The following is a 72,089-nucleotide window of genomic DNA, read 5'->3' on the forward strand; positions in this document are numbered from 1 at the left end:
TTGTTCAACTATGTTCATAGCAGCTCTATTTGTAATAGCCAGAACCTGGAAACAACCTAGATGCCCCTCAATAGAAGAATGGCTAAAGAAGGTGTGGAACATATATACATTAGGGTTTCACTCAGCGGTAAAAAACAATGACATCTTGAATTTTGCATGCAAATGGATGGAAACAGAAAATGCTTTACTGAGTGAGGTAACCCAGACCCAAAAAGAGGAATATGGTATGTACTCACTCATAAGTGGATTCTAGCCATAGTTAAAGGTCTTTGAGCCTATAATTCGTGATCCTAGAGAAGCTAAATAAGAAAGTGAACCTGAAGAAAATCACATAGTTATCATCCTGGATATTGGAAGTAGACAAGATTGTCAGGCAAACTTGGGTGCACAGGGGGTTGGGTGGAAGTAAGGGGAGATGGGTAGAGAGAATGGAAAAGGGGAGGATTCGGGATAGCTTGGGGGAATGGGATGGATGGGATGGAGGAAGGGTGGATATGGGAGCAGGGAAGTAAATATCTTAGTTAAGGGAGTCATTTTATGGTTTGATAGGGACTTCTCTCTAGAGGGGCTCCCAGGTCCAAGGAGAGGTCCCCAGATTGTTCCCTGGACAGCAGAGGAGAGGGTGCCTGAACTGGCCTTGGCCCATAGCCACACTGATGAACATTTTGCATATACCATAGAACCTTCATCTGGCGATGGATCGAGATAGAGACAGAGACCCACAGTGGAACACTGGACTTAGCTCCCAAGGTCCAAATGAGGAGCAGAAGGAGGGAGAACATGAGCAAGGAAGTCAGGATCACAAGGGGTGCGTCCACCCACTGAGACAGTGGGACTGATCTAATGGGAGCTTACCAAGGCCAGCTGGACTGGGAGTGTTGGAGCATGCGATCAAACTGGACACTCTGAATGTGGCTGGCAATGAACGCTGACTGAGAAGCCAAGGATAATGGCTTTGGATTTTTATTCTACCACATGGACTGACTTTGTGGGAGCCTGGTTTGTTTGGGTGCTCACCTTTATAGACCTTGTATGGAGCGGGGAGAACCTTGGACTTCCCACGGAGCAGGGAACCCTGACTGCTCTTAGGCTAGAGAGGGAGGGGAAGGTGAGGAGGGGGAAGTGGGGAGGGGAGGGAAAAGGAAGGCGGGGAAGAGGTGGATATTTTTAATAAATAAAAAATTAAAAAAAGATTGAGTTTAAAAAAAGAATACACATTTATTTCACAACCGAAGGCAACTGACAATGGAAGAAAAGAATCAGACCTCAGTGACCGAGTTTCTCTTCCTGGGCCTCACCGATCGTCTTCATCAGAAGATTGTCCTCTTCATCATCTTCCTCTTTGTTTATCTTGTCACCCTGGGGGGTAACCTGGGCTTGATCACTCTCATCTGGGTGGACCCCAGGCTGCACACACCTATGTATTTTTTTCTCAGCCACCTGTCCTTCGTAGATGTGTGATCTTCTTCTTCCATAGCCCCAAAGATGCTGTGCGACATCTTTGCAGAGAAAAGAGCCATCTCCTTTGTGGGTTGTGCTGCACAGCTATGGTTTATTGGTCTTTTTGTGGGAACTGAGTGTTTCCTCCTTGCTTCCATGGCATATGATCGGCACACAGCCATCTGTAAGCCCTTGCTGTATACACTCATCATGTCCAAGAGGGTGTTTGGAGCATGTCACAGGACCTTATGTCCTAGCTGCTATAAACATCACAACTCATACAACCTTGACTTTTTGTTTACCATTCTGTGGTCCAAATGCCATTAACCACTTCTGTGATAGATCCTCAATGCTTTCCCTAGCGTGTGCTGACTCCTGGATCAACAAGGTAGTACTTTTTGTCTTCGATGGGACAACAGATGTGCTCAGTGGTCTGATTATCACCATCTCCTAAAACTGCATCTTGACAGCCATCTTGAAGATCCAGACCACTGACGGAAGAATGAAAGCCTTCTCCACTTGTTCCTTTCACTGGGCAGCTGTCTCCATCCTGTATGAAATGCTCTTCTTCATCTATGTTAGACCTAGTACCAATTCTTTACTGGATACCAATAAAGTGATTTCTCTGTTTTGTACTGTGGTGATCTAATGGTGAATCAATCACACACCAGTTATGTTTTAAAGGGGTATTTATTTTGGGGGGTAAAACTTACATACACCATCAACCGTCAGGAAGGGAGCCTAGTCGCTGGAGCAGGAGCCAGGAGCAGGAGCCGGAATCAAGCGCCGGAACCAAGAGACCGAGCCGAGGCTTGCCACTCTTTTTTTAAAGAGAAATATACCACGCCCCAGTGGGCTGGTATTTCAGCAGCTATTGGCTGAAGGAGTGGAAGGCGCTCTCGCAGCAGTGATCCCCATGCTGAACCCCCTCATCTACAGCTTGAGGAACAAGGAAGTGAAAGATGCATTCAGAAGAATAGTGCAAAGGAAACAGTTTCCCGCAGATGGGTTAGGCCAAACTTTATACTATGCCATAGATGTCAGTGCTGGATTTATAGTTAAAGAAACATAGAAGAAACAGGTTCTTCCAATTAATAGGTTATTTTCAATAAATTTTACTCCTTGTCTTAGTCTCTCTGGCATGATCTATGTTGCAAAATTATATGAAGGTGACCTGAGAACATAGATATAAGATTTATATTTATATAACATAAAATTATATAATAACATACTTATATAATAATATAAATAACACACACTAGGAGATAAAAGGTAAATATCTATATAATGTTTACTGTGTCAATACTTTTTGCTTTTTTATTATTAATTAAATTTATTAATTTATTTTATATCCATACCCCAGTTCACCCTCCCTTCTCTCTTTCATTCCCTCTCAGCACCTTCCTCCTACTCCAACCCCCAATCCACTCCTCCTTCACCTCCATTCAGAACGAAGCAGGCTTCTCATGGCATTAACAAAGCATGGTTTATCAATTTGAGGTAGGTGCAAACTCCTCTCCCTGTGCTAAGGCTGGGCAAAGCAATCCAGTATGAGGAATATGTTCCTGGGAGCCAGCCAAGCATTAGGAATAGACCCTGCTTCCACCACTAGGAGTCCTTCAAGTAGATCAAGCTATACAACTGTCACACATCTGTAGAGGGCCTAGGTCAGTCCCATGCAGGCTCCCTGACTGTCTGGTCCAGAGTCTCTAAGCGCCTATAAGCCCAGGTTAATTATTTCTATGAGTTTTCTTGTGATATCCTTGATGCTTCTCACACACACACACACACACACACACACACACACACACACACACATATATATTGGTTTCATGGGGATGTATACAGAACCACCATTTTCTTATTGATGATTTCAGTGTGTTTATGCTATGTTCTCCTGGATGTGTTTATCTTTCTTTTCAGCTATTAGGACTATTGATTAATTTTCTCCCTTGGCAGCACCTTATGATGTTATGTTATCTTTATTAAAAATTTTATTATTACCATGTGAGTATGGTGTGTGTGTGTGTGTGTGTGTGTGTGTGTGTGTGTGTGTGTGTGTTTTGTGGAGCTGGTTCTTTTCATCCACACTTTTTTGGTTCTGGGAGCTGAACTCAGATCCCCAGTCTTGTGCAAGCCTATAGTGAACATCACATCTCATGGTGAAAACTTGAAAACTCTCTCTGCAACATGAGCAAATAAACAAAGATGACTTTTTCTTCTTAAAGCAAAGGGAGCCATAGCCAATAAAATTAGGAATTAACTGATATTAAAAGACAGGAAGGGAAATTACTCCATCTTCTCATGACACAGTCTTATATATAGAAGTCAAACAAGTTCTCCTATTTCTTTTATGTTTATTCTACCCATTAATTTAATTATGATTATTCATATAATCATGAGTGAGAGGTTGTTTACTAGAGTAGGGAGGAACAGCTATATTCCTGAAGAAAGTAGCACACTTTTCCCAGCAGCTGGAACAGGTTTTGGTGGGAGAAGCAGGGGGAATAGAGAGGCAATGGTGTGATGTGTGTGTGTGTGTGTGTGTGTATGTATGTATGTGAGAAGTGACAAAATTTATTACATATACGAACCTGTCAAAGAATAAAACAAAACAAAATCCAAAGGCAGACAAAGACAGATCAGAGATGATGTCCATGGCTCCTGTTAGCACTGAGGGCTCTTCTGTTGCCCAGAACCAGGGTATGAGTCGACCCACCCCAACATCCACCTTTTCTATGAACTGTAGGACTATGTGAAGGGGATGAATCTACAGGCCCAAAGCAGCAGGATCTCCAGGACAGAATAACCACAGCATGTCCAAGAGGGGTTGCAGTTAGAGCCCGTTATTGGTGGCATGGAAGAACCTGTTGCAAAGAACACAAGCAAGTAGGTGGTCTTCTTTGCTTTATGTCCAAAAGCCACTTACGAGTGAGTACATATGATATTTGTCTTTCTGGGTCTGAGTTACCTCACTCAGTATGATGTTTTTTAGATCCATCCAACTAAAGGTGAATGGATTAAAGGGTAAACTGTGTGAATCAATGCACCATACTTCAGCTTACATGTTGAGATTCTTCTCTTTTTTATATTTTGATTTGTTTATTTGTTTTGTATTGTTTTTTGGTATTTATTTTAAATTTGATTTTGTTTTAGCGGGGGATATTGCAAGGGCAGAGGGCTGATGCCAGGGGAAAAGAGAATTGGAACATGCGATATAAAATTCACTAAGAATCAATAAAAGTTACAAAATGTGCAGAATTGAATTAGAAATCAGCACACAGAATTAAAATTTAGAATAAAAAACAAAAATAAGTCTAAAAAAATAAAATAAAGCTGGGCAGTGGTGGCGCATGCCTTTAGTCCCAGCACTCGGGAGGCAGAGGTAGGTGGATCTCTGTGTGTTCAAGGCCAGTCTGGTCTACAAGAACTAGTTCTAGGACAGCCTCTAAAGCTACAGAGAAACCCTGTCTCGAAAAACCAAATAATAATAATAAGAAGAAGAAGAAAAAAATAAAGCCCCCAGTACCCCATTAGAAAGTGCGAGAACCTGTAATACAACAAAGTTGGAAAAGAGAGAACTGGCCAACAATTGTTCTACACACTGAAACTATATAACTAAAAGAGACACTCTGGTAGTTTCCCAGGTAGTTCTCATATATAACAAATTAAAATATGTAGGAATATACTTCACCAGAAAGATGAAAGAAAAGGATGGAGAAAATTATCAGACATAAAAATGAATATTGGTGACTTTTTGAAATTCATTTTCTGTATCCACAGACATAGTTTTGTTGAAAACCTCAGAGAATATGAATAATTACACTTCCCAATGTCTTTGTAAAGATACTCTTTTGTAATATGTGTCATCTGGTTTATTTGCATTCAATTTGCTGTGGCTTTGTAAGGATTTTTTTGCATTTATTGTTGTGAAGAATGCTATTTTTCACCTGCCTTTTTCTGGGATTTTTTTGCATGCTTTTAGTGTCAAAGTAATTTTGCATAGAGGGATTTGAGAAATATTTCTTGCTCATCAACAGTCTTTTCCTGTTTTTCTGTGTGGTGAGGGTTTAGAGTTGTATACGTGAAGTAGGTGTCAGAGGACAATCTTTGGTGTTATTTCTTAAGTGCTGTCCAATATTTTTTTAAAAAATTCTTCTTTCATATATTACATCATGGCTGCAGTTTTTTCCTCCCTCCCCTCCCTCAAGTCTTTCCTCCACCTCCCTTCTCCTCCAGATCCACCCCCTCTGCCTCCCCTCAGAAAAGAGGTCTCTCCAGGGACATCCATCATTAGAAGCTGAACTACGACGAGGCACATATCATCACATCAAGGCTGCATGAGACAACCCAGTAGGATAAGGGTCATACAAGTGGGCAAAAGAGTCAGAGACAGCCCCCCTCTCACTTTAGGAATCCCACAAGAACACCAGGTCACTCAGCCATAACACATGGTGAGGACCAGACTCAGTGACTTCTGCAAGTCTGTTATTCCCAGTCAGTTGATTCTGTGGGCTGCATCTTTATTGTATCCCCTGATCCCTCTGATTCCTCACATCTGTCCTTGCCATCCGCTGAAGGACTCCCAGAGCTTTGCCATCTGCTCCCATCAGTTTCTGGGCAAAGTCTCTCTGGTCTCTTTGATGAAGAGTCTTCTAGGTAGACTCAGTCCCTGAACATCTTGCAGGCAGGACAAACCGTAGATTGACACTTTTGTTGGGTTGGTGTCCAAATCCCTTACTTCAGGTCTTGCCTGGTAACAGAAGATGATCAGTTTAGGCTCCGTACGCCCATTTAGATTTTTCTAGATGACCTTATGAAAATGAATACATCAGAGAGTGTTGTGTTAGTCTGTGTTGGAATCTGTGAATTTATGCCCTCAGTAAATATCCCAGCACCTAAGTAAACAACAAACCACTGGAGAAAGAATAGAATCCTATTGAAAGTGACAGTGTATAAACTGTGGCTTCAGTATTTTTGCCTAAATCGTCTGGCTTCAGAATGAAGACAGAAAATTACTTCAGGCTAAGCAAATGACTGTTTTTTGCATTAGTCTCTGCTGATAGAAGATAGGGTTCTTCTATGAGTTCATTGAATCTTTGGGGAAAGAAAGGGTATGATAGAAGAGAGGAGACTATTAAGGATGAGTAAAGGGAAAGAGGGGAAGACATAAAAAGATCATAGAGAAAAGAGAAGGAAAGAAAGAATTAAAAAAAGGAAGAAAGAAAGAAAAAGAAAGAAAAGTGTGTGTGTTTCATTAATAATGAAATACTGTTAGAAATTAACACTTGACCATGATGCTGCTGAGACAGTATTAATTTTGTCCCTTGTCCTGAGGCCAAGTTCTTCAGGGACCTGACTCTCAGTTATTGGTAGCTCCAGAGGTGGTTCTTTATTCTGTGCAGTGAGTGGGTGAACACTCACCCAGGAATTCTCTCTTCATGGCCAGGGCCATCAGCACAGGCAGTTCGTCCTCTTCACTGAGAACTTATGAAGCTATGGTTTGCAGGAAGGTTATCACCATGTAGGCTGAAGAATCTTCCTTCCTTACTCAAATATGGTCATTGACTTTGAGGTCGCAAAAGGATATCCAGAAAGGAGATCCTTAAAGAAGTGAGTGTATTACAGGCTGAATTATAAAAAGGTGATGAAATGTGGGGAGAAAGACCAGTAACAGCTTAAACTTTGGAAACAAAAAGTCCCATGAGCCTGAACAACTGGTTCATTAATTTTCATATGAAGATCCGTCCCCTTGTATCAGTGGGTGAACGCATCTCTCACGGTCCTGACTTTCTTGTTCATGTTCTCCCTCCTTCTGTTCCTCATTTGGACCTTGGGGGCTCAGTCCAGTGCTCCAATGTGGGTCTCTGTCTCTATCTCCATCCATCGCCAGATGAAGGTTCTAAGGTGATATACAAAATATTCATCAGTATGGTTATGGGCCAAGGCCAGTTCAGGCACCCTCTCCTCTGCTGTCCAGGGAACAATCTGGGGATCTCTCCTTGGACCTGGGAACTCCCCCAAGCTTTCCTCAATCCTCCTCTACTCTCTTCTCTCTAACCATCTCCCCTTCCTTCCACCACCCCCCTGCACCCAAGGTTGCCTGACAATCTTGTCTACTTTCAATATCCAGGAGGATAACTATATGATTTTCTTCAGGTTCACCTTCTTATTTAGCTTCTCTAGGATCATGCATTATAGTCTCAAAGACCTTTAATTATGGCTAGAATCCACTTATGAGTGAGTACATACCATATTCCTCTTTTTGTGTCTGGGTTACCTCACTCAGTAAAGCGTTTTCTATTTCCATCCATTTGCATGCAAAATTCAAGATGTCATTGTTTTTTACTGCTGAGTAAAACTCTAATGTGTATATGTTCCACACCTTCTTTAACCATTCTTCTATTGAGGGGCACCTCAAAAACACCAATGATAGCCTATGCTGGAGAGGATGTGGAGTGAGGGGAACACTCATCCATTGTTGGTGGAAATGCAAACTTGTGCAGCCACTGTGGAAATCAGTGTGGTGCTTTCTCAGGAAACTGGGAGTCAACCTCCCTCAGGACCCAACAATTCCACTCTTGGGATTATACCCAAGAGATGCCCTATCATACTACAAAAGTATTTGTTCAACTATGTTCATAGCAGCACTATTTGTAATAGCCAGAACCTGGAAACAACCTAGGTACCCCTCAATAGAAGAATATTTTTTTTTTGTTTTTATTGTGTGGAACAATTTGAGGAGTATTGGAATTAGCTTTTCTTTGAAATTCTGGTAGAATTCTTCTCTGAAGCTATCTGGTCCTGGGTTTTCTTTAGGTTGAGAGACTTTTAATTACTGTTTCTATTTCCTTAGGGTTTATAGGTCTATTTAAATTGTTTATCTGTTCTTGATGGATAGGTATATGGTACCTATCTAGAAAACTGTCCTTTTTACAGTATTGTGGAGTAAAGGTTTTTGAAGTATGACCTGATGATTCTACAGATTTCCTCCGTGTCTGTTGCTATATCCCCCCTTTTCTTTCCAATTTTGTTAATTTGGATATATATGCCCTTCACAAATAACTATAGGCAACTGAGAAAAGCAGAAAGAAGGAGAGGTGGCCTTCCCCAGGAAATAACAAACTATTTGTATGTCTCATACCACAGGGTTAGCCCCTAAAACATACACACAAGTCACATTATATGGTCTCAACAGGTTGCATTTGGGAATATATATGTATGTACAAATACATATGTGCATTTAATAACAATTGATGATCAGAGTCCATGAATTTGAAGGAGAGTTTGGAAGGATATACTGGAGGATTAGAGGGAAAAGAAAAGAAATGGAAAATGTTATTAAAATACAATCTCAAAAACAAGCAAACAACTTGGAGCTAAGGAAGAGAACTAGAGAACACCTGGGGCAGTTTATTTTTGTTTTTATCCATTTGTGTTCTTTTGATGTGGGATTCCCCTCTGTATGCTGTGAATATCATTTGTTAATAAAGGATTGTCTTGAGCCTGCATAGGCAGAATAGAGCTAGGAGGAGAAAACTAAACTGAATGCTGGGAGAAAGAAGGTAGAGTCAGAGAGAAGCCATGTAGCCCCTCCAGAGACAGATGCTTGAACTTTACTTGGTAAGCCACAGCCTCATGGCAATACATAGATTAAAGGAGATGGATTAATTTAAGATATGAGCTAGCCAGACATATGCTTAAGCTATTGGTCAAACAGTATTGTAATATGGTTTCTGTGTGATTATTTTGGGGCTGAGCATCTGGGAACAAACAAGTGGTCTCCTACAACATTCTCTGATTGCTGAAAACTGAATTATTGCTCCTATATTCTCCCAGAGACCAAAAGAAAAGACATTCTCTTTCTGATCTAACTCCCAAAGTCTTGAGAATGCTAGACCTGGGTTGTAGAACTTACTACATGATGGAAATATTTATTAGCATGTTGAAAGGATCAAGAAAGAATGCAGTTTTGAGTTTACTAAAATAATTCTCTATGCAAACCTCCAAAGCCCTTTATTCATGATAAATCAGTTTAAAGTTTAGTCAGTGTGAACAGGCGTTCTTAGTAAAAAAACATACATGATCAAATACAGCAAAAATGTGAGTTTTCCAAAGCAGTAACAGTATGGTTGTGGGAAAGCTCACAAGGCTTTTACCATAACAAAGAACTATAGGAAACTAAGGACTTCTCTGTGAAGAGTGAGAGAAATAGTCCTTCCCAGGGAATATCACGTCAACTGGATTTCTAATACCAAGTAATTAGTACTGAAAATGTATATGCATAAACAAGCCACATAATACAGATTGAGCATGCTGTATTTATGTATACAACAGCAATTAAAGATTCTGAAAGAGAGCAAGGAGTGGGGACATGGGTGTTTTGGAGGGAAAAAAGGAAAGGGAGAAATGATGTAATTATATTATAATTTCAAAATATAAAATCATTTAATATTGTTTTGGGGAATCATTATTGCTTCATAGAAGTCAAAATCATTGTTATAAACAGATTAAAATGTATCCAAAAATGAAATAATATTTACAATTGTACTGAAGAACAAAATATAGTTACAACTGTATTAAAAGTTCAAGCATTTTTTAGCTTAGGTCTACAAATGCAAATGTATATTGGCACAATCTTCAAAGCTATTAGTATAGTGTATAGAGACTATATTGTACATACAGCATCTTTGTAAATATCTACTCCGAGTATGAAGATACTTGTAAAAAGGGATGTGTTTGCTTACTATCTGATAAAACTCCTTATAGCTGTTTGAACAGATTCAACATTAAGCATTTTGTCTTAGTTCAGTGAAGAGACACTGTAACTATGGCGACTTTTACTAAGGAAAACATTTAATTGGGGTTGGTTTACAGTTTCAGAGGTTTAGTACATCATCGTTATGGCAAGAAACACGTCAGCATTCAGTCAGAAATGGTGCTGGAGTAAGAACTGAGAGTTCTATGTCTTTATCTACAGGCAGCAGAATGAGACTGCCACACTAGGCTTTGCTTGAGCAAATAAGATCTCACAGCCCACCTCCACAGTGACGTATTTCCTCCAACAAAGACACACCTACTCTAACATTTCCTAATAGTGCTATTCCCTATGGGCCAAATATTCAAACACATTAGTCTATGGGGGTCATTCTTACTCAAATCACCACACATTATGAATTATTCTATTATAGAAGATAATTTAGGGACTTGGTTACCTGCAAATCAAAGCTGAGGTATGAATTTCATTGCTTACTAAATTTTATTGTTTCAGAGCTTAACAAAGTCTGTTATTTTTCGTTGCAAATCCTCAATAGCTTTGCTAAAGTTGAAGATTCTATAATCCATACATCTCAGTTTAAAGATCTGAGCTTCTTGTGATTGAAAGGAAAATCTGAAATAGGATAACTGTTATCTAATAATGTTTATATCTATAACATTTTATCTTGCAAGTTGTAGCAAAATTGCTTCTTGAATGTCCTGATGAATGCTTCTTTGACTTCCTTATTTCTCAGGCTATAGATGAACGGGTTTAACATAGGGATAACAGTGGTGTAAAATAATGACACAACTTTATTCATATCCTGAGAAAAGCTGGTGCTCGGACACACATAGATAAAGAAGAGAGTACCGTAAAGGATAGAGACAGCTGTCAAGTGTGAAGAGCATGTGGAGAAGGCTTTACGCCTCCCATCAGCAGAGTGGATTTTCAGGATAGTCATGACAATGTAAATGTAGGACACCAAGATGATGATACCACTGAATACACCCAGGATCCCAGCCAAGACAAAAAGCAAAAGTTTATTCACCTGAGTATCTGCACATGCCAGTGAAAAAACAGGGAGAAGGTCACAGAAAAAGTGATTGATGAGATTTGGACCACAGTAGGGCAGGAGAAAGGCAAAAGTTGTATGTACCATGGTGCTTATAAGGGCTACACCATAAGGCCCTATTACTAGTAGCACACAGACCCTCTGGGACATAATGAGTGTATACAGCAAAGGTTTACAGATGGCAACATACCTATCGTATGCCATGGATGCCAGGAGGAAACATTCTGTCACTACAAACTGGCTGAATAAACAAAGCTGGACAGCACAACCTAGGAAGGAGATCACTTTTCTCTCCACAAAGATGTCAGACAACATCTTAGGACTGATGACCGAAGAGGAGCAGGCATCCACAAGGGACAAGTGACTGAGCAAAAAGTACATGGGGATGTGGAGTCGAGTGTCCAGGCGAATGAGAACGGCCATTCCCAGGTTCCCCAGAAGTGTGACAACATAAACACAGAGAAATAGCAGGAAGAGGAGAATTTGGAGCTGGAAGGAGCTGGTCAATCCCGTGAAGAAGAACTCTGTCACGACAGTTTGATTTCTGTACATTCTTCTGGATCAATCTATTATGACAAACACAGAATTTTGCTTTTGTCTGTGGTAAATTCACAATTAAAGTTTATTTTTTCTTAACTAAAGTTTTACCCTTTGTCTTCCTACTAGTTATTAGAGCTGCCTTCTCCAGGGCTTGGGCACCTCTGAGCCAGTAAAAAATATCACTGGGGTCTTTGATTTCTTAATTTTTTTAAGGAATGAAAATTTTATACCTACGATGTGAACTTTGGAGATAATGCCACAATGTCTCTTAACTTCACAAGGATAATTTAAAACATCACATGAGAAAAAGTAATTGGATGAATCACTAAATTTATATTATTTTAACCAACTTAAGGACAGGCAAGTGTTATGTGTATAATCTTCATTCCTACACACATATCCTACAGAACTAAACCTCCATGCTGTCTAAGACATAATTTATAATGTCTATGTTATAGAACGGTATATTAAGAAAAGAATACAAACCTTTTGAATAGGAGTCACATGACTATGTGGTGTACTCTCTGTCACACATTTTCCAACTAAATCCTTCATATCACAGCCTTAACTCCTCATATATTCTGTGGCCCCCAAAGAAGGGTTCAATCTTAAATACTGATTGTTGACAGGACCTTTGGAGAGAGAAGTGAATGATTTAAGAATAAAAACAGACATTTCATCTTCATCCCAGAGAAATAATTTATATCCACATAATAAACCATATATAATTGTTCACAGAAGCCTCATCTACAGTAGCCAGGAATTTGAAACAGACAAAATTCTCCTAAATTAGTGAAACATTCAAGTATGATACAGGTAACAACATGAGTTGATATTTAAAGCATTTCACTGATTTGAAAGAAGTCAGGTTTGATAAAATTAGGGAGTTGAGCTTGTACCCTGCACATTACGAAAGGTGTTTATCAGCTGTAGGAATTCTTTGGTAGAGTTTTTGGGGTCGCATATGTACACTTTCATATCATCTGCAAATAACAAAAGTTTGACTTCTTCCTTTCCAATTCGAATCCCCTTGATCTCCTTATACTGTCTTATTGCTATTGCTAGAACTTTAAGCACTATATGGAAGAGGTATTGAGAGAGTGGACAGCCTTGTCTTGTTCCTGATTTTAGTGGAATGGCTTTGAGTTTTTTTCTATTTAATTTGATGTTAGCTGTCGGCTTGCTGTATAATGCTTTTATTATATTTAGGAATGAACCTTGTATCCCTAATCTCTCCAAGACCTTTATCATAAGGGGGTGTTGAATTTTGTCAAATGTTTTTCCAGCATCCAATGAAATGATCATGTGGTTTTTTTCTTTCAGTTTATTTATATGATGGATTACATTGATAGATTTTTGTATGTTGAACCAGCCCTGCCTCTCTGAGATGAAGACTACTTGATCATAATGGATAATTTTTTGGACGTGTTCTTGGATTCTGTTTGCCAGTATTTTATTGAGAAGTTTTGCAACGATGTTCATGAGTGAGACTGGTCTGTAATTCTTTTTCTTGGTTGTGTTTTTGTGTGGTTTTGGTATCAGGGTAACTGTAGCTTCATAAAAGGAGTTCGGCAATGATTCTTGTGTTTCTATTTTGTGAAACACACTAAGGAGTATAGGTATTAGCTCTTCTTGGAAGTTCTGGTAGAATTCTGCATTGAAACCATCTGGTCCTGGGCTTTTTTTTGTTAGGTAGGTTTCTGATGACAGCTTCTAATTCCTCGCGACTTACAGGTCCATTTAAATTGTTCACCTGGTCTTGATTTAATTTTGGTATATGGTACTTATCTAAAAAAATGTCCATTTCTTTCACATTTTCCAATTTTGTGGCATACAGACTTTTGTGGTAAGATCTGATGATTCTCTAAATTTCCTCTGTGTCTGTGGTTATGTCCCCCTTTTCATTTCTGATCTTGTTAATTTGCATGTTCTCTCTCTGCTGTTTGATTAGTTTGGATAGGGGTTTGTCAATCTTGTTGATTTTCTCCAGGAACCAGCTTTTTGTTAGGGAAAGATTACCAAGGACATAACTACATCCCCTTTGCTTTCTAAACACCTGTGTGTTTTTCTAACTTAAGCACTTATTTAGCAAGAATAACATCACTTAGAGAAGCAGGAGAAGATAGAACAGGGCAATAAAACTCGGAAAGAGAGGCATGCAGTTAACTATCATCGCTATTACAAAAATTTAAAAAAACAACCTCAGGATGTTCTATGACCTCATTGTGTACTGCCTGAAAATATCAGCATGTATTTGGTGTTCTTTCTGGCAGGAAAAGTGGGATGTACTGAAAGCTGTAAATAAGACAAGCCATCAATACTTTCCAGTTTCAAAGTCAATGGCAGGTGAGAAAACACCGGGATGAGTTTGTCTAAGGTTGGTCAGAAAAACTCTTAGTATTAAAAATGCTTCAACATTTTATACTTTCTAGGTTTCAAAACTCACTTATGGTTACTTATATCTTTCATTATTAAATCAAGAGGTCAGAAATAAAGGATTTTGTGTGCCACTGTTAAAGTTACAGGAAAAGACTGAGGCAAATGAGAACGCACAGAACTATGTTCCAGATAATTGCCCCTGTTAAACAAAGATGTTAAAATGCATACAATTTTATATGATAATTATTATACTTTAAACTCTGTGTTCAACTTGAAATGCTTCATGAAATGATATTCTGGTTGTATAAAAGTTTATTAGACTTTATACTTTCCAGGCTCACTTTAGACACTCAGCTAAATGAGCATTTAAATAAGCTGATTCAGATGTGTGTTTTTATATAAGTATGATTAAAGAAACACTGAATGGTTGAATAAATTACCTAATAAACATTTTTTTGTATTGCACTATCTGTATGCCAACTCCCATACCCCTGCTTCGACAAAAATCACATTATCATGTGTATTCAAGCATTTGAAGCAAAAGACATAGGTGGGATAACCAACTAATACCTATTTATTTTTTATGGTGTGGTGGTATTTTCTTTCTGCTGTAACAAATAAAGCTTGCATGAAAGAGAAGCAGAGCAGTTAGCCACTAGTTCTTACCTCAGGTCAAAGGGGGTGATTCTGTCCCAACAAAACCTCAGACTGAAAACTGAGTTCCTGTCTCTTCCTGCTTTATATTTCTCTCTCCACCCAACTATTGCATTCCTGTCTCCCCCTCCCTCATGTTGGAATTACAGATGTGTGATCCCAAGTGCTAGGATCAAAGGTAAGAGATCTGTTTCTCTTTTAGACTGTTTCTGTCTCACATAGCCCAGGGTGGCCTTGAAGTCACAGAGAAATACCTCCCAAGTGCTGGTATTAAAGGTCTGTGCCACCACCACCTGATCTCTATGGCTAACTGTGTCTAGCTCCACACTCTGATCTTCAGGCAAACATTATTTGTTAGATCACAAACAAAATATCACCACACACGGTTACCTTACAAATGATATTTTCCCCAGGTCTCTGACTTCATTTTAGTTACCTGGCCCCTGAAGGTATTTATATATCAATTAATTCACATTTCAGAAGAAATTTTGCCACATAACCATCTCCTAATGTAATAGTGAAGTATCAGATTTATAGTTGTTTATATGAGATCAACTTACCTTGGAAATTACACCTGTTGTCTTTCCTGGTTACCCAGAAGTATAAATTCATATCATAGCATCCTGAAGCTGAACTTTAATAAGACGTTTGCTGATTTAATTTTGTACAGGATGTAGAAAAGTGTTCTCTAAAGACTGGGAATAATTGGTGTCAACTCCCTCAAGGAATCAGAATCCCAGGAGATAAGGTCTCTGAGGGAAATGTTAACAAATTTTTATTACTAGATTTATTAGGCTCTAGATCATAAATAAAAGTTACATAGATGGAGATTGAGATAGCACATCATAAGAACACATGTGCAGGCCAGATTCATTCCCCAGTGTGCTCACACAAAAATCTACATACAATAGAATATTTTGGCATAAGTGTAAATTGTGAAAATGTTCCATCAATCTAATTAACATATTTGTCCTTTGTGATGACAGCACATGAGACCTATGCTCTTAGACAATTTCTTGTATATAAAATATTATTAACCAGAGTCACCTCAATATACAAAAGATCTACAGAAGGTAGCAGAATTACTGTTTTTGGAAAATAATATTGAAGACTGAGTCAAATTGAAGTGTCTAAAAATAAAACCCTTACTTCTGTTGCTTGAAGTGTTCTCCATCCCACTGGCCCTCAGACTGGCTTTTCTCCACCTGCCTGTTCCTGAAGCTGATTATAAATAGCCATTCTAAGGCTTACTATTACTTACATACTCTTTGGCCTAGTAGCTCAGGCTTCTTATTAACTAACTCTTACATCTTAAGTTAACCCATTTCTATTATTTTATATTTTACCATGAGACTCATGGTTTGTTTCCTCATATCTTGCTTCCTTGGTCACTGCTGACATCTGCCTGACTCTGCCTTCTTTCTCCCTGTATTCAGTTTAGTTTTTCTGCCTAACTATATTTTGCTCTGCCATAGATCAAAGTAGCTTATTTATTAACTAATGGTAATAAAACATATTCACAGCACACAGAGGGAAATTCCACATCATACCTCTAATATGTAATATATGCTCTTTTTATAGATAGCATTTTAAAATAAAGACAATATTTTTTTAAAAAAACAATTTAAATGTGCATCAACAATTACTAGAGACTGAGAGGGCTGGATGAACTGTCAGATGTTGGAGAATGGGTATTAAAACACAAATAGAAAATAATGTTTCAATATTCTTTAGCTTTGTAATATTTTACCAATCAGTGTATTTAAGGTGTGTATCATTTTCTGTTATTTATCAGTGTGCAAAGGATTGATTTTACTGAGAGGAACCAAGTCTCAGAAAACAAGGACAATAGAATATGTTAGAATCACTAATGTGTCTGAATGTGGGAAAATCAATTGAGAGACTCTAGGAAGAGCAATGAGGATGATATTTTGTATGTGATTACATGACTCACACCAAGGAGGAGGAACAGTTTTATTTTGGAGAGTGAGAACACTTTTGACCTCTTTGCAACTGGAGAGAGAAGAACCAACACCTCATCATTTAGCTATCTCTACCACCTTGTTTTGGTTCTGACATGTGCTTCCTCATGATCTCCAAAGTGATTTTACATCATAAATCAGAACATAAATGTTCTTACTCAAAATTCCTAGGTCTTGGGATCAGGATCAAATTTGAACCTATTTAGTCTGGAGAGCTCCCAAAACTCCAGGCCACATTTATCCTCCAGAATTCGAAAGCTGAATCCAAGTCACACTTGCTGTGCACAACACAGCGTGGTAAGCCTCTTGGATCCTAATCCTCCATACTCCAAAGATCCCAGTGACCTGCATCTCTGAAGACAGAAGCAAATCCATTGCTGGATGTTTGTCTCAGTTCTTCTCTTCCAGAGTGGCCTATAGTGAGTACTACCTTCTAGGTGACATAGTTTATGATCTCTGTAGCCACATACAAGCACCTGCTTGATGCACAGGTCTTGTCAAGGAGGTTGTGCTTCTGTTTGGTTGTGCACTCCTATACATGAGGACTTACCAATGAACTATTAACCAACAACACATTGCTTTAGATTTTTTTGGAGACAGCGTCAATGATGACTTTTTTCCTGTGATGTCTCAATTCTGGTGAAGATGGGGTGTGATGTCAGGGAGTTACCAGTCTATGATGTGCTTCTGCTGGACTCCAATGCCGTTACTCCTACTCTGCTCATCTTGGTCTTCTGTCTCTTCATTATTGGTGCCATTCTAAGGATCCCCTTCAGTCAGGCCCACCTCAAGGCTTTCTCCACATACTTCTAGCGCCTCATCTCTGTGAACTTGTACTATGGCTCCATTCTCTACATCCACTCTCGCCCAAGTTCCAGTCATCCCCTGAGGAGGGACACAATGGTGTCTACGTTGTCTACTATTTTATTTTCCATGTTGACCTCCATGGTCTACAGTCTGAGGACTAAAGATGTGAAGGAAGCTCTGGGAAATCTCTTCAGTTAGCGCCTTCTGAAGTCTAGGTTGACATGCGCTTTGCAAGCCAGGACTAAGTGATAACAAACTACATGCGGCACATGGTTAAGGAACTTTGAATCTGGAGATAAAGTTTCCATTGTTTGAAACTCAACAGAAAATGTCTCATTAGTGTACATGTTTTCTTTAGTAGTGTAACAGTTTTGTCTTTTAATGTAACTTTGTGGATTTTATTGTCATGTCTTCATTTTATGTACATAATTGTACACTATGTACTTTTCTCTCATTTGCTTCATATTAGTTGCTGAGTAATTGAACTTCAGTCTGCTATTGGCTATCAATTTACATTATTAATGCACTTTTAAAACATAAAATTTTATAATTGGATGTGAAATAGGAAAATTTATAGTACTTTATTATTGGATTGGTGCTTATTTATTTTCCCTCCTAGTACTGATCCAGCTTTTGTCCTTGCAAATAGGTATTGTGGATATAGGAAGGAAACACTTTATGAATTATTAATATGTGTACAGCAATCTGTAATTTCTCATAGATTCTAGATACTGGTAGGGATTCCTTACTGAACAAAAAAATGTGTAATGTCAAAACTGGGTTTAGGGAAGGAAGATGACAATTATGTATGAGAGAACAATTACAGATAAAAGAAAAGATGAGAAACTTGGAGCTAGTTCACTTGATGGAATGAACTATTTTTCATTGGCTGTTTTTAAATTTTGCTAGCTATATAAATGTGCTCATTTTGTCGATTGTAAAAATAAAATAAATTTACTCTGTAATAGAAACTCCCTTTTTAATCTCTGATCTAGAAATGTAATAACTAAACCTGCTAAGCACTAAATTTCAAGTATAGTTTTTCAAATGTTGTATCTAGAGCATTGTTTCATTTATCTGAACATAAGTAGAATCAGCATGAAAAGGTAGCAGAGGATTTGCTTTAAGCTATTGGCCCACACTATCCTAAAATACCATCTGATGGGATTCTAAAAGAATAAATCACTCTATAACATGCTGATGGATCTACTGCATTTATTGATGGAACTTAGATATGAATGCGATTACAGTAGGTAGTTAAAGGATGCTTAGGCAAAGGTTTCTACCCTTTGTAATTCTCCCTTGTAATCAACCACTTCTACTGCGCAGACCCTCCTCTCATCCTGCTGGCTTGCTCTGACACCCATGTCAAAAAGATGGCCATGTTTGTGGTTGCTGACTTTATTCTTTCAAGTTCTCTCAGTATCATTCTTCTGTCTTACTTTTACATTTTTGAAGCCATCTTGAGGATCCGTTCTGCTGAAGGAAGGCAAAAAGCCTTTTCCACATGTAGTTCCCACCTGACTACAGTCACGGTATTTTATGGAACCCTTTTCTGTATGTATTTAAAGCCCCCATGAGAGAAGTCCGTGGAGGAGTCTAAAATAATAGCAGTTTTTTATACCCTTTTGAACCCACTGCTAAACCTCTTATCTATAGCCTAAGGAACAAAGACGTCATCAATGCCACGAAAGAGGTGATCAAGGGAAATTTCTGCCAGAAAATTTTGGTTTAGGAAGATGTGTATAGTATCCTTGTAGGATGATGCTAGTATCTCAGATTTACTTCTTGTGTAACAGCATATACCCCTAGTTCCTCCTTTTTTACTATTTCCTATTGTAGTTTGCACCTTCTAGTTATATTTTTAAAGTAAATCTTCCATTTTGAAATTAGAAAAAGTATTTTTACCTACTATTCAAGATTCCATATAAAGACATTGTCTTAGTTTATATGAAATTTAGTTTCTAACCAATTTGTCCTAAAGAAAAAAAAAGGTAAAATCATACCCCGTGAAGTATGACATGCTGCAACCTATAGAAAATTTTAAAAAGGATAAATGATTTTACTGATTTTTTTACAATGGTGACTTTTTTCTAATATAAAGAACACCACAAAATGATTGCTTTGATTCCTTACTCAACAATCAACTGACATAAAGTAAATAAAAATAATTTTGGTTGGGAGATTTTTGTTGATGGTTTCTGTTTTCTTTGTGGTTATTTGTAAATTTACTTTGCCTATTTAGTCTTGATTTAAATTTGGTAAGTGATATTTATCGAGAAAATTGTTCATTTCCTTTAAATTTTTCAATTTTTAAAAATTTTCCAATTTTGTGGAGTACAGATTTTTTATTTATTTATTAAAAATTTCCACCTCCTCCCTGCCTCCCTTTTCCCTCCCCCTCTCCACCTCCTCCTCCCTCTCTAGTCCTAAGAGCAGTCAGGGTTCCCTGCCCCATGGGAAGTCCAAGGTCATCCCCTCTCCATTCAGGCTATAAAGGTAAGCATCCAAACAAATCAGGCTCCCACAAAGTCAGTCCATGCAGTAGAATCAAAACTCAGTGCCATTGTCCTTGGCTTCTCAGTCAGCACTCATTGACAGCCACATTCAGAGTGTTCATTTTGATCACATGCTCCATCACTCCCACTCCAGCTGGCCTTGGTGATCTCCCATTAGATCTGTCCCACTGTTTCAGTGGGTGAACGCACCCCTCGTGGTCCAGACTTCCTTGCTCATGTTCTCCCTCCTTCTGCTCCTCATTTGGACCTTGGGAGCTAAGTCCAGTGCTCCAATGTGGGTCTCTGTCTCTATCTCCATCCATGGCTAGATGAAGGTTCTATGGTGATATGCAAGATATTCATCAGTGTGGGTATGGGACAAGGCCAGTTTAGGCACTCTCTACTCTGCTGCCCAAGGAACTTCCAGGCAAAACTTGGGTGCATGGGGGTATGGGGGGTGGATGTAAGGGGAGATGGATAGAGAGAAGGGAGAAGGGTAGGATTCGGGAGAGATTGGGGGAATGGGATGGGTGGGATGGAGGAAGGGTGAATATGGGAGCAGGGAAGTAAATATCTTCATTAAGGGAGCCATTTTAGGGTTTGCAAGAGACTTGACTCTAGAGGGGTTCCCAGGTTCAAGGAGAGGTCCCCAGATTGTTCCTTGGAGTACAGATTTTTGAAATATGGATTTCTAACATATCTGCTGTTGTGTCCCCTTTTCTTTTTTCTTTCTTTTTATTCCTTTTCTTTTTTTTTACTGGAAGACATTTTATTGATTCCAAGATTGGTGCTTATAAAGTTATTATGCACTATTGAATGGAGATGCTGTATTCACATATAATTTTGAAAACTTTCATACATGTATGTGGTGTGGGAGAATTGTCTGTATTCTGTCAATCATATTTTAATAAAACGCTGATTGGCCAGGCAGGCAGTATAGGTGGGAAAACCAGACAGGAAGTAGGGGTGGAGCAAAGAGACTGGGAGTATTCTGGGAAAACAGGAAGCTCCCTCCGCCATTCCTGCGCAGACCACCGAAGAGGCAACAACATGTGAGCTGACAGCTGAAAGAGGTACCAAGCCATATGGCTAACATAGATAGTGATAATGGATTAATATAAGTTACAAGGACTAATAAGAAGCCTGACCTAATGGGCCAATCAGCTTTATTACTTATAGAGTTCTCTGTGTGATTTTTCCTTGGGGTATGCTGGCAGTGGGGTACTGGGTGGGACAGAAATCCCAACAAGCCAGCCCGTCATGTTACATATGGCACCCACGTGGATAACTGAATCCACAGAAAGCTTGAGAAAGCTTGGGAAAAAATGGAGTAAAGCATGTTTTCTTGGTAGCAGCAATTTCTCGGGTCTGCTCTGCTTGTAAGAGGCAAGCAAATGTTCTCATCTAAGAGAGGCTTCCTGACTCAGCTTTAGCTGCAAAACCCTGCAGCTCTTTTAAGAGGTCCTGTCATGAAACACTTAAACGGTGTTGATGAAAAGCTGAATGCATGCTTTTCGGTTTTCAGCTGTAGCAGGAGAAAAGCTGTGCCATTTTAAATTGCCGGCTTTCTGGGCTGTCCTGCCAGGGAAAACTCTGACTCTTTCAGGCAGGCAGTCTGACTGAGTGTGGTCTGTGGGCAGAATGTTGCAGCTTGCTTGCTGGCAGGGACCTTGAAAGGCCATAGAGTTGTGGCAATAAAAATGGCTGCAGTCGGTGGTACCTCAGCCATGAGACTGGAAAGCTAAGGAATGGGCTAATTCCAGCCATAAAGGACACAGTTTTAGTCCTTTCCTTAAAGGCTCATGTGGTCAGAAAAAGATAGATATACAGTAAAGAGAGATTCAAAGGCGAAGAATGATTTACAGTGTGTTAAAAATATATGCAGGCTGAAGGTTAAAGTTCTTAAAAATAAAAAAGAAAGAAAGGGAGAAATAGGGTGTGGTGGTATACACCTTTAATCCCAATGCCTGGGAGACAGAGATAGACAGATCTCTGTGAGTTCAAGGTGTGGTAGCATACACCTTTGAGCCCAGCACTGGGGAGGCAGAGACAGAGGAATCTCTGTGAGTTTAAGGACAGCCTGGTCTACAGAGTTATTCCAGGACAAAGATATATACAGAGAACCTGTCTCAAAAAGCCAAAAGTTAAAAGTAAAATTAAAAGAAATAGAGGTTGAAATAAAGCCGCATAAAGATGGAAAATACACAGAGAATCTTGTTACTGTGTGTTATTATGCTCTCTTTGAATTGTTTGAATGCTGAGGAAGGAGCAACAGTTGCCAAAAGACATTTGCTTATAAATGCTGCAGAATTAATCCAAGATAGGTATTTTGAAAATACCTTGGCTTCAAAATTGAAGTCAAAAGGTATGTTACTTTGGAGAAGAGATTTTGCTTTTGTTTCCACAGAAAATGAGAGGCTGTGGATTCATTCTGAGTTAAGAAAAATCAGCTTCGAAAAAGGAAGACCACCTGAGAAATCTCCGGTAGGAACAGATGACCCAGATGACAGAGTTCTACATCTAAAATAGATTCAAGATTGCTGCCTGAGATGATCAAGACTCACAGGATACTCCAGTCAGGACTTGATTATAACTCTAAATTTTCTTTAGGTCCCCATAAGATCATCAGCGCCCCCAACCAGCAGGAAGTAGCCTGAAATACTACGCCCACATTCCCAACAAATGGACTATGGGTATTTTCCTTTGTTTAAAAAAAAAGAGGGAAATGGTGTGGGAGAATTGTCTGTATTCTGTCAATCATATTTTAATAAAATACTGATTGGCCAGGCAGGCAGTATAGGCGGGAAAGCCAGACAGGAAGTAGGGGTGGAGCAAAGAGACTGGGAGTATTCTGGGAAAACAGGAAGCTCCCTCCGCCATTCCTGCGCAGACCACCGAAGAGGCAACAACATGTGAGCTGACAGCTGAAAGAGGTACCAAGCCATATGGCTAACATAGATAATGATAATGGATTAATATAAGTTACAAGGACTAATAAGAAGCCTGACCTAATGGGCCAATCAGCTTTATAAATTATAGAGTTCTCTGTGTGATTGATTTTCCTTGGAAGTTGCCAGTTGTGGGGTACCGGGTGGGACAGATACCCCAACAAGCCAGCTGTATGTTACATGTATGTTGGTCACATCCATTCCCCACTTCATCTCTCTAGCTAATGTATCTCCCATATCTCTCCTAAACTTATGCCTATTTATTTTAAGTTTTTGTAAATCACTAGTCCAATACTGCTATATGCATATGGGTGTGGAGTGATCCACTATAACATGGGCAACATACCAATGGCTGACTCCCAGTCCAAGAGAAGTGGCTCTACAAGCAGTCATCAGTTGCCTTTATCTCCTCAGCTGAGGAGGGCAGTAGGAGCCCCTCTCCTCTCCATACTGAAAACTTTAACTCTCTGGATCTTGTGTAGCTCTTGTGCAGGTAACCAATAGCTGCCGGGTGACTTCATGTTGCTTCATGGACAGAGGCTAGCCTTTCTTAGCCTTCCTCAACATAAATTTTCAAACATATTGGGCAAATGATTGCTGAATTAAGACTATGGTGACCTTTGTAAGGAACAGTCAAAATGTCTTTCATTTCAGATTTTGCTTAATTAGATATTCTCTTTCATTTTAGGTTAGTTTGAATAATGGTTTGTCTATTTTGTTGATTTTCTCCAAGAAACAACTCTTTGTTTCATTGATTCTTTCTACTATTTTCTTTGTTTCTATTTTGTTAATTTCAGCTCTCAATTTGATTATTTTCTGCCATCTAGTTCTCCGGGGTGAGTGTGCACTTTTTGGTTCTATAGCTTTCAGCTTCTCTGTTAACTCATTAGTGTGTTATTTTTCCAGCTTCTTTATGTAGGCATTTAATACTATGAACTTATGAACTTTCCTCTTAACATTGCTTTCATTGTATCCCATAAGTTTGGGTATGTTGTGTGGTCATTTTTGTTGAATTTTAGGTGTTATTTAATTTCTTTCTTAGTTTCTTCCAACTGCTCAAAAAAATTTAATTCTCATTTTTGTATGACTGATTTATACCATGTTAATGAAATAATGAGGGAGTTATTATGTCTATTTATGAAATGTGGAGTCTTTGGCACAGAAATTAATGGGCTTACCAGAGTTCATAGCTTAAATAAAAACCCTTTATTTTCTCATTCTCCCTCTGTTATCCTAACTTTGGGACATATAAATTCTCAACCTATCAGGATGCTGGATGGAATGTCGAGGATGATGGACTCATAAGGTTAAACCCTGCATTTACTGGTATAAGTGAAATTTTAAATATGGTTATGGTATCTGTGATTTTTAAAAGAAATATCTACGTTCTGTCGGATGATGGTGGCACACACCTTTAATCCAAGCACTCAGGAGGCAGAGTCAGGCAGATTTCTGAGTTTGAGGCCAGCCTGGTCTACAAGAGCTACTTAGAGGACAGGTTCCAAAGCTTCAGAGAAACCCTGTCTCGAAAACCCAAAAAAAAAAAAAAAAAAGAGGAATATAATCACCTTCTACAGCAATAATCTGTATTCATATGCATGGTTGTGAATCCCCTTATGTAGTGATGTAGTATTCCAAAAATGCACCTCTTTTTAAAGATTTATTTGTTATGTGTAGAGAGTTCTTCCTGCATGAAAATGTCTCTTATCCTAAGAGGATGGAAGTATTGCTGAACCTCACAGTCAGAGTTAACAACGTACTTTGAGGTCACTTAAGACTTAACATTCCTATTGTACTGTCTACTCAGCCTACTTTTAAAGAAATGTCATAAAGGTAACATTTACTTGCCTTGAATTTCCCATGTAATTAGGTTTTATAACCTAAGCTAATGTATAACTGAAATCTTAAATTGTGTACACTTCTGTGCCTTGACCAAGATCAGTGCATGGGTAACATTTTTCTGAAAGCATCAAATACAAAGGTTGAAAAAAACCTTTTAAAATCTACCCTAAAGACTGAAAGCAACAGTTAAGGGTATGGGTTAATAATGATGTTTTTTCTAGTACCTTTTTTTGTTCTGGGTCAGTGGGGATCAGTGGGAGCTAGTGACATAATCCCATGTAAAATTCTGTTTAAAAATTCTGTAAAGGATAGTATTTCTTTCCCATGTGATGTATTCTCTGATGTTTGAAAACAACAGAGCAAAGCCCTTCTGTTAGAAACAGACACACAGAAACCCTCAAACCACAGATGCAGTCACAAGTCAGCTTTCAGTTAGAAACAGATTCAGGCTCATACAACAGGCAGGATGGAAGATACAGGGAACATGGAGTCATGAATTCAAATCTGGACTCACTTGTGGTTAAATTTCATAATAAAATCTGTCATTTTATTAAAAATGAATACAAAAATCAATTAATTTTGTTGAAATGAAATAAATGAATTAAACTTAAGTCTTGAGACTACTGCTCTATTCTGTACTCAGTGTGTTTCTGTAACTTCTCTTTAACAGAATGACGTTAAATCTCCCTTTAATAGAATGACATTAACCATCTATCCTATGTATCAACTTACAACCTAAGCTTTTATTTCTTTACTTAATGTGACACTAATTCCATTTTTAGGAACTCAGATTTATTGATAATGGATTTATTTTGTGCAGTTCTGTTTATGAGTGTGTGTGTGTGTGTGTGTGTGTGTGTGTGTGTGTGTGTATGTGTGTATTTGAGGTTGACATTGTGAAGAAGCACCATGACTGTTGGGCCAAAATAATCTCAGGTCTATACTTCCAGAACTTTAGGACAGAAAAAAGCCTGGCTAGAGTTTGAATGAGGATGAGACAGCAAAAGCTGGGTAGATGCCCCACCAGTCAGAGGGAGGGTTTGGCTGCTTCTGATTGGCTAGAGGTACCCCCATATCACAGGATATCACTTAACCTATATAAGCTGACACTCACAGTAATAAACTGAGTTTCTGCTTTGACTCGACTCTGTATCGTGTCTGGTTGTCCTGTGTTGTGGGACTGTGGAATGGGCAGATAGCACACTCACCTTTCCCTTAGAAATTAGGAGGTTCAGGAAGCCTAGTCACGACCATGGCAACTCCTATAAAGGAAAAGCATTGAATTGTGGTGTCATATATTCTCAGAGGTTTAGTCCATTGTCATCATGGTGGGACATGGTGATGTATTGGCAGACATGACTCTGGAAAAGAAGCTGAGAGTCCTACATCTTTACCTTTCAGTAACACAAAGTGGTCTTAGAGTCACACTTAGCAAAGCTTGGCCAAAAGACGCCTCAAAGCCCACCTGCATAGTTCCTCCAACAAGGCTATGCCTACTCCAGCAAAACTACACCTCCTAATAATGCCATTCCCTGTGAGTTTACAGGAGCCAATCACATTCAAATCACAACAGTAGCTAAGTAGACACCCGTGAAGTAGCAATCAGTGAAGCAGATAAGCAGGACATCACTGAGAGGAAAAGAACACAGCCGAGAGGAAATAGCACCAAGCTGGAAGTTCGATGTGAGTCAGAACTCCTCTGTGGTCATTCTGTGTCAGCTTCTTCCTGGGTATTCCCGTCGTTTGAGATTTCAGGTAGAAGTTTGGAGAGATTTCATTAGGATTCTTAGGCTCTAATCTCCATATCCCAGTAGGGGGCTGGAAACTAGAACTAAGTTATGCTATTTTATACTAATTTTATTTCATATTGTAATGGAGGGAGAGAAAGTTTTTCATACTCAGATGACAAAATAGTGACGATCCAGGTACTAAATTCTCTAGTCTTACAATGAAAAAAAAAAATATTTTGACTTAGAAATTTAGAAAAGAATGCTAATTTGCCATCGAATTACTTGGATGCCTATGGAAATTGAGGATGCCTCCCCTGTAATCGTCACACTATATTTTGACACATTCAAGTGGTTTGAGTTGGACTTATTTGCACATTGAAAGACAAGTGCCAATGAAGACATCTTCCTACTCCTTAACCCACTAATGAATGCCTTGCCAAACAGTATTCAAGCCTTTTTGGATCTCTTTTAAATTTCCTCTTCAATTACAAGTTGTAAAGTCATTTGTAAATGATCATGCTTTTAAGATTGGCCTGTGCGTCTTAGTGTCTTGAAAACATATCTCCTCAAGTCACATAAACCCAGTGTAAGTACTGAAGCTCAGATCTATAAAATCCCCCTGACTTGAGCAGCTCTTTTGTATTAATTCAATGGATTTGCTTAAATCTCCTCTCAACTATTTTTTCATATCTCTCATACAGCAGAACTTCTTTGTCATGACCTCACTCTGTTTTCGTAAGAAGAAACAGCTTGGTGTATTTGCTGTGGGAAGTCCTTCTGTATATGTGTTGCTTTTATTGGTTAATAAATAAAAAGCTGCTGTGTCTTATCTCAGGGAAGAACAGAGCTAGACGGCAAAACTAATTGCTGAGAGAAAGTAGGCAGAGTCAGCAAGATGCCATGTAGCTGACCACAGGATACAGATGTGCTGGAATCTTGCCAAACTTATTAATCTTTAATTAATTAATCATTAGTTTTGTGATACAAAGACTTATAGAAATGGGTTAATTTAAGATGTAAGACCTAGTCAATAAGGAGCTAGAGCCAATAGGTCAAGCAGTGATTTAATTAATACAGTTTCTGCATGATTTAAGGTCTGGCATGCCGAGAAACAAGTCTCCGACCACACTTGATAGAAAGAAACAAATAATATTCTTATGTTATTTGCTTACATATTGGAATTTCTAGCTCACAGCTTATTTATTTTTTGTCCTTTGTGGGAATTGTTTCAGGCAGTGCTGCAATATCAGATTGACATTTGGGTGTGATGGCTCAGTGTTCTTTTTCATACCATAATTCCAAAAATACATTTAATATATTTTTTCTCATATTAAGAACGTAGCAGGTTTAAGCTGATAAGAGATACTTTACTTGATCATAGCCGAAAGGCTAATAATGATGACTTTTCTAACAGTGTTGAGATTTCACACAGTATGGCAACCTGTGTACACAGAGACTCAGCTAATATTTTGACCTCAAAGGAAAATCAGTTCCTCAAAATATCCAATTAGTGCTCTGCCCCTGAGAATCAAAGAATACATTAATTGGATCCTTAGAATTATTTTGGAAACCCACGGGGCTATTTCAAATCAATACATTATAAATCTCTCTACCTTGTTTCTATAATACATGGTACATACATGTCCATAGTTAGTTACTTTCTGCATTTGGTAAGTAAAACTGTTGTGAATGTTTGCATGTTGTCTTGTCCCTTTTGAGAACATATTTATTTTGGAGATTGGCCATGCTAATCATATTTTGATATTTTTGTGTCACTGAAGAATCCACATCATTTGCATGTTTTTCAAATATACAGTTGGAGAACAAGCACATAGCTGTCTGAGTGTGTGATGCTTGAAGACTAAGCTTTGCGATCTTTTTTTATTCAGTCAGTCACACACCATGAGAGAGAGGTCATTGTCCAAATATCTATGGTTCCATAAGCTAATATTTACATGAATGATTTAGTAACATAAAAATAAGAACCAAAAATTAGCACTAATTCTAAGATAGGTATATTTTTTTATTGACAGTGTAAATGCTACCTTTTTAGGAAGAGACATTCTACCATCACAAAATGGCTCATTTCTTTTGCCTAGTTTTGCTATGATTAATATCTACAGTGTAATGTGTGCTGTAGAAATGGAAAGTTTGTTTACTTTATAAACTCCTATAATGTATTTGCATGCACACATGAATAAATGTGTGAATTGTCAAGAGAAAGTCTAATTTTTGATTCTGAATCTTTCTTACATATTAAAAGACAAAATTTATATCTTAATTTATGTCTAGATAGCTAAGATTAGATGAGATATCTATTGGTTATAAGAGAAATGAAGCAGTTTTATTTTGTATCTGAAATTGAGTTTATCACTGCTGAGAAGAATAGGAAACTCAAGATATATATGATTGGTCAATTTGCATTGATAGAAGTAACTAACTCTTACTTTGCTCATTTGGCTTTATTTATTTAGTTTTTTTTCACAAAGTTTGGAAAATATAATAAAAGGACTTTCTGTTTTTTCTTTTTCTTTTGTTTTTTTGAGACAAGGTATCTCTGTAGCTTTGGAGACTGTCCTAGAACCAGCTCTTGTAGACGATGCTGGTCTTGAACTGACAGAGGTTAACCTCGTCCTGAATGCTGGGATTAAAGGTATGTGCCACCAGCACCTGGCTTAGTAGGGACTTTCAAAACACAGAGGTATTCAAAAATAAAAGATGATACATATATGTCAGGAAGTGTGAAAGAAATAAATCAAATTCATGCAAGCATGTTGTCCGTGTGTTAATTAGGGAGTGAGAGAAAAAGAGAGAGAGGCAGAAATAGATACAGATAAATTGAAAGGGAGCCATGGGACAAAGATGCAGAATGAAGAGTTAACACTGAAAAGGTGGGGTGTACATTGAGAATTGTAACTGGTGAAAATAAGAACATGAAGAAATCAGTGAAGTTGATGGGTGGTACAAAAGAGAAGGCACTGCTCATATTTCTTGCCACTTTCAGCATGCAAGTGTAAGAAAATGACCTCCCCAAACCATACTACTACAGGGATGGATTTCATTCTTGTGGGACTCACAGACAGCCCATTGCTGGGGAGGATCCTCTTTGTGGTGTTTCTGCTCATCTTTGTCATCACGCTGGCAGGAAACCTGTGCATGATTGTGCTGATCAGGACCAATTCCCACCTGCAAACACCCATGTACTTCTTCCTTGGGCACCTCTCCTTTGTAGACATTTGCTACTCTTCCAATGTTACTCCCAACATGCTACATGGTTTCGTCTCAGACCAGAAGACAATCTCCTATGCTGGGTGCTTCACACAGTGTCTCCTCTTCATTGCTCTGGTGATCACTGAATTTTATATCCTAGCTTCCATGGCACTGGACCGCTATGTGGCCATTTGCAGCCCTCTGCATTACAGTACCAGGATGTCCAAGAATGTTTGCGTCTCTCTTGTCACATTTCCTTATGTGTTTGGCTTCCTGAATGGGCTCTCTCAGACTCTGCTCACTTTCCACCTGTCTTTCTGTGGCTCCCGTGTAATCAACCACTTCTACTGTGCAGACCCTCCTCTCATCATGCTGGCTTGCTCTGACACCCATGTCAAAAAGATGGCCATGTTTGTGGTTGCTGGCTTTACTCTTTCAAGTTCTCTCAGTATCATTCTTCTGTCTTACCTTTACATTTTTGCAGCCATCTTGAGGATCCGTTCCGCTGAAGGTAGGCAAAAAGCCTTTTCTACATGTGGTTCCCACATGACAACAGTCACAATATTTTATGGAACCCTTTTCTGCATGTACCTGAGACCTCCATCAAAGAGGTCTGTGGAGGAGTCCAAAGTAATTGCTGTGTTTTACACATTTTTGAGCCCAATGTTGAACCCCTTGATCTATAGCTTACGGAACAAGGATGTCATAAATGCCATGAAACAGGTGATTAAAGGAAAACTCTTTCAATAAATATCAATGTATGCAATTTTTTAGTTGAAATCACTTTTCGCCTTTTTAAGCTGTGTCATTATATGCAACCCATGTGTCTCAGTGTCATGTCTGTGTGCAACCTGAACTGTCATATGTCAATTTTCCTCATTTATTCTTGAAATTAATTTCTTTATGGAGAATAGTTGTTAAAATCTATAACACTGACATTAAGAAATACCCCCTTTAGGAAAAAAACTTCAAATAGGCTTCCATTAGAGTTTAATGATTTCATGCAGGTGTATATTATCACAAATTTATGATCCCTGGAACCCTTACAGTCAATCTTGTTTGAATAATGTGGTTAAAAGCATATGACAAAAATATTTTATAATGCTTGATTTATTAGATCATTTATGATAAAACATCTAGGGTACAGAATTTGGCTGGATGTCCAGATAATTAATTGAGCATTCTTGTTAACATTAAAGATATGGATCTTTGTTCTATGACTTTTGTTAGTTTTCTTAAAACATAGCATTCAAAACTCATTCATCTAGGTATGTTCTCCAACATTGAAAGTACTCTGCTGAATGACCATCTTTTTATATATTGCTAAGAGTATTGATCAGACTCATTTAGCCATATATTCTACATTTTTCTCAGTACAATCTCTTATATTTAGAGTTTCATAATTTGGGACAATTTGGTGTATCTATCGACTCTTGTGTATCCAAGAATACTTCGGTGGAAATAATTCTGTAGGAGTGAGTGCAGTCTTATTTTTCTTGAGATTTACAGTTAGTGAAATCATAATATTTGTGATAACTTTTAATTTTAGTGAAAATATAATTATATCCTTTCCCCTTTCTTTCCTCCCCTTGATTCCTTCCAAGTATATACTTGACTCCTCAAATTCATGGCCTCATTATCTTTGATTATTATTACTGGATAAGTATATAAATATAAAAGAGCCAAAGTCAATGAAATCTTATTTTCTAGACAAGGTGTTGGAGTGCTAAAAACTTTTAGTGATGGATTCAATCACAGAAACAACAATTAAAAAGCTATATGCTCCATTCACTTTAACCCATTTCTTATTGGATATCTAAGTTTTCTGACATATATACTTACTTTCATTATATGTCCTTATATTTTATTCTTCGATGTTTTCACTTAAATGTAAATACAGAAAATCTAAGGGAATCCTGCTGCAAAATGCACAACAGATATTTACAGAAAATAAATCTTCTATAGATTTTATAAAACTTGACCATTTTGGAATCTTGGTTCATGGAATAAATCTAAAGTTTTGACAAATTTCTTTTTTCAGGACTTTAAAAAGGGAGTAATTTGGGTCATTAATATATAATGTTTTTATTTAAGGAGATATGTGATTTGTTAGTAGCATTATGACATTGTGCGATTTAAGACAGTGATCTGAGCTCTTGTACAGTCCCCACCATGCTGCAAGTAGGAGATACCTGCCTCCAGGCTGTGCCCCTTCTCCCACCACCCACTGGACTCTGTACCATCAAGTCCCACTCCAAGCACCTGAGCATTTACCCCATTGTCATCCCTCAACTGCAACCTCAGCAGACCACATAGGCACATGTGACAACCACACCAGTTGGGAAAAAAGTGAGTGAGTGGCCTCTCATCTAGACTGCCCCAAAGTCCATACCCTAACTCAACCCCAGGGCATATCCTTTGTACTTCTCCCTCCCATTAAAGCACCAGCAAAGCAGCTGGATCCTGCTCCCACATCTGGCTGAAGTCCATTGCTTTGCTGCAGTACCTGCCAACCTGCAGCTGAGTGATATACCTGTCTCCAGATTGTCCCCCCTCTTGCCACCCACTGGATGCTGTCCCATCAAGACCCACTCCGAAGGCCCAACTCCAAGCATCTGAAATGTCCCCTGCAGCCAACCCTTCTGAAACACCAGCAAACTTCATAGGCACAGGTGAAAACCACACCAGTTGGAAAAACAGCAGACTACATAGAAACAGATGCAAACCACAACATTGGAGGAAAAGGTACAGTCACAGGCCACACTAGTTGAAGGAAAAGATGAGTAAATGCTGGTGTAGGAATACATTCACCAACCCCACATTGGACAGAGGGTTTGAAAGATGTTTTACTGACACTATGGGACCATAGATGCCAGCCCAGACTACTCTAGCCAGCAAAACTTTAAATCACCATAAATAGATAAAACAATGTATTTCATGACAAAACCAGATTTAAAGAATACATATCCACAAACTGTGCACTGCAGAAAGTACTGAAAGGAAAACTCCAACCTAAATAACTCAGTTTTATACATAAAACACAGGCAATACACAGTCTCACAGCAGCAAGACCCAAAGAAAGGAAACACACACACACACACACCCATTACAACCACCCAAACCAAAATATGACAGGAATTGTTAATCACTGGTCAATAACATTTCTTAATATCAGGGGATTCTATTCAACAATAAAAAGACACAGGCTCACAGAATGGATACAAAAATAGCACCCATCCTTTGTTGCATGCAAGAAACACATTATCTACAGATTCAGTGTAATTCCCTTCAAATCCCAACACAATTCTTTACAGAGCTCGAAAGAACAATATGCAACTTCACATGGAAAAACAAAACAAACAAACAAAAAACTAGCACAACTAGAACGATCCTGTACAATAACAAAACTTCTGGAAGTATCACCATCCCTGACTTCAAGCTCTGCTATACAGGTATAGTAATAAAAACAGTTTGGTATTTGCATAAAAACAGACCCATGTATCAAAGGAATCAAATCAAAGAACTAACTAACGTAAATCCACACATGTATGAACACCTGATTTTTGACAAAGAAGCCAAAAATATACAATGAACAAAAAAGCACCCAACAAATGTTGCTGGCATAGCTGGATGGCAGCATGTAGAAGAATGCAATAGATCCATATATATCACCCTGCACAAAACTCAAGCCCAAGTGTATCAAAGACCTCAATATAAATCCAGTTACACTGAAGTTGACAGAAGAAAAAGTGGAAAATAGCCTTGAACACATTGGAACAGTAACGTGGGAGTCCCCTCTGTGTGTTGTGATTACCATTAATGAATACAGAAACTGTTTTGGCCTGTTAATAGGGCAGAAATTAGGTAGGTGAGGAGGACTGAATTGAATGCTGGGAGAAAGAAGGGCGGAGTCAGAGAGATGCCATGGAGCCACTGCTGCTGGAGGAAATAGACGTGCTGAAATTTTGCTGGTAGGCCATGACCTTGTGGTGATGTACAGTTTAATGGAGATGGGTTAAATTCATATGTAAGAGTTAGCCAATAAGAAGTTAGAGCTAATGAGCCAAGCAGTGTTTTATCAATACAGTTTCTGTGTAATTATTTCAGTTCTGGGTGGCCGGGATGAACAAGCGGCTCCTCCTACAGCACAAGAGACTACTTACTGAATATAACATCAGTAGTACAGACATTAAGATAGACAACTAATAAATGGGACCTCTGAAATTGAAAATCTTCTGTAAGGCAAAGGACACTATCAATAAGACTAAACAGCAGTCTACATAATGGGAAAAGATCTTTAGCTCCGTATTTGACAGAGAACTGACAATCAAAATATATAAAGAACTCTAGAAACTAGACATTGAAGGAACAAATAATACAATTATAAAATGGGGCAGAGATTTAAACAAAATTCTAAACAGAAGAATCTCAAATGACCAAGATATACTTAAAGAAGTGTTCAACCTTCTTAGCTATCAGGGAAATGCAAATAAAACCAACTCTGAGATACCATCTTACACCTGTCAGAATAGTTAAGATCAAAAACACTAATAACAACCTATGTTGGAGATGATGTGGATTAAGGGGAACACTCTTCCACTGCTACTGTGAATGAAAACTTGTACAGCCACATTGGAAATCAGTATGGTGGTTTCTCAGAAAATGGGGAATCAATCTACCTCAAGAACCAGTATACCACTCTTGGAAATATACCCAAAGGATATTCAATCATACCACAAGGACACTTATTCAACTATGTTCATAGCAGCAATATTTGTAATAGCCAGAACTGGGAAATAACCTAAATGCATTCAGCTGAAGAATTGATAAAGAAAATGTAGTATATCTACAAAATGGAATATTACTAGGTGGAAAAACTCTGACATCATGAAATTTGCAGGCAAATGGATGTTACCAGGAAAAAATAATTCTGAGTAATACAACACAGACCCAGAAAGACAATATGGTCTGTACTCTCTCCTAAGTGTATATTAGATGTAAAACAAAGGATAAAACAGTTATGATCCTCAGGCCTAAAAAAGCCAGGTAACAAGGAGAACCCTAAGAGTGACACATGGGTCTCCCTGGGAAGAGGAAATAGATGAGATGTCCTTGGTAAACTGGGGGCAGTGGGGAGTAAAAGGGAAGTGACAGGGATGGGAACATGAGGGATCTTGATGGTCCAGTTTGGGGTGGGTCAGAGATGGAAAGTAATGAAAGAGATATCTTGATAGACTGGGTCATTACGGGATTAGGGGAGAAACCAGGTGCCAGGAAAAATCCCTGGCACTCACAAGAATGACCCTAGCTAACTCTCCTACCAATAGTTGAGAGGGTGCATAAGCTGGCCTCCTCCATCAATCAGATTGGTGACTATACTAAGTGTTATCATAGATCCTTTATCTAGTACCTGATGGAAGCACCAAGCACCAGGCTGAATTCCGGGAGTTCAGCTGACTGAGCTTGTGGAGCTCATGGACTTTGGATGGGCAGCAAGGGAGCCGGCATGGGACTGACCTAAGCCTTCTGTATCAGGGAGACAGTTGCATAATTTGGTATTTTGTGGGACCCCTAGAGGAGAGGACCTAGACCTGTCTCTGATGCATGACCTGGCTCTTTGGAATCTTTTCCCTATTATGGGATAACTTGCCCAGCCTTGATGTATGGGGGCGGAACCTGGTTCTGCCTCAACTTGATGTGCCACGCTTTGCTGATTCCCAATTGAGAGCTTACCCCAACTGAATGCAGATGGAGGAGGCGTGGAGGGGAGGTAAAAGGGAGGTAGGAGAAGAAATGAAAAAAATAAAAGTAAAAATAATAAAAAATAAAATGTTGATCTGTGGTGACAGCAATAAAGGACAAGTGTTTAGTGGACCGATATGATGACAAAGATTCATTTTGTAATGCGATTCCTGGTCCTACTTCATCTTTATGACCTAAGATATTTATTCCGGAAGATATTCACTTACACCAAAGTTTCCAGTGTTGCTTCCATTAATATCACGAAAATCATTTGATGTCCACATCAAATGTTCTTTTTTATATATATTCTATAATCGTTGCAAAATACACATTTTGCTGTAAAATGCACATTGTGTTGCCTAAATAATTCTTCATTTGCTTTTAAAAAGTATTTTAGTTTTTGATATTATAATTTCATAATTTCCGCCTTCACATTCCACTTTACAAAGTCTCTCATGAACCTACTCCTTGATATATCTCAAATTCATATCATCTTTTTTTCCTTTTTACACACACACACACACACACACACACACACAAACACATACAGAGAGAGAGAGAGAGAGAGAGAGAGAGAGATTCCTAAATACATAAATACAACCTGCTTAATATATATAATTACTTGTAAATATACATTCCTAGAGCTGACTATTTAATATTGGACAATCACTTTTAAAATTTGTCATCCTCTATGCCTTAGAGAAGCCAAACTTTCTCTCAGGCATGTCACCTTTCTTAGTACAAGTGGTTGACCTAATTTTGACCTTTATATGTATTTTTATTTTCATTTATAAGTGAAATATTTGTTTCATTACATAATGTGAGTTCTGGACGAATGTCATTTCAAAGTTCTTTTTAAATATGCTAAAACATTAATCATTATGCATAAAAGTATTTGTGACATTTAATAATAGAGTTGCTGCTTTCATATTACTATTTGTTTTAATAATCAAAAATGAAACAGAGAAAATATAACAATTTTTTTCAAAGTTTATTAAATTATAAAAGTTTCCATTTCCGCCCCTCCTCCCAACACCCTCCCACTCCCCGCAATCCCACTCCCTCTCCTCCTCCCTCTCCATCCCTAAGAGCAGTCAGGGTTTCCTGCCCTGTGGGAAGTTCAAGTTCCTCCCCCCTCCCTCCAGGTCCAGGAAGGTGAGTATCCAAACAGACTGGATCCCAAAAATCCAGTATATGCAGAGGAAACAAGTCCCAGTGCCATTGTCAATGGCTTTTCAGAAAGACTCTGGGCCAGCCACATTCAGAGAATACAGCCACATTCAGAGAATCTGGTTGGATCACGTGCTCGTTCAGTCCCAGTCCAACTGGCCTTGGTGAACTCTCATTAGATCAGTACCCTTGTATCAGTGGGTGATCGCACCCCTCGCGGTCCTGATTTTCTTTTTCATGTTCTTCCTCCTTCTGCTCCTCATTTGGACCTTGGGGGGCTCAGTCCGGTACTCCAATGTGGGTCTCTGTCTGTATTGCCATCCATCTCGGATGAAGGTTTCCTCTGGTCTTGCCTTCTTTGTTCACGTTCTCTTTCCTTCTGCTTCTCGTTTGGATCTAGGGAGTTAAGTCCAGTGTTCCAATGTGGGTCTCTGTCTCAATCTCCATCCATCGCCAGATGAAGGTTCTGGCACTCTTGTCTATTTCCAATCTCCAGGAGGATAACTACATGATTTTCTTCAGGTTCACCTTCTTATTTAGCTTCTCTAGGATCACGAATAATAGGCTCAAAGACCTTTAATTATGGCTAGAATTCACTTATGAGTGAATACATACTATATTCCTCTTTTTGGGTCTGGCTTACCTCACTCAGTAAAGCGTTTTCTATTTCCATCCATTTGCATGCAAAATTCAAGATGTCATTGTTTTTTACCGCTGAGTAAAACTCTAATGTGTATATGTTTCACACCTTCTTTAACCATTCTTCTATTGAGGGGCACCTAGGTTGTTTCCAGGTTCTGGCTATTACAAATAGTGCTGCTATGAACATAGTTGAACAAATGCTTTTGTGGTATGATAGGGCATCTCTTGGGTATATTCCCAAGAGTGGAATTGCTGGGTCTTGAGGGAGCTTGACTCCCAGTTTCCTGAGAACCCGCCACACTGATTTCCACAGTGGCTGCACAAGTTTGCATTCCCACCAACAATGGATGAGAGTTCCCCTCTCTCCACATCCTCTCCAGCATAGGCTATCATTGGTGTTTTTGACTTTAGCTAATCTGACCGGTGTAAAATGGTATCTCATAGTTGTTTTGATTTGCGATTCCCTGATCGCTAAGAATGTTGAGCATGACCTTAAGTGTCTTTTGGCCATTCGAAGTTCTTCTATTGAGAATTCTCTGTTCAGATCAGCACCCCATTTTTTAATTGGGTTAATTAGAGTTTTAGTGTCTAGTTTCTTGAGTTCTTTGTATATTTTGGAGATCAGGCCTTTATCTGATGAGGGGTTGGTGAAGATCTTCTCCTAGTCAGAAGGTAGCCTTTTTGTCTTACTGATGGTGTCCTTTGCTTTACAGAAGCTTCTCAGTTTCAGGAGGTCCCATTTATTCATTGATTCTCTTATTATCTGTGCTACTGGGGTTCTATCTAGGAAGTGGTCTCCTGTGAAGTCTTGGGCAGAGAGAACAAATTGCTTTTCTGAAAAGATAATCTTTCAATTCTAATTCCAATGATGTTTGTGTTTAACTCATATTGCTTTGTTCATACAACTTTGACTTTCTATTTAGGACCTGTGGTTTACCACCCTTTTGGGGTTGCACATCAGATATCCTATATAGCAGATATTTACATTATGCTTTATAACAGTAGCAAAACTATAGTAATGAAGTAGCAACAAAAAGTAGTAAACACAGCATGAAGAACTATATTAAAGATTTGCATCATTAGCAAGATGGAGAACCATTGTTGTTGAATATATTACAAAAAGTAGAAATGCTAGATTAAACGATATATGAACATACAAATGTATGAGTGTTTAATGAGTTTTCCCTTTGATTTTTTTGTTTGTTTTTCCTATTCTTGTGTGTTTATTTTTGTTTTATCTTGCTATTAGACCTTAGCTGCCTGTGTTTTGTAAGGAGAGACAGAATGGGAATTAATTTAGATGGGACAGGAAACTCTCGGAGGAGCTGAGGGGGCATAATCAATATATAAAGGACTGCAGAGTTCTCCCCTCTGAATCTGGATTAGGCACAGACCACATCCCAATATCAATTTTCTATACAAAGAGATTCTTTCTTAATCAAGACAAAGAAACAAGATTACTAAATCTGAATTGGTTAGAAACAGCAGCCAGTAGTGCTTTGCAGGTGCAATTTTAAAAGGCAAAAGAAGAGATCTGTGTTAGAATGACCTAGGATGGCTTGATGAATTCTGATTGGGCATGATAATTAGTGCAGCCAAATGGGGATTTTTGATTGCTTGATCTTGATGTTTTGATAGTTAGATCTTGGTGATCAGTCTCAGGAATGAGTCAGGCATACAAAGTGGCCAAATAAAGAGACAAACTTTAGTGGCTAGCTCTCAGAATGTAATCTAATGGTTTAGCAAGGGAGAGGGAAGCAGGAAGGGCAAGACTGGCTGGTGCCATGTTTGCCATGTGTGGGCCAGCCAGAGCCCTTCAAAATATTTTAAATAAAAGTAAAACAGAGGAAAAAATAAAATCAATGTGCAATGCTACATAAAAAATAAAAATAAACAAATAATTTGGGTATTTTAAAATCCATGTTGATTTATTCTGGAGGGAATTATTCCAGAAAGTGACTACTATTGATACTTATGGCTAATGCTTGCTGGAAAGTGCTCTTCTGCCTCTCATCAGCATCAGGGAATACTACTTAAGACTTTCATTTACACTTGCAGATAATTTGCTTAGTAACTGGTTAGAAGCAGAAACTTGTATTTACAGAGGTCTTCATAAAGTTGAGAAAATGTTACGTACGTATTAAAAAGAATTTATATGCTAAAATGTGTGGTATATTCACCTGAATGGAAATTATGTTTTTAAAATTCAAAAGAGACATTGCAACTTGGGTCAAAAATGGTATCAAACAACATAGTCACAAAGTGGAAGGAAGAACCTATATGCCGGTGAAGCAGAGAGATGTTATCAAGCAAGACTAAACTCAGGATATTGTTCAATCTTGAAGTATGATGATTGGGATTCCATTTCCTATCAATCAGCTCTTTCAACAACTTTTAAATCTATAATTCCAATTATATTCTCACTGAATCCCAAGTTATGTACTCTATTCTGGTCATTCCAAAGAACCATATTCGGTCCAAACAAATCAGAGAATTGGTAAACATTTCTTTAATTTAAAATTGGTAGGGGGATTTTACTCATGAGTATTGTATTTGCATAATTTTTACCTTTCCATCTCCTCCCTTCCTTCTCAAATCCATAGCTTCTATTAAAATTGAAGATGCATTTAATTTTTCTCCACTTTGTGAAGTTTTCTTACAAACACTCTTTTCAGAGCCTGTTTCACATCCTTGTTCCTCAGACTGTATATAAATGGATTCACCATGGGACTCACAAAAATACAAAACACTGCCACGATTTTGCCTTGCTCAACAGACCTCTCATTTGCCGGTCTCAGGTACATGCAGAAGAGGGACCCATAGAACATAATGACGGCTGTCAGGTGTGAGCCACAGGTGGAGAAAGCCTTTTGCTGCCCTTCACTGGAATGGATCCTCATGATGGTGACGAAGATAAAAATGTAGGAGATGAGAATGATGAGGAGGGAACCTGTGAGATTGATTCCAGCTGACACAAACAGGGCAGTTTGCTTGATGTAAGTGTCAGAACATGATAGCATCAAGAGCGGAGGGTCAGCACAGTAGAAATGGTTGATGGTGTTCGGTCCACAAAAGGATAGATGTGAGGTTAATATCACCTGCATCGTGCCCACCATAGAACCCCAGAAGTAGGGGAAAGTGACCAGGCAAATGCATACTGGCCGGGACATTTTTGTGTTATAATGTAGTGGGTTGCAAATCGCCACATACCTGTCATAGGCCATGGCACCAAGCATGTAATATTCAGTTAGGAGCAGAGTTACAAAAACAAAACATTGAGCCAGACACCCAGTGTAAGAAATGCTTTTCTTCTCAGATAGAAAATTGACAAGCATCTGAGGAGAGACATTGGTGGAATAAAAAATATCCACACATGCCAAGTGGGTCAGGAAAAAATACATGGGGGTTTGCAGCCGCGGAGTGAACCTGATTAGTAAGATCATGCCAAAGTTCCCGGTGAGTGTGGTAAGGTAAATCATGAGAAACACCACGAAAAGAATTGGCTGCAGTTCTGGTCGGGTGCTTAGTCCCAGAAGAATAAACTCGGTTGCCTCAGTGCCATTGTGCTCCGGGTCTGAGTATATGATCATATTTCCTAAAAGAGAAATGAGTAAGAAATATTAACTAATTTGTAAAATAATTTGTTTACCCACACCAGTGCTCACTCAAAAAATGCTCCTTAGAAGTATGTATGAGGTTCTTAAAAGAAGCTGTCTGGAGAGCTGTTCAACAGATATAAGCTTTGATGTAATGTGATCTGATTGCAGTTTCATATAACTTATATTTAGCCTCTGAAGATCTATCCCTCACTCTCCTCTGCATCAGATTATCATGCCTATAAACTGATAAGACACTTTGGAATGCATAACTTAAAACCTTGTTCTCTATCAATGGAAAAGCTAAGAATATTATCAGACACCATCTGAAGTCTACAGATGAGATTCCTCTTTCTGATGAAACTGTCCACTTATGTTTTCACCAGTGTGTTTTCAAAATGAATTGACTTTTAACTTCCTTTGTTCTGTTACTTTAAAAATCCATGAAACTCCTTCTATGTTGGACATTGTATTTGAGAGCTGAACAAATATATACACTCATCTGTCTGTCTGTCTGTCTGTCTATCTGTCTATCTATCTATCTATCTATCTATCTATCTCTGCATATTTTTCTGTGAGTGCATGCATTTGTATATGTGTCAACAAAAGAGAAAGTTAAAATTACTTCCAAAATTGAAGAACTGAGCTATTCTTATCACTTGATTTATGTACTGATTATAACATGTAATACAGGAGAGTTTACAGACCTTGATCCATGCTGTTATGGCTACTACACAACTTTTTCATGAACTCTGGTATAATACAAAGAACTTAGTTGGCCTCACTCTTGATGTTTCTACTGAGGAACTAGGACTCCTGCTCCTCAAATATAGTCCCTGTGATAGGTGAGAAAAGGAATGGGGCCTTTGGATGATTATCCAGAGACCATGTGGTTACTGTCAGCAAAGATAAACCTTCTGGAAATTGTGAAACCAAGCAGCTGTTTAGAGCCCACCATCCATATATGTAAGTTCCATGTCTCCTACTGAAATTATTATTTATTCATGTTTTTACCTGTGATTCTCTATTTATCTACTATTTGCTACATATGGACAGAAACTTAGTTTGTATTATATTTCCTCAAACACAAACAAGTGCCTAGATCAGAGCATATATTACATAAATCATTACTTGACTCAATGAGATAGTTTGCTGGCAAGGCAAATTGTTTTTTTTTCTGGGCATGTAGATTTCTTAGCTTTTTGATATTACTAAGGCTTGAATAACTACAAATACTTGCTATCAGGTGAAGAATGTATTAGGAAGAATCAAAATTAAAGAAAGGATGATCAACTAGGGATTTACTTAAATAACAAAACTAGTTTTTCTGGTACTTGAACAATCCTTGTAATTATTCCTTAAGATTTTCACATTGGACCACTAGAAAGAAATTAAAGCTGAATCTGGATTGAAAATGTGATCTACAGCTGGGTGCTGGTGAAACATGCCTTTAATCCCAGCACTCAGGAGGCAGAAGTGGGCAGATTTTGTGAGTTCTGGGCCAGCCTGGTCTACAACCTCTAGTTTCAGGACAGGTTCCAAAGCTACAGAGAAAGCCAGTCTTGAAAATCCAAACAAAGAAACAAAAAGCAACCAACAAACTAATCGTACAAACAAAAAGAAAATGTGATCACCTTTTGCTACTGTATGATAGCTGAGAAGTCCAAGAGAACAGACAGAATATGCATCTTTTCTACTTTTAACTACTCTCTTGTTTCAGTAAAATTATATGTTCACTTTTAGACCAGTGCTTATCACTTGGAAGTAGATCTACAGCTGAGTCCTAGACCTATTCATTGTGGACACCAACGAAGCATGAGATCCTTAACAAGTTTCTGTGTGGTTGTTTTGCATAAGAATGGACCAAAAACTGACTTACATAACTGAGATAAGCCCTTTAAACGAATATGGTTTCAGTTGACAACATCAGGTACCTTCATTCTGAAAGTTCATGCTTTCTCTTTTCAGTGTATTCTAATTCACCATTAAATGTTAGAAAATTCCCCCCAAATATAAAAATTTCTGTTATCAATGCACATAAAAATTTCTCTATGAATTCAGAAATAGAAAAATTAAAACTTCAACAGATCCTATGTCTTCTTTTGCCTCTGGAATGTTTGAAAAGAAAATCATTTTGATATACATTGGCATAGTCACCAGGACAAGAACAAATTACACTGCTGAGACACTCTCTTTATTCAGTGTAGTTTCTTCATTGTAAGATGAGTAGAGATGAGTGACAAAATGCAATAGATAATTATATTCCAACAAAATAAAATAATTAAATGCACAAATTATTCCAGTTTTATTAAATGCTTAGGTAGAAGAATTAAATCTCTTTGTTTAATGTCAGGGTGGGAGCAGGAAAAGTCCAAGTTTCAGAGAGTAATTTTTGAGAATTTTAACAAAGTGGGTGATTGAGGTCAAAAGTTGAAATCTCTAATAGTGTTGAAAAGGGTGACAAACAAACCTTGCTCAAAACCTTACGCCTGCAATATCAGCACTGTGGAGGATGGTGGCAGGAGGATTATCACTAGCTTTCTACAAGCCTAGGCTGTGAGCATGCCTTTGGTTGAAGCGTTGTTCACTTTTCTAGAGGATCCTGGGTTCAACTATGTCCTCAGGCTTCAGCACAAGCCAACGTGAGAAGAGCTTCTTGCAATGGGGACGGAAAGGTTTTCACCATTTTTCGCTCCTCAGTTTTACTCAAGTTCCTTGACATTGTTTTTTTCTTAGTAGAAACTTTCAAAATAATTAAATGTACGAAAAGTGGGAATATATCTTTTTGCACCAGATTCTATACCTCTGGTTGTTGAAAAGTTAAATTGATAGCAGAGAAAAGCTGTATGGTGGTGGCGCACGCCATAATCCTGCACTCAAAAGGCAGAGGCAGGCAGATCTCTGTGAGCTTGTGGCCAGCCTGGTCTACAAGAATTAGGTCCAGGACAGGCTCCAAAGCTACAGAGAAACCCTGTCTCAACAAACAAACAAACAAACAAGCAAAAAGATAGCAGAAAAAATGACACTGAAGAATTAGAATTCAGTTCAGAAAAGAGTTCTAAATCTGGGCTGTAGCAGGGAAGGCTGCAGGACCTGGTTGCCCTCCTGATCCATCACTTGTCACCTCAGCTTCTGCATGGGATAATCTGGGTCTCTCTGCTGTGGTTTCATTTCATTATGACAATTTTTAAGGTCTCTAACCATCCTAATATATTGAGAAGAGGAAAGTAATAAGAAATCAAACTATCTCCTCTGAGTTTTTGATCATCTAGACAATCAGACTTACCTATGGAGAAACAATGGTTTCTAAGTGTCACCAAAAGTGGGATAATTTATATCTGAGCAACTAACCTTGCAGGCAAAGATATCCCTAAGCATTAATCAGGGAATCATCAGGGGAAATCAATAAGGCTCCCTCTCTAGTTATTTGCAAGGCGAAGATCTCAATAGGTAAAGGTCTTAATTTATGATTTAATCATTAAATGTTTGGTATATCTTCAAATAAATGCAAAAATATTTGGACTGACTTTGGTATCTACATTCATTTTAGGGTCAATTTAAAGATTATCCCTCCCAGTTTTTAAAATCAGAATATCTTCTCATGATCCTATTCATCAAACCTTCAAAAAGAATTGTAATTTTTGTCTCCTAAGTTTCTCTTCTGTTTTTTTTCTCTATTTGGTAGTATTTGTGTCCTAATTTAATTTTCTATTTGTTTCAACCCCCTACAAAGGATCTGAAAACAAATTAAAGGCATTTTTAACTTAATATCCTCTATAGAAATATGCATAAAAATTTAGAAGTGCAATTAGTGTTTAATAAATATATATTAAATAAATAAATGTGATAATTAGTTTAATTAAAATTAGCTAGAATAGTAATAAGGATGTTTGGCATATAAAGATGAACCATTTCTTCAAAGATATATTTATAATTTTAGAGAATACCTGGTCAATTGACTATTTCCTCTACACATATGTTTAAAATCTGATTAAAGCTTTGGAATTACTGATCATATTTCAAATAATATAATTATTATGCATTGTTATTGTTCTTTTGGAGTAATACTATACACTTTCTATAATAGATAGTTTTTTTCACATGAATTTCATTCCTCATTAGTGTTTGACATTAAAAATATAGACTGTGATAAAGAGAAAATTTCAAATATGTAAACTATTCCTTTATCATAAGTACACTAATGAACAGGGAAGGAAAAGCATGGCTGATCCTTCCAGGTGAGTATCAACTTGATTTCTCTATGTTCTGTGACTCAAGGATGTCATACCTTCTTCAGTGAGGTCTTATCATCAAGTTGTAGAAGGTAACTTAAGCAATAGCAACAGCCTGTGCTGGTTGGAGGTCTATGGAACCTCACTGTCCAACATCCACAAAAGAAATATCCCATTCCTGGAACCGGGCTTTTGTTTATTTGCCTCTGGCGTCTGCTACAGGGCAATTTCACTTTAACTCTCATTATGTGTGTGTATATATATATATATATATATATATATAATATTGTATATGTTATGAAATATAATGTTGCATTCTTTCTTTTAATTTTGTGACTATAATATAATTATATCATTTCTGTCTTCCCTTTCCCCCCTCCAAACCCTCCTGTATATGCTTCCTTATTTCTTTTTCATGGCTGAATTTTCATTCATTATTATTACATTGCATACATATACCTAACTATAACCTGCTCAGTTTGTGTAATGTTACTTGAATGAATGTTTTCTTTGCTACCCATAATGCGTTGGATAACCAATCAGTGCACTATTCCCTGGAGAAGACTGTTTCTCCTATCCTCAGCATTCCTTAGCTGTTTGTGGTTCTTCATTTTGGATTGATGCCTGGAAACAGACAGTGATGACTATAAAAAGTTACAACCAATCAATGTGCAGAGTTGTGGAGCCCAGTACAAAATGGATACATCTACAAAAACACTCCTAGTGCAGTGGAAACTCCATGGAATGTACAAGGGTGACCCTAGTGAATGCTTCTATTAATGGAGAATATAGAGTCTAAATTGGCCATCTTCTGTAGCCAGGCAATCTTCCAGTAATTTCACGGGGACATCAACCCAGCCCCAAAGCATTTGACCTCCTATTTATTCTGTCTGCAAGATGTGCTGGGTTAATAATGGAGTAGAACTTGTAGGAATGACCAACTAATGACTGGTACAACTTAAGTCCCTTGCCTTAAGAGGGAGCACATACTTGACACTGCCTGGATGACCAGAAACCAGAGGCTGGACAGCCCAGAAACCTAGGAAAGAACCAAATATGACTGGTTAAAAGCAAAACAACCAGCCAACCAACAATAACAACCACAGAAAGTCAATGCAATGATTCCTAGTACTATTCCGCTGTAATAACAGATCAGAGCCCAGTCCAGTTGTCATCAGAGAGGCTTCATGCAGCAAATAATGGGAGTAGATGGAGACTTGAGTTTTGTGCATGGGGATAGATATGGATCTAGTTGCTTTCTTCTACATGTTGACATCCAGTTATGCCAGCACCATTTGTTGAAGATTCTTTCCTTTTTCCTTTGTATAACTTTAGCTTCTTTGTCAAAAATCAGGTGTTCATAGGTGTGTGGATTAATACCTGGGTCTTTGATTTTATTCCATTGATGGAATCTGTCTCTCTAGAACTGTAGGCCAAATTAACCCCTCTCTGTAAAAAAAAATTCAGAATTCATATATTTATAAATTATGTCTTGACAGAAGGACCTAGGTGAGAAATAATATATGCAAATTAATTACATACAGATGTATGTAATTATTTTGCATATATTATTTGCATATATTTGTATTTATTTTACATATATACAAATACATATATTTGTATTTGTAATTATAAAAATACAAACACTTGTCAAAGTTGATAAAAACTCTTCCTAAAATCTTTATGCTGAAATATTCTGTCAGTCTAATTAGATATTGGGATATCTGTAAGACCACATGCAATATTACAGTTTTCCTTAAATGTTTTAATCACGTTATATCTAAGTGCAGACAAATCTTTATCAAGCATGTTATTTAGAGGAAATTACATTTAATTGCTTTTATTTATTTTTGGTGTGTTTATATGTGCATGTACGAAGACCTCTTAGGATATCAGGTGTTACTTCTATGAAATAGAGTCTACTCCATAACCTGAAGTTCTTTAAGTAGGATAGATTATCTTAGCTCTCACTGGATGATAGCACACAGTACCATGACTGACCTTGAATCTAGGTTCTGGCAATTCAAACTCAGGTCTTCATGTTTGAGAGACAGGTGATTGACAGATCGTGACATCTAAAAAATTCAAAAATTATGTTTTAAAATTTAGTTAATTAATTATATTTGTTCATCTAAGGTTATTCTTTGTGTTTATTATGGTACTTTCATCTTATTTTTGCATTTTTGGTATTATAATTTAATTACATTTCTTTCTTCCTCTTCATGCCTGACCTTTCTCAAATTTAACTTCTAAATCCCATCTTTTTAAAAGACAATTATTTTTTATTTTGAGATTATGATATAGTAATAAACAACATGTTTCCCTTCACTTTTCTCCTTCACTTTCCCATATACCCCTTCTCCTAGCTCTTCTTCAAATTCATGGCTTCATTTTTACTAATTATTACTGCATGTATATAGGTAAAATCCATGGAACCACAACCCCACACTAAGAGTTATAGATACTGAGGGATACTGGGAATAATAGAGGAAGTCTTCCCTAGGAAACATAGCACCAAATGTTTACTGCAAAGCAACAAAAACACTGATGATAGAGATAGATTGAAGATATAATCCAAACAAATTGATTCAACAGAGGCAGGAAGCAAGGCTTTTGGATACTATTACCGAAGCTGTTTGAGATCTCGCTAGAATCAAAAACTAACCCCCTGTCACTTTCTTCTCTGATATATACCCAGTGGTGAATTGTTAGAAGCTTGTGACTGTGTTAGCATGCTAATGTTGGACTAGAAATAGAGTGAGGGGAAACACTTATTTCCCCTTCCCATAAATAACCCCTTACTAGTTCTTTCCATTAACAAAAGTCAGAGTAATATAATCACCATAGCAACTTCACTGACTGGAGCAGTTACTAATGGCTGATAGGAAAAAAGGGAGAAGGTTAGGCCAGGGTCAAAGAGACATAGTCACTACTCCTATAGTATCTGTAAAGATATCACATTCTCTATTTTTGCTGGAAAGATAAATGCAAATTTTGGAATCAATGGGTAGCACAAACACACAAAAAAATTAACTGATGCTCAGGTTTTTCAGACTCTAAGACGCTCTCCTGTGTGCTGTTAAATTTTAGAGACTAAAAACAAGAAAATAAGGCTTTTTCTGAAGACAGAAGTTTTGAGAAACATTATAGAAATCTATAGAAACATTCCTTGTAAACAAAAATAAATTATAAGTCCCATTGCTTTACCATTCTTTGGAGATTTGATTCCATTATGATTTGAGCAGTCAAACTCAACTCATCAATGAGTTCATCAGTGTCAGAAGTTGTTTATAATACAAATCACTTCTGGAAAGAATAATAGAACCATAAGGATTTGATCCTTCTGAAACAATTCTATTATAAAATCCTGAATGTCTGCATATCAAGGCCACCATTGTGAACTACTCTGCTCCTTCAGGTAGGATATTCACTGTTTATTGAAAATTTGGAACAGAAATAAACATTTTAATTGGTAAATTAAAGTGATTTACAGTTTATAATTTTGAATTGAGGATGAATTACATTGAAATGCTTCTGTTTTCAGGCTAAAGTACTTATAATGACCAAGAAGTGCATATTTACATCACGGAAAAGGTGATAGACCAAAGAGCCTAATACCTATCAATATTATTGTCTGCTTCCAATACAAAAACACTTATATAGGTGTTGATATATCCATAACCTTATAAAAACCACAGTCTTAGTCCTTAAGGAGTTCATGCTTTGATTCTGAATCTTGCTCACAACCTGACTCTCATCTTCATTATGATTCTAGTCACTAAAACTTAAGTATTTGCGACATGTCAGATGTAACTATAAGGGTTTCCTGTATTAACGTCCTCACATAGAATTGATTTATATATAAAATATTTTTATGAGTTAGAACACTAAAGTACAATAATGTTCATAATTCACTCAAGCCCTAAAACTAGAACCAAGAACAACTAAGATTTAAAATAAGGGTGTAGAGAGCCCATAGCTGGGCATGGTTGTATTCTGCGGACTCTCAGTAATTATATGCCTATTCTCATTGCTTTATCAGAAGTGGTAGTCAGTAATTTTTGTGATTCCTTTTAAATTCATGATATTACAGTATAATAAAAGTATAGTGTCATAATTTCTAAGACCATTTGTTTGAAAAAGTGGACACATTCCTGTTTCTAAACCTTATTGGTTATTAAAAATTAATCAGAGATAGATTCCATGAAGATGTGTTGTCTAACTACCTTTCTTACCTGGAAATGAAACTTGACATGAGCCAATTAGTCATGACTCTGATGAAAAACCAGAGCCCAAGGATTCTGACACCTTGAAGAGCTGAGTCACCCAGGAGCACTAGTAGTAGAGTGAATTTCAAGTGTGCCAGGCCTGGCATGCTCAGATGCACTTACGCCATTCACCAATATTCTGATGTCATGGATTAAGCCTTGTAGGATGTTGCATTATTTATTTTATTAAATGCAGGAGGATGTTTTCCCTAAAGTACTGAGCATATATAATGCAGATTCACATAGCTTTGTATTACCTCTTTCCATTCCTTATAGTAAAAACCTTCCTAGTACCCTCAAAGTACTTGTATATGTCACACCTATGATCATTAAATTAAAAAAGCATAAAATAATTAGAATATTTTTAGTTAGTTAATTCTTTTGTATCTTGTTGTCCTGGTAAATATTTCTAAAGTCTCCAAGTGCAGAATAAAATGCTGTAATAAATAATGTTTTGTCAATGCTTTGCCAAATTGTACTCCTGCCAATAACACTTGGTTTCTTCATCTTGCATTCCTGCCTTTACAGAGGATTGTAGGACTTGATACTGGGTGTTAAATACTTTTTGTCATACCTATGCTATATCCATACAAAGGGACAAAAAGAAAATAATTCTCAAGCAAGCAACATGGTCAAACACGAATTTGTCTGCCATATAACCAGTAATTTTAATATTTGAGTAACATATGATTCTCAATTGAGCAATTTAATCAAGACCCAGATGGAGGGTGATTCATTATTCCCTATAATATTGGAGATCCAGAAACACTTCAAACTTTTAACAAAATAGAAAACAGTTATTGCATTTTTTTTCTCCCACTGTAATATGTATTAAATATCTAACATGTTGTCACTCTGGTCTAGATTGGAGATACAGGATTAAGCTGATGTTGGATTCCCCTCTGTATGCTGTGAATATCATTGGTTAATAAAGGAACTGTTTTGGGCCTATAGCAGAGCTATAGAGAAACAGAGCTAGGTGGGGAAAACTAAACTGAATGTTGGGAGAAAGAAGGAAGAGTTTAGAGAACCTAGGAGCTCTGTTGGAGACAGACATGCTGAAACTTTTCTGGTAGGTTACGACCTCATGGAGATACACAGATTAATGGAGCTGGGTTAAATTAAGATGTAAAAGTTAGCAAATAAGAATCTAGAACTAATGGGTCAAGCAGTGATTTAAATAAGATGGTTTCTGTGTGATTATTTCGGGGCTGAGCAGCCAGGAACCAACAAGAGGCCTCATGACCACACTAAAGCAAGGTTCTGTTCTATTTTCTGAGCTTAAAAGGATCTAATGATGAATGAGAACAAATGTGATCTTAAAAGCTGAACTTAATGAAAATGAAGCAACAGAGACTTATGGCAGAAAAAAATCCCCACTTTGTGATACAGGGAAGTAGAGGCGGGGCAATGAGAACAAGAGAAGGCTAGGAAGGAGGAAGTCCATTCTCCAGTCCAGCCCAGATCACCGAAGAAGCAGCATGTGAGCTGACCAGCTAGAAAAGGTACTGAGCCATGTGGCTAACGTAGATAAGGATAATAGGGTAATATGTGTTATAAGAGCTAATAAGTAGCCAGAGCTAAGGGACAATCAGTTTACAATCTTATGGAGTCCTCTGTGTGTGATTTTCTTTGGGGCTTGCTGGTTGTGGGGTACTGGGCAGGACAGATACCCCAACAAGCCAGCCCCTCATGTTACAACTTTGAGGTCCTGGGAGCAAGAACGGTGCTCCTACTCCAAAGCCACAAGAGCTGTAGCAAGAAAACACAACTTAAGCTGCTTCCTTCCGCAAGACATGTTCAAGAAGGAGTTCTTATATGGAAAAGGAAACCTTATCCTTCTCATGTTAAGACAAGAAGTGGATGAGAATGGATAGAGCTACTTTTCTTACCCTGCCTCTGACATTTCCCTGCTTCCTCTCATTAGTCAAAGTCAGCTTTAATTGAACACCAACTTAATTATGTGTAAGTCTAAAACTCCAGGTTGGGAAAATAATTAGAACCATGAGAAAGAAAAAGAGAATACAACTGGAACAAAGAGGGGGTCTTCTCATCTGACTGGCTGTATCCGAAAATATACAGGTAGTAATAGTTACTTCTTTTTAAAAAGCCATATAAGAGGCTCAAAATCGGTAAACAGCCAGTTCAAGGTAAGTTAATTGAACCTTCACCACTTTCTACATTCCAAAATAGTCAGTTAATATTTCAAAGTGTTTTATATTTTAAAATATTTATTTTATTTATATATTAATCTTTATTTTAATTAAAATATAATTAAGGTCAGGTGTTGCAGTGTATGCCTTAAACCTAGCCAGCACTCTGAGAAGAAGAAAGAAGACATAAGTCTCTAGGCCAGACCGGTCTACACAGGAAGCTTCAGGCTAGCCAGAGTTACAGCCAAGGTTCTATATAAAGAACAAATAATAAAAATAAATAAATTTCCACTCTTCCTTTTCCTCTTTTCAAGCCCCTCTCTGCCCTATTACTCTTTTTCAAATTAATACTCTGATTTTTATTGTTGTTATATGTGAATATATAAACATAAATATACAAATGCAACCTGCTGAGTGGTTTGTACGTATATGATTTCAGGACTGACCACGTAGTATTAGATAAACAAATAAGGGGGCTCTTCCTGGGGTCCCTATCAGCAGTCATTAGTATATATATACAAAAAAACAATTAAAAATAAGGATATTAAACTAAAGAAAAGAGTCCTTTGGTTCCCCATTCTTGGAAGATTTGAATCTCTGATGACTATGGAGAGTGGGCAAAGCTTCTCTAAATGGATTTAGAGATTTTGAACAGGAAGCTAGGGCTTTTTCATAATCCAAAGAATTTTTCTAAGTGGTAATTGAACCATAGGGAATTGGTTCTATGAGAGCTTGCTCTTATAAACTACTCAGCGTCTTCACCTTGGTGCTGCCATTGCAAAGTCATTCTCCTTTCACAGGTAAGAGCAGTGATCATCATTTCTCAATTTTAAAATCTAAAGGTATGCATTTTAACAGATAAAATAAGTGTTTACCTGAATTCAACTTTAATGACTTAGTAATATCACTACTTATGATCAACTATATTTCTCAGAGCAAGTATTCATTTACCAATTATGACTTTTCTTTTGTATTTTAATACCCTATCCAAGAAAACTTGATTCTTAATTTGTCCAAAGGGCAATGAGCAAGAAGGCTATACGGAGTGCTACATAACTTGTTTCTGTCTGTGGTATTGTGCTTGTCATGAAAGAGTGCGGTAACAACCCTGCTATGTGTGGACCTACAGCATCAAAGGAGAGTGCAAGGGTTCCACAGTATAATATCTCGGAGTTCTTTATTTCTGCAGTAATGCCTGCAGTATTATCTCTGGTTGGTTTATAACATGATTATTGCTTCAGCATATTATAAAAGGATATAGAATTTATGCTTTTAGAAACCTGTGTAAAATTTATGTTTTGGCATTGATTGAAACTTTCTATGAATGTTAGATTGAGATAAAGATGTAGCAAATCATTATGATCTGAAAATTTGTTTCTCAGCACATTTTCACTATCCCCTGCCATCCTAGCACAAAATTTTTAATGCCCCTCATGAGCACATGACACCAACCAATATATGCACATGTATATCTACATACACAGCTCTATGTATAAAATTTAATTCTCCCATGTATGCCATATGTTTACATATGAATATTTTGTGTACATAAATATTTAATATTGACAGTGCTTTCTCTCCCCAAACAATTATTTTTCTGCATGAGCAAAAATACAGATGCTGACCTTATTTTTATAAAATAAGAGCTTTTTGTTAGTATGAGAGCTTTGTGAGGAGGGTATTTGGGATGAGGAACTTCAGCTGAAGAATGAGGGATTATCTTGGAAAATATCTTGGGATCATAAGAGTAAGGAGAGAGATTTTATGCTTACATGGATATGTGTCATGCTTCAATTTAATCCCCCAACTTCAATAGCTAGGGAAAATTATTTAAGTTTCAAAGGCTAACATTTGTAAAAGGACATACAAAAGTATATTTGGAGAAAAGCATCATTTTAGGAAAAAATTGTTTTGGGGGAGGAAAACCATGTTTAGGGAAACCAGAGAAAATATGGAGAAAAGTTGCACACACACAGAGTTCTATATGAATTTGATAGCATTTTAAACATTAACCATACATCCCTAAGTCACTTAATTTTAATTCGTTTTAGATTTACTTATTTAATTTTATGTATATCAGTAGTTTGCCGGCAAGTGTGTATATGCAGCATGTGTGTACCTTGTGACTACAGAGGTCTGAAGAGGGTAGTGTTGTCTGTGGCCCTGAAGTTACAGATGAATGTGAGACACCATATGGATACTGGGACCCGAATCCAACCTTCTACAAGAGCAAAACGTGTTATTAACCTCTGAGCTATTTTTCTAGTGCACTGAGTCATTTTTTTGCCATGTGCATTTACAAGTTTGAAGAAAGAAGGCTCAGGATCATGCAGAATGATGACAGGTTTCATGTACAATATTTATGAGCTTTAAATTTCTCCCTCTTTAGACCTTGTCTGGAGCCAAGTAAACAAAGTGTTAAAGAAAAACTACACAGCAGTGACTGAGTTTATTTTCCTAGGACTGACAGACAGAGAAGAGCTGCAGTCTGTGCTCTTTGTGGTTTTCCTTATCATCTACCTCATCACAGTGGTTGGTAATCTGAGCATGATAAACTTAATCAGAAGTGACACCAAGCTTCACACTCCCATGTGCTTCTTCCTCAGTCATCTCTTCTTTGTAGATCTCTGTTATGCCATCACAGTTGCCCCTCAGATGCTGGTTAACTTTTTATCCAAGAGAAAAAGCATTTCTTTTGTTGGTTGCATTATTCAGTTCCACTTTTTTATTGCCTTTGTGATCACAGATTATTGCATGTTTGCAGTGATGACTTAAGACAGCTACGTGGCAATCTGCAAGCCCTTGTTATACACTAGCAAGATGTCCAGAGGTGTCTACCTCTCTCTTGTAGCTGTACAGTACATTTACGGCTTTGTAAATGGTCTGATACAGACTATCCTGATGCTTCGTTTGACTTTCTGTGGACCCAATGAGATCAATCACTTCTACTGCGTAGACCCTCCTCTCATGGTCCTTGCTTGCTCAGACACCTATGTGAAGGAAACCGCCATGTTTGTGGTGGCCGGATCCAGTCTCACCTGCTCCCTCACCATCATCCTCATCTCCTATGCCTTCATCTTTACAGCCATCCTGCGAGTCTGTTCCGCGGAGGGGAGGCGCAAGGTCTTCTCCACTTGTGGTTCGCATCTGACAGCTGTAACCATCTTTTTTGGAACATTGTTCTGCATGCACCTCAGACCCCTTTCGGAGACATCTGTAGAACACGGGAAAATTGCAGCTGTTTTTTTTTTTTTTAAATCTTTGTAAGTCCTATGTTGAACCCATTCATCTACAGTATGAGGAACAAAGATGTGAAAAATGCGATAAGGAAATTTATACAGAAATAATTGTTGAGTGAAGTTGACATGCTCACAGGTAATGAAAACATTCTTATTAGCTGACAAAGTACTATGTGTTTTAAATAAACAAACCTCCTTCTGCCACTGCTTATATTTTTTTATTTCTGAATTCACATGTAGAATTTACTAGTTAGTTTTTATTCATTAGCTGAGTATTAAAGTGTATGCTTGGTGATTTTTTTGTAGAATTATAATTTCAAAACTGGAGAAGGGACAGTGTTTATTTTAATCAATAAAAATTATGATTGTATTCATAATACTCACACTGACTTATAGAGGTAAATTATGTAATTATTGAATGCTGTGATTGCTACTGCTTTTTTTCTGCAGATTTTTTCTTTTCTATTTAAAAATGAAACAAACTACCTTTTTCATTTTACATAACAATCCCAGTTTCCACTTTCTCCTCTCTTTCCATTTCCTCCACCTTCCTCCGCCAACTCCCCAGAGAGGCTAAGGCACATTGCTCCAATGAAGGACCAAAGCCCTCCCCACAATATCCATGCTGAGTAAGGTACCCATCCAAAGAGAATGGGTTCCAAAAAGTCAGTACAAGCAGTAGGGATAAATCCTGGTGCCACTGTCAGTGACTCCTCAGCCTTAGCAGATTTTTTTTATCCATAGAGAGAAGTTTTGTTTATTTTTAATACACATTGTAAGGCAATAAAATGGTTTTTTTGGATATATAACTAATCACATTATTTTTTGAAAATGTTTCTTTCAACTGACAATGCTGAACTAATGACATCATTGCATATGGATGTTAATTTGAAATGTATATTTTTGTGGACTGTGCTTTGTGCTTTTTACAGTTGCATATGACTGTCAATTTTAGCTAGTTTTGAAATGGTCTAATAATAAAAACCTGAAGACAGATATTGGGGTAAAAGCTGAAAGATCACAGACGCAGAACCACCACCTACTAGAGTTCTTACTTCTATGAAATCCTCAGATAGAATGGCTGAGATCCTGTCTCTTCCTGCCTTATATTCCTGTTCCCATTTCCCTAGTGGGATTAAAGGTGGATGCCTCATACGTACTGGGATCAAAGGCATGAGACCCCAAGTGCTGGGAACAAAGGTGTGTGCCCTCACTATCTGGCCTCTAAGGTTAACTAGTGCCTAGCTCCACCCTCTGATCTTCAGGCAAGCTTTATTTGTTAGAGCGCAAAAAAAAGCATCATTGCACTCAATTTGCAACATCCCCATTCCTTTATTAGGGTTATGGAAGGTGTTTGTGCCTGTGGATCCTGGCAGCTCTAATAAGCCAGGCTTTGGGACTCATCCTCAGTAGCCGAATTAAACACACAGCTAACAGTGTGAATTAGAGAAAACAAAGGCAAAATTATTTATTCAATAAGGCCACATTTAGAAGAAGAGTAAAAGGGTCCAGTGACAGCCCAAGTCCATCTTTGTGATCCTAAGATGAGTATCAGATTTAAATACAATGCAGGAATTATGCATACTTATGAAGTCTTGGTCAAAGTGCTGCATGGTCCTGTCCATCTCCAATGCCTCAGCTCTAGCCTTTCCTGTGAAATGAATTGTCAAGTTCACAATTAATTCTAGGGAATAAGCTCCTTTTTATTTGGCACCATATTCTCAGGTTTTTCCTTTACCCAGCATGAGATTTCTAGAGTATTCTAGAATCATGAGATTCTAGAGTGGTGGTGGTGGTGATGGGGAATCCATTGTTTCTGTAGTGTGATAGCGAAGAGAGAAACAAAATTGTCTCTTTAGAACATCTTCATTCCTGCCAAGACAGGTACAGGGCCCTTGAGTGTTCTTTGTGAATAGCTAGCTTCCATTGATGTTTTAACCTTTATCAGTGAATGGTCTTCCTGTGCATCTGTGTAATTCTGATCTCATGATCACAGTTTAGACTACGCATTGCTTGTTCTAGTTTCTTTTGTGATAAAGCATAATGCATTGTTTTGTCTGTTTACCAATTATTATATTTCTATATTGTTAAGTTTACTTGCGATTTTTACCTTAAAGAATTATAATTTTCTTTCTACTTAGTTATACACACGCATATTCTCCATTTTAACTCATTTTATTGTCATATGTTTTGAAATACCTTTTATTTTGCATATTATCAAATATATTTTATTTATTCTTTCTTTGGTCTTCAGGAGTTAGATTTCTTCATAAATGCAATAAAGTTGGTATTACATGTATTATTAATTTTAGGTATTTATTGATTATTTGTTTAGAGGAACAATTTTTAACCTCAACCAAAAGGAAAATAAGGCAATGGGTCCCTTGTTATAACTCCCAAATTGTTATATGATATCATATTGATTTAATATATTTTGATACTAAAATATGAATTTTCTCAGAAAAATTTTTCTTGTAACTTAGTGTATCCTATCACTATTAGACTTTCTCAGCAGTTAGGTGTTTATGTATCTGTAGAATTATAAACCTTGATGGAGATAAAAGTCCTCTGTGTTTCTGCAAACTGTTCCCCTTTTAACTGGCATTGCTAGGTATATCCATATTGACTCAAATAACATGTTTTCATTGATATATTCTATGCCAGTACTAGAAGGATACATGTATCCACTCTATTCTTAAAGTGTCGCTGCATATTTCCACATTCTTGATAATACGAAAACCAAGTGACAAATTAAATTATGTAAGTTTAAATATGTCCCAGTGATAGGATGTTTTTTTAATAGGACACACTCATGTTTAAAATTACTGTTCTTCTTCAAATGCTTGTCTACTATGACATATCTACTGGTTTTTTTCTTTGTGGAAAAGTAGGCAAAAAATTACAAAAGATAGAAGATTTGGGGGTTTCCTGTAGGATTGTCTGTCTTCTAGTAATGTCAGAAGTAATACCCATATATTCTCACCAACATGGCTGTCTGAATAGCTGAATGTGAAAAATCTTTAATGTATCATGTTTTCATAAATGTGCCAGTCTGAATAAAAGATATTTATTGTAGTATTAATATTTTGTAGTTTCAGTATTGGGTCAATCTCTCGACTGCTAAAAGTCATTTTTATATAAAACAGATTTTACAAACCCTATCTAGTATCACATGAGACTTTTAAAAATTGTCTATGGAAGACATCTTTAAAATATATTGAAGCTTTTGGATTATATTTAGGGCTAATACCCATTGCTTCTTCAATAGATTCATCAAACTTCACTTACATGCCAGTGATGCTAAGAAAACTGGAAGAAAAATTGAAGTCTAAATTGAGCTTGTGTCCACACATTTATTTTTATAGACAACATTGCAAGATTCCCTGATATAGAATAGTTTACTGAGTAGACCATCTTCATATTTGCTGAATTACTTAGTCATGCTCTCTTTCCTAGCCAACTAGTGCGAGTTCCAAACCCAGAAGATATGGATGCTTCACACAATGTTTACTGCAAAAAGACAAAGAAGGTAAAGGATACAGTGAGATGCAATTTGATTACAGCTCTCAGTGGAAATAACATTTGAGCAAGGCCTACTTGAGCAGAGATACTGCCACATGAGTTTTTGTGGAAGAACATTACTGCAGACACACAGTGAAGGGGATTCCGGAACAGCGAGGTTCCCGTCTAAGGTCCTGAATTAAGCACAAACACTACCTAAACACCTGTTTCTCACAGAGCAGCACTTAATTAATCAGGGTAGAAGAGTTAAAGTGGCTGCTTTCTAACTCTGGCCAAAAAAGGAGCAAATGACCTTGCAGGTGTAATTTTAAGAGAAGAAAAAGCTGAGATCTGTGTTAGAATGGGCTAGGATCCAGTGGTGAAGAGACAGTGAACAAAGAAGAAGAAGAAAAGTTCAGAGGGAAGGTGGAAGGGGTTTGTTCCAGAGTGGCAAATAACTGCCTTTGGATAGAGGGGAGACAGATGTGGTACATGGAGAAATGATTGTGTATAAAAGATTGGGAGAAACCCATGTTAGAATGAGGTTGTTAATTTTAATTGGGCTTTTTAATTAGGTGAAGCATAGGATCGCTGAACTTTGGTAGTAAGCCACGGGTGGAAGAAGTGGCCAAAAAATGGAATAGATCTTGTTGACCACTTTTACGAATATAATTTAATGTTTTAGCAAGTCAGAGGGAATGGGTGAGAAGGGCAAGGCCTGCCAGAGTCACCCATTCCACTGGGCTAGTTTCCCTTCACATAGTAAATACAAAGACTCAGGGAAAGAACCTATTTGCTTGTTAACTGATGTCCTTCTCCAAGTCCAGACTTCAAGCATAGTGAATGAAGATATAATATTCATTCTCTTGACTTTTCAACAAGTACATAACATTTATTCTATAACTTAAGCTGATCAAACATTTGTTGGTAAACCACATATATTAATGGGTGAACAAATTCATACAGTTATAATACCACATACAGTGCCATCAACTGCAATGAATAATTACACAGAAACTATATTAATTATAACACTATTTGGCCAGTGGCTCTAGCATATTCCTAGCTAGCTGTATGTCTTAAGTTAAGCCACTTCTATTAATCTGTGCATTGCCATAAGGTTATGTTGTTACCTCATTTTCTACATGCCTTGTCTTCTTGGTGGTTGACTGGTGTCTTTTCCCTTTGGCAGTTCTATGGCACCTCTCTGACTTCACCTACTCTCTCTATAAACCTCTGTTCAGTTTTCCTACCTGGTTTTACTCTGCCAAGCCATAGGCTGAAACAGCTTTATTCATTAACTGATACAAGCAACACATATAAAGAATGACGTCTCCCATCAGAAGAAGCTTCTCTGAATAGGATTGAGAGAAGTTCTAATTAATAATTCTAAGGATGCATATTTAGATGATATTTTGGTATTATGTTCATTTATCAATTAATAATTGTAGATTCTTCCCTAGGACCTGACTTTTATCCTGTCACAGCTTGTTGACTCAGGTTACAGTACAAGGCATGAATTCTGTCCCTTGGAGTGAGCCTTATGTTAAGGCAGAAGTTGTCTGGTTATCCCAATAATGTTCATTGCAACAATAAGAATATCTTGTCAGACTGATTGTCAGCATTGGTTGCCATGCTCACCTCTGAGTCGGGCTATCTTCATGGCTTTCTCTCTCAGCATCCCATATAGCACCTTATGGTACTATTTAAACTGGACAATAGAAGAATGCTCCAGGTAGGTACTGACTTGACTTCTCCATGTCCTTTGACTCCAGTGTGTGATTTCTTCAGAGATAGGATCTTAACATCAAGTTCCAGTATAACACCAAGAGTAATGGCAATAGTCTATACTGTTTAGAAAGTCTATAAGTTCTCTTTGACCAAACCTTGAAGATTTATAACTTATACCTGGATAGACTTTTCCATATTTTGTAGCTAAGATGAATGGTTATCAAACAAAACAAAATAGCATCTGGATGATTTTATCTATCAAATAAAAACACAAAGCATTTGTACAATCAGGATTAAAGAAATGTGATTCCCAGGACTCACGTCTGGGACACAACTGTCTGTAACTCCAGCTCCAGGACATCATGTACCTCTGGATATCACCAAACATCTGTTCTCATGTGCACATGATCACATGCAGACACAAATGTTTACAGATAATTAAAAGCAATAATATTTTGAAAAAGATACTTATTTATTTTTAATCTCAAAGGAGTTACAAGATGAATTAATAAAACAAAAAGAAATATGGAATAGTCCTAATGTTATGTTAATAGAAATGTTAATATATCAACTGTCAGGAAAATTGGAGATTCCAGGGTAAAGATGAAAGCAGCACATGGAGGGAGGGTATGGGGAGAGAGAAAAGAAAAGAGAGAAGAGAAAAAAGGGGGACAAAGAGAAAGAAATAATATTATCATTGATATATGTGATTCTTTCTTATATGCAATAAATGGGGAAACTAGGAAGACATTCTAGAATGTACTGACATATGGTACTGCTGTACCATACTTTGCATGCCTTACTGCATGCAAACATGAAAGACAATCTCAGAGTTCCATTTAGATCTCTGTGTCAGGTTGGGGGAGAAGGAAGGACGTGCCTCTCTGCAAGCACATAGGCTAAGAGTTGAGTCCTTCTTGAATCTAAAACAGCTGCTGATGTTGCTTGTAGTGATGGAGCTGCAGGCAGGCCTGCTTTTCATCCTGCCCAGCTCCCGCACGGCTAGTTTAGCCCCAGAAATAATAACACATAAGTTGTATTTATTTAAATACTGCCTGGCCCATTATCTCTAGAGAGTTAGTTACTGGTTAACTCTCACATCTTCATTAACCCATTTCTAATAATCTGTATAGCACCACGAGGTGTGGCTTACCGAAAAAGATTCAGCTTGTCTGACCTGATGGCTGGCTCCATGGCGTCTGCCTCATTGCTCTCTTCCCAGCATTCTGTTCTGTTTACTCTGCCTACCTAATTTTCTTTCCTATCAGAGGGCCAAGGTAGTCTCTTTATTAACCAATAAAACTAACACATAACAGAAGCCCTACTTACATCAGTTGCTCATCTTTGGCACATTCAATAGACTTTATGGTTCATAAGGGTGCAAATAATTTAAAAATATAGAAAACAAAGAGAACCTTTAGAAAGACTTACATAGAACTTCATAGAAAGGGGAAAAAGACAAGATCTCCTGAGTTAATTGGAAGCATGGGTCGTGTGAGAGGGCAGAAGAGGAAAAGGGAGGAAGGGACAGGAGCACACAAAAATGTATAGCTCATCTTGAAAATTTAGGGACATTCACCTCTAGTACACACTGTGTTCAGCAAAGGTACTACTTAGGTTATGAAGTTATGGTGTTGGAATTCATGAGATCAGTTAAACTTGAAATAGCATGCTTAGAAAAAAATACAACACAAAACCAATATAAAAGAAGCTCCAAAACAATGTATGCTCCTCTTTTCATACATGCATGTATTGTAGACATATATAAAAACTTATATCATATAAAAATAGATGTTATTTGCTTCTGTTAAATGCTTAAATGTTGTTGTATGTTTTAAATATTTATATATATAATATGTATTTAGATATGTGTATGTGTTTATACACATTTATTACATAATATATCTGGGAGTGTTTTCATGCTCATACACACACACATACACACACACATATACATATAAAGAAACATACTCCCTTTATTCAAGTAAAATAATTAATCTCCAAATAAGTATATGAAGGTGTAAGTTACAGACAATACCACACCAGTTTGGAATTATGATTAATAGAATGGTTATTTATTCAAAGGGGAAAAAACTTACAGATTACCGTCCCAGACAACAGCCCCTCCGCGCGAACAGGAAAGGAGTCTAGAAGCCGGAAGCGGAGCCGGAAGCCAGAGAGGGAGAGGAGGACAACTGCTGCTTTTTTTAAAGAGAGAGAGACCATGCCCCAATGGGCTGGTAACTCAGTGGCAATTGGCTGAAGGAGCTCCCGCAGCATCTCCCCCTTTTGTTTAAGTAAGAGAGTTCTAAGCCTACCACGAAATTATATACAATAAGTACAAACCTACAAAATTATATACAATAAACACAAATATCCTATTCTAACTAGTTTAAGTCTTGTATAACAAATAACTTGGTCAAGTCATGAAAGGAAAGTAACTACATTTATATAATCTTCAATCCCATCGATGATCTGAGAAGGGAAATAATGTTACCTGAGTAATTAGGAAGTGCAATCAAACAACTTCTGGAACATGTAACAAATCACAGAGACAACTGGCTACCTGGGCAAACACCCAAAGTCACGTTTGCAGCGTTGAAGCAACCAACTTTGGCTAAGGCCTGACGTAACTGACATACCATTTTCAAAGGCAAGAAACTTCAAAACTATCTTATCCTGTCTTGGCAGGATATGACAGTACTGTTTTATCCATTTACGGATATTCTGTAACTCTCTCAGTAGTTGAGGTATGAGCATTTCTTTACCCAAAGGCCAGTTCTGCCAAGAAGAAAGGCTCCAGGTGGAGTGTCTTTGGTGCTCAACATTCTCTCGGGAATAGATCGGTGTTGCCAGGAGCGATTGTATCTCCCTACCACAGAGCTCTGAATTAGATTAAAGGCCACTTTCTACAGCTCTTTGAAGAGATTGAAGATTATCTATCTATAATGAATATAATCTCTATGTATCTAAAGAACCTGATTAGTCTAATTATAAATGACAAACTTAGATGACTGTTGATCTATATAATTCTCAATATCTATCAAACTTAAAGACTGAGATAATAAACAACAGTGCAATAAATGAGGACAATGTGACCTCCAAATATAAACAGTGTGCAAGTATACATTGCAATATGGTAAATATATATATCAATACATAAACAATATATAAGTATCTTAATCAGAGGTAGAAGTGTACAATGCAATATGGTAAATATACATATATCAACACTTATATATAATATATATATATATATATAAATGTTTTAAACAGAGGTAGAAGCATGCATACATAAAATAGTCAACATAATTTAACTTTGTATCAATATATGAGAATCGATACCAATATGTTTGTCTAAAAACATTAGCTCACAAGTACAAATCTATTATCCCATAATCCAATTATCCCTCTTTTTTTTAAAGATTCCTGCACTTATAAAATTCCTCCCCCAACCCTCAACCGTATACTAATTATAACCAATCCCTAAATGATGTCCCTAAACCCAAGGACAAACTTTACTGGGAGAGGGGACGTCGTTCTCTAGAATTACTTCCAGCTGTCATGGGGGCGACGTTCTTTCTGGGGGATCCTGTGAAAGTAAAATGATGGTTAAATTTCAAGATCAATGTCTTTTAAAATTGCAAATAGTCTCTGAGTATTTTGTGGGGGTCTGGCCAGAATGTTGTACAAGATGTGCACCATTTCAGCTAACCACTTTGGAACCGTCTTGTGTAGCTGGTACCCAAAACAGGTCTTGTAGTAGCGCTATCAGAATCATGACATCATCTCAACCAGGTGGAGTTGTTGTTATGGGGCCCCATCTTCTTCCTGGAAACTTCAAATGTCACTGCAGGAAAAACTCATTGTTCATTGTGGAAAACTTAAACAGCAATCATATAGACATATACAGACATACATATATTCAATGAAAGGCATGATAGATATGTTTAATGAAAGGATGATAGATATGAAGAAAAGTAAAGATGTTTTCTAAACTCATATTTCTTTCTGTCCCATATCATGGCTCTTGACATGAGACAGAAACTCCAGAAACTCTGGGTTTTTCTTTTAACAACAGGCTTGGAATTAGAGAGGGACTGAGCCAGAGTCCAACTCCAAAACCAGCTCTATAAATTTGAAATATGATTTAGTATGCTGTACTTACAGAACCTATTCAGTTTTCTTGATAGTCCCTATTGGGCTGTTATTTTCCATCTGTCAGTATTCAAATATCCAGGGTCCCTTGAATTTTTCAAAGATCAGTGTTTTCCTGTGGAGATAAGAACAGAACCCTGCCCCCATTCTATATGTTTTTCTTACCACCTGTATGAATATCATCATTGTAGATGAGCTGTCATTTCTCCTTTCCAAGAGGTTTCTCCTCTTCAAATCGAAACTTTATTAATTTTGATGGTATCCACAATTTTTCTTCTCCTGTGGAAACAAGAGCAAAACCCCTTCCCCAACGTTGCACATCTCCTGGCTTCCACTGAGAGGTCAGCACGTCTTTGAAATAAACAGGTTGGTTTAGTTCAGAAGTTTTTTCCATTATCCAATGCCTCTTTGCTGCTGTTGTTCCTTTCTCATTAGTATTAAGAAAATTCAAGGTTAATAAAGCATTATGCAACCTATTTCTGGGGGTATCTTTTGTCCCCTTCTGTTTGTTTAGCATATCCTTTATAGTACTATTTGATCTTTCTATAACTGCCTGACCTGTAGGATTATTTGGTATACCTGTAACGTGTTTTATATTATAATAAGCAAAGAAGCATTTCATTTTCTTAGATACATATGCTGGACCATTGTCTGTCTTTATTTGTGCAGGTATACCCATGATGACCATAACTTCCAATAAATGTGTGATTACCGAATCAGCCTTTTCTGAGTTCAGGGAAGTTGTCCATTGAAAACCTGAATACGTGTCTATGGTGTGGTGTACATATTTTAATTTACCAAATTCCATAAAGTGGAACACATCCATCTGCCAGATTTCATTCCTTTGAGTACCCTTTAGGTTACTCCCTGCAGGCAATGGTGTTTGATTATAGAAAGAACAAGTAGGACATCTTTTTATAATGTCCTTAGCTTGATGCCATGTAATGGAAAACTCTTTTTAAGCCTTTACTATTGACATGATGTTTTTTATGAAATTCTGAGGCCTGCAGAACACTTCCAATCAATAATTGGTCAATTTCAGCATTTCAGCATTACCTTGTGCTAGAGGGCCAGGCAGACCGGTATGGGACCAGATGTGTGTTCTGTACATTGGACAAAGCCTATTCCTAATTATGTCCTGTACCTGAATAAACAATGAAGTCAACTCTGTGTCATCTGGTATGAATTCAGCGGTTTCAATATGCAAGATAACTCTTTCTGCATATTGTGAATCTGTAACTATATTAAGGGGTTCTTTAAAATCCCTTATCATCATAAGAATGGCATATAATTCTGCCTTCTGGACAGAATTATAAGGGCTTTGTTCCACTTTACTCAATTCTTTCGATTTATAACCTGCTTTCCCTGATTTATTTGCATCGGTATAAAATGTCCGGGCTCCAATTATTGGAGCATCATGTACAATTCTAAGAAGAATCCAAGAAGTTCTCTTTCTGAGGTTAAGTCTATCACTTTTGGGATAGTTGCTGTTAATTTCTCCCAAAAAATTAGCACAAGCTCTTTGCCATGGTTCATTATCTTTCCATAACTTTCTTATTTCCTCAGTAGTAAAAGGTACTATAATTTCTGCTGTGTCTATACCTGCTAGTTGATGAAGTCTCAGTATACCTTTTATAATTAATTCAGAGACCTTTTCTACATAAGTTTTTAATTTTTTACTTGGTTTATGAGGTATAAATATCCACTCTAAAATAATATCTTCGCTCTGCATTAAAATCTCTGTAGAAGAAATTCTGAAAGGCAGTATGACTTGGATGGAATTAAGATTCGGGTTGACCCTATCCACATGTGCCTCCTGTAACTTTTTCTCAATCATTGTCAGTTCCTTTTCTGCTTCAACTGTCAATTTTCTGGGACTATTCAAATCTTTATCACCATCTAAGGTTTTGTTTAAATGAACTATTAGATCAGGTGTTATCCCAACAGCTGGTCGTAGACTGGAAATGTCACCTAACAATCTTTGGAAGTCATTAAGAGTCCGTAACTGGTCTCTCCTAATTTGTGCCTTTTGCGTTCGAATTTTCTCTAACCCTATTCTGTAACCTAGGTAATTAATAGAATCTCCTCTTTGAATCTTTTCAGGGGCAATTTGTAATCCCCACCTAGATAAGACTTTCTTTACTTCTTCAAACATACTTTCCAAAATATCTTTATTTGAATTAGATAATAAAATGTCATCCATGTAATGACAAATTATGGACTTGGGAAATTGCTTATGAATTATTTCCAATGGCTTATTAACAAAATATTGACATAATGTAGGACTATTGAGCATCCCCTGTGGGAGGACAGTCCATTGTTATCTCCTAGTAGGCTGAGAATTATTATAAGTAGGCACTGTGAAGGCAAATTTTTCTCTATCCTTTTCTTGCAAAGGTATAGTGAAAAAACAATCTTTCAAATCAATAACTATAAGAGGCCATCCTTTTGGTAATAGAGAAGGCAAAGGAATTCCAGATTGTAGCGGAGCCATAGGTTGAATTACCTTTTTGGCAGCTCTTAGATCTGTCACTATTTTCCATTTACCAGATTTCTTTTTTACAACAAACACAGGAGAATTCCAAGGGCTGGTTAACTCTTCAATATGGTTAGCATCTAGTTGCTCTTGGACCAGCTGTTCCAAAGCCTGTAATTTATCTTCAGTTAGAGGCCACTGCTTGATCCATATTGGCTTCTCAGTTAGCCATTTTAAAGGTAGGGCTGTTGGTACCTCTAAAGGTTTGCTACTGGCTGTATGTTCTTGTACAGCCTGAATGGCTGGTGACCTTTTTCCACAATACCTCATTATATCCTTCCCAGAATTGTGAGTTCCTGGAACTGCAGGAATGTTAGTCTGGGTATTCCATTGCTGTAGCAGGTCACAGCCCCATAAATTTATTGCAATGTTGGCTATATATGGCCTTAGTCTTCCTATTTGCCCTTCAGGCTCTATGCATTCCACCCATCTTGTGCTTTGTTTTACATGAGATAGGGTTCCAATTCCCAGGAACTGAGCATCTACCTCTTGAAGAGGCCAATTCGGATGCCAAGATTCTGGAATAATTATACTTACATCCGCACCTGTGTCTAATAAGCCTTTAATAAAAATGCCATTTATACAGACTCTTAGCTTTGGTTTTTGATTGTTAATAGAAGTTTGCCAAAATATACATTTACTCTGTTCCACTAAATTTTTTGACTCATTCTCCACATGTAATTCATCATTTAGACCAATATTACTTTTTATGGCAGACATTGGAGTTTTCAATTTTCTTGGTGAGACACATTTTCCACTGTAACTGGGAATGACGGGGGTTTTGGCTTGGGGTCCTGTGAGAGGCCCCTCAAGGAGTTTCCTGATGGTATCAGGTTGCCTTGTCTGTTTGTTGTTGACCTGCATTCGTTGGACCAATGTCGGCCTTTACCGCATCTCCTACATATACCTGAAGACTGAGGTCTCCTACTTTTGTCATTCCCAGAGGAGATATTATTCCTAGAAATTCTTTGCCTTCAATCCCTTTTCAGATGTCCTAATTTACCACAATTAAAACACCTGGTAGTTTGATGTCTCCTCATAGCTTTGGAAATCGCTTCTACCCAGGATTCATCTTTATAGCTAAACGTCTCAACATTCATCGTATGTTGTATCCATTATTCCATAGGTGCTGATCTAGATCTTAAAGGCCCAATTATCTTTTTACATTCGGTATTTGCATTTTCAAAAGCTAGAGATTCAAGAAGTATTCGTCTAGCTTCTGGGTCTGTTACCCCCTATGTCCAGAGCCTTAATACATCTTTGCACAAAGTCAGTGAAGGGTTCTCTCTGTTCCTGCCTAACCCTGGTATATGATTCGACCCTTTTTCCTGGATCTTGTATTCTATTCAAAGCATTCAAGGCTGCTTTGTGACATAAGGACAGCACTTCTTCGTCATAAAGAGCTTGGACCTGTGGATCAACATATGCTCCTACACCAAGAATTTGATCTTGGGAAACCTCCACACCTTTTGCTCTTCCTTGCTGTTCCATGTGTTTGGATTCTTCTCTGAAATAAATTCCAAACATCAAGGAAGGTCCATCATCTAAAACTGCAGACACTAGCTGAGAGAAATCATGGGGGGTAGCTCTGACATTAGAAGCCCAAGTCCTTATCATTTCCTTAACAAATGCAGAGTGCGAGCCATAATTAATGACAGCTTGCTTAATTTCTTTTAAATCATTCATTGCTATTGGTGTCCGTCTAGCTTCTTTAACTCCCTTTGAGCTTTTATAAGTTGACCCTTTGTCAGAATAAATTACAGGTTATGTTGTTAGACCCCTGGGTAAGCCAGTTCTAACAGCTGGTGGTGGCATTGTATCCTGTCCTTGTGCCTTCTTACTCTGTTCACCAGCTCCAATAACTTTTTCAATCATTTCTAATCTTTTTATCATTGTCTCCCTTAAATCTTGAAACTCCTGACCTATCTGTGTTTCTAGGAATTTCACTAAGGTTTCAGTTTTTTGGTTCCCATTCTGGAGGTACATTCTATCTGTTACCTTATCAAAACTTTGTGGTAACGTCTGAACATCAAATTCAACAGCCTGAACCCTTTCAGGTAACTTCCTAGTACCCTTGGACATGGAGTCAATTTTGTCTATCATAGTATCCACTTGTTCAGATAACCCCTGATTTTCAATAATTTTAATCCTTTCAACTAGTTGTTCATTATTAGTCCGTAAAAATCGTTTCTTCCCTACTGATAAAATATTGAAAAGAAAACTGAAACCTAGTAACAAGTAAATTAATGTATCCCCATAGTCATATAAACCTTGCATGACATAATCCATTGTATTAACAAAGAAAACAGTAAAATTGGCGTTGGAAACAAAAACTGTCATATTACCTCTTGTCTAGTGGGTGGTGCTGTTGCCAAGTCGCGACTAGAACCATTGCAAAGGTGATGGAAACAGGGTCCTGTTTCAGTGTCTGCCTTAGTATTTGTTAAAAACTAGGAAATATAAGTTGCTCAACAAAGAAAATGTAATTAAATCAATTCCATACACGGAACCAGAAACCCAGAATCCAGGGGTAGAAAAGAGCAACCCAGAAGCCGCATATGCCTCCACGTGACCGAGTCGTTCTGATTCACGCCACTAAAGCACCACACTTACAAGGGAAATTTAAAGACAACTCAGAAAAGAGCAAACCAGTCAGGTAGAGACTGTCCCGAGCCTGTGGAGCTTGAGAGGAGTGGAGTTTAATTGAACTGCTGGCTCCACACACAGGGCACAGGTTGCAGCTGAGGGAGGGCTTGTGACTAGCCAAGCTGGAGCAAGCAGTTGAGTGGGGGGGAGGGAAGGTTCTACAACCAAATGTGGGGTGCCAGATGAAGGCGTAAGTTACAGACAATACCACACCAGTTTGGAATTATGATTAATAGAATGGTTATTTATTTAAAGGGGAAAAAACTTACAGATTACCGTTCCAGACAACAGCCCCTCCGCGCGAACAGGAAAGGAGTCTAGAAGCTGGAAGCGGAGCCGGAAGCCAGAGAGGGAGAGGAGGACAACTGCTGCTTTTTTTAAAGAGAGAGAGAGAGACCACGCCCCAATGGACTGGTAACTCAGTGGCGATTGGCTGAAGGAGCGGAAAGAGCTCCCGCAGCAAGTATATACATACAAAGAGAAGAATGAAGAGTATTAAAGAATGGTTGCAGTTTCTGAAAAGGTCTTTAAAAAATATGTGGAAATGTATAGGTATGTACATGCCATGTTGTTGGAATCAACTGACAACTGAGAAACCTGTTTTCTCCTTCCAATTTGTGAGTCCCAGGGAAAAGAATCAGATCATCAGGATTAAAAACAAGTGGTTTCACCTTCTCAGCATCTCACACTTGTACACTATTGCTATCTATTAATATAATTATTTTTATTTATTAGAATTTTAGTTTAAATGGAATGCTTTTTTATTGTTTACCCAAAATCATCAAATCATAGGATTTTATAATTTCTTCGAGAACAATAGACAAAAGTGACTGACTTTGCCTAATTTATTTTTAGCATATTAAATAGACAATCAAACAAACTATGTCCTCTGCAGAGCTCAGATTAAAGATATTTTTAAATGTGGAAGTATGGAATATAAGACAACTGAAGTAGTTAATTAGTTTCTGGATTCCCAAATGCTCCTATTAAAGCCAAGAATTGGTCCCTGCTGTGAGGCTCATCTTTCTGTGCTTCATTCCCTCTGCAGAAAGGCTTAGTTTGGTCCACTTCCCTCATGCAAGTATAAATAGGGGTATATTTTTACAGTTTATAGAGCATCAAGAGAATTCTACAGAGACCGAGAAGTGTGGTGCATGTCAGAGCAGTAAGTAGGTTTTGTGTTTTTACTCCCTCTCTGTATTCAGGTGTAAATACTGGTTTCTAAATCAGGACAAGTAATTAATTTGGCCTGTTTAGAGATTGCTTAACTTTAATTCCTAGACAGGAAGGGTTTTCTTTAATTATCAAATCAGTGGTAAACAGGAATCTTGGTATTTCCTATGATTAAGAGCACACTAAGGAAGTCTAGAAAGGAGGTTAGCTCTGAGCAGTATAAACTGTGCTCCTAACAGCAGTTAGTATGTACTGACTTTTCAGGTTTTAGATCACCTTAACAATGATTGTTCAAGAAGACCTAGTTATATTTCTTCTGTTCATCTGAAACATAGTTGTGTAACTTCCCTTTTACAAGCACAGAATGACACAGTTGTATTTTCCCCAGCTGAACTGTCTTCTAAAAGCATATTCAGGCCACTTGACAGCTTTCAAGGCAGATACTGAGGTTTAGTATATTTACTGACAAGTGTCAGTCTTTCAGGGGAAAAGTGCTTTTGCTTCCTGGAAACATCCAGCTTGCATTTTCTTCTTCTGCCTTCATGCAATCAAAACTCATATTTTAACTGGGAGAAATTAAGATGTTTTAAAGAGACATATGTGTCTCTCTATCTGGCTCTCAGAATATTGAAATAAAGGACCACAAAGAAATGGGAATTGCTCCCAAGAATCTAATTCTGGGAGAAGGAAAATTTTCCCAACCTGAGGGGCACTTGTCTCTAGTAAAGGAATTCACACAGTTACTACAGCTTATCAGACTATCTTACAGGATGAGACTGAAGCCCAGACAGAGCAGATAAGGATGAGTCAATGGTAGGAGGGACCACATCTTAACCAGGATTGTTCAGGTGTGCACATCTTTGGTCCTCTGTTTAAACTTTTAATAGTATTTCAGGACTCCCCCCAAAATTTAAGGTGTTCGTTGTATCTCTTTCTTCCTCTTCGCAATGTGGCTGTATTGAATGAATGTTCCTTCCCTTTTTCTACTATTATTTTGACTTCTTAAGTTGACTTATGGTGGATAAGCAGTTGAACATGATGTAGTTTGTGTAAAGGCTGGAAACCGAAGTACGATACCAACAGTAACATTTCCAATGAGAATAAATCGCATTTCTGCAATTTGCTCCTCCTTACTTGGAATCTCTTCTAAAAGTATCATCTTGTCTCCTACTTTAGTCTGACTTTAAACGATATCTGTTTTCTTAAACTTCTTATTGGCTAATGAAGGAACATTCATTTATTCAGAATCTTATCAATTTCTCTTTACTAGAAAGACTGTGAAAGGGCAGGAATTTTTAAAGAGATGTTTGTTTCAGTTCTAATGTCCATAATGAGTCTTCTTATTTAAGGATTGATCCCCTAGCTGCTAGTCTTCATCCAAATACCAGACACAGCCTCCAGTAGTCTCATTCTCAATGCCAAGTACTGGGAGCTGCTATAAC

At 37.6% G+C, this 72,089-nt stretch overlaps 3 protein-coding genes, 1 non-coding gene and 2 pseudogenes across 4 annotated transcripts; 3 read left to right on the forward strand and 3 right to left on the reverse strand.

The window, feature by feature from the left end:
- The first annotated feature begins 1,245 nt into the window (after positions 1-1,245).
- Positions 1,246-2,512, forward strand: LOC125395086 (olfactory receptor 5G29-like; annotated as a pseudogene).
- An 8,356-nt stretch (positions 2,513-10,868) lies between these two features.
- Positions 10,869-11,822, reverse strand: LOC125394955 (olfactory receptor 5G25). Its single transcript, XM_048426114.3, has one exon. It carries the CDS (start codon positions 11,820-11,822, stop codon positions 10,869-10,871), a length of 954 nt encoding a protein of 317 aa, XP_048282071.1.
- Positions 11,823-27,866: 16,044 nt separating this feature from the next.
- Positions 27,867-28,052, reverse strand: LOC125395125 (U2 spliceosomal RNA). The gene has a single exon (XR_007230453.3). It is a non-coding gene; the product is annotated as a U2 spliceosomal RNA (small nuclear RNA).
- Positions 28,053-29,671: 1,619 nt separating this feature from the next.
- Positions 29,672-30,610, forward strand: LOC125395034 (olfactory receptor 5M10-like). Its single transcript, XM_048426220.2, has one exon. It carries the CDS (start codon positions 29,672-29,674, stop codon positions 30,608-30,610), a length of 939 nt encoding a protein of 312 aa, XP_048282177.1.
- Positions 30,611-40,041: 9,431 nt separating this feature from the next.
- LOC125395029 (olfactory receptor 5M11-like) lies at positions 40,042-41,004 on the reverse strand. Its single transcript, XM_048426215.3, has one exon. The coding sequence runs from the start codon at positions 41,002-41,004 to the stop codon at positions 40,042-40,044; it is 963 nt and encodes a 320-aa protein (XP_048282172.2).
- Positions 41,005-52,387: 11,383 nt separating this feature from the next.
- LOC125395087 (olfactory receptor 5M5-like) lies at positions 52,388-55,010 on the forward strand (annotated as a pseudogene).
- Positions 55,011-72,089: the final 17,079 nt, after the last annotated feature.

The sequence above is a fragment of the Myodes glareolus genome, chromosome 21, assembly GCF_982192425.1.
Source record: "Myodes glareolus chromosome 21, mMyoGla1.1, whole genome shotgun sequence".
NCBI lineage: Eukaryota > Metazoa > Chordata > Mammalia > Rodentia > Cricetidae > Myodes > Myodes glareolus.

Coding starts and splice junctions, on each gene's coding strand:
- LOC125394955 (XM_048426114.3), bottom strand. CDS start 11,822: ATGTACAGAAATCAAACTGTCGTGACAGAGTTCTTCTTCACGGGATTG.
- LOC125395034 (XM_048426220.2), top strand. CDS start 29,672: ATGACCTCCCCAAACCATACTACTACAGGGATGGATTTCATTCTTGTG.
- LOC125395029 (XM_048426215.3), bottom strand. CDS start 41,004: ATGATCATATACTCAGACCCGGAGCACAATGGCACTGAGGCAACCGAG.